The sequence below is a fragment of the Lampris incognitus genome, chromosome 15 (assembly GCF_029633865.1).
Source record: "Lampris incognitus isolate fLamInc1 chromosome 15, fLamInc1.hap2, whole genome shotgun sequence".
NCBI lineage: Eukaryota > Metazoa > Chordata > Actinopteri > Lampriformes > Lampridae > Lampris > Lampris incognitus.
The window spans coordinates 38,669,487-38,730,434 of record NC_079225.1 but is presented as its reverse complement, the minus strand read 5'-3'; the positions used below and the strand labels follow the sequence as shown (position 1 = coordinate 38,730,434).

At 44.2% G+C, this 60,948-nt stretch overlaps 4 protein-coding genes and 1 long non-coding RNA gene across 7 annotated transcripts; 1 reads left to right on the top strand and 4 right to left on the bottom strand.

The window, feature by feature from the left end:
* Positions 1-664: 664 nt before the first annotated feature.
* On the bottom strand, positions 665-10,228 carry LOC130124763 (xaa-Arg dipeptidase-like). Its single transcript, XM_056294107.1, has 7 exons — positions 9,523-10,228; positions 7,348-7,496; positions 5,451-5,593; positions 5,183-5,337; positions 3,697-3,832; positions 2,271-2,378; positions 665-1,841 (listed from the first exon to the last, which is right to left on the bottom strand). The coding sequence occupies exons 1-7, from the start codon at positions 9,928-9,930 to the stop codon at positions 1,660-1,662; spliced, it is 1,281 nt and encodes a 426-aa protein (XP_056150082.1). The 5' UTR covers positions 9,931-10,228; the 3' UTR covers positions 665-1,659.
* Positions 10,229-11,229: 1,001 nt separating this feature from the next.
* LOC130125089 (xaa-Arg dipeptidase-like) lies at positions 11,230-19,398 on the bottom strand. Its single transcript, XM_056294540.1, has 7 exons — positions 18,816-19,398; positions 17,635-17,783; positions 16,972-17,114; positions 15,480-15,634; positions 15,199-15,334; positions 13,445-13,552; positions 11,230-12,432 (listed from the first exon to the last, which is right to left on the bottom strand). The coding sequence occupies exons 1-7, from the start codon at positions 19,221-19,223 to the stop codon at positions 12,218-12,220; spliced, it is 1,314 nt and encodes a 437-aa protein (XP_056150515.1). The 5' UTR covers positions 19,224-19,398; the 3' UTR covers positions 11,230-12,217.
* Positions 19,399-27,343: 7,945 nt separating this feature from the next.
* LOC130125090 (xaa-Arg dipeptidase-like) lies at positions 27,344-41,929 on the bottom strand. The gene is made up of 7 exons (XM_056294541.1): positions 41,470-41,929; positions 37,328-37,476; positions 36,762-36,904; positions 36,513-36,667; positions 32,734-32,866; positions 32,049-32,156; positions 27,344-28,654 (listed from the first exon to the last, which is right to left on the bottom strand). Exons 1-7 carry the CDS (start codon positions 41,875-41,877, stop codon positions 28,461-28,463), a joined length of 1,290 nt encoding a protein of 429 aa, XP_056150516.1. The 5' UTR covers positions 41,878-41,929; the 3' UTR covers positions 27,344-28,460.
* Positions 41,171-51,689, top strand: LOC130125092 (uncharacterized). Of its 2 annotated transcripts, XR_008811417.1 has the most exons (4): positions 41,223-41,283; positions 46,587-46,664; positions 47,310-47,449; positions 51,188-51,689. It is a non-coding gene; the product is annotated as an uncharacterized LOC130125092 (long non-coding RNA). The 2 variants fall into 2 exon arrangements; XR_008811416.1 differs by lacking the exons at positions 46,587-46,664; positions 51,188-51,689 and adding an exon at positions 47,847-47,893 and having other exon boundaries at positions 41,171-41,283; positions 47,310-47,431.
* cfap206 (cilia and flagella associated protein 206) lies at positions 46,524-56,227 on the bottom strand. 2 transcript variants are annotated; one of them, XM_056294539.1, is made up of 13 exons: positions 56,120-56,227; positions 55,588-55,671; positions 54,772-54,862; positions 53,931-54,119; positions 53,168-53,326; positions 52,192-52,406; positions 51,734-51,853; positions 51,136-51,334; positions 50,713-50,718; positions 49,900-50,040; positions 47,673-47,866; positions 47,239-47,382; positions 46,524-46,745 (listed from the first exon to the last, which is right to left on the bottom strand). In XM_056294539.1, exons 1-13 carry the CDS (start codon positions 56,225-56,227, stop codon positions 46,524-46,526), a joined length of 1,872 nt encoding a protein of 623 aa, XP_056150514.1. The 2 variants fall into 2 exon arrangements, with proteins under 2 accessions (XP_056150514.1, XP_056150513.1); XM_056294538.1 differs by lacking the exon at positions 50,713-50,718.
* Between the last annotated feature and the right edge of the window lie 4,721 nt (positions 56,228-60,948).

Here is a 60,948-nt window from a genome sequence, read left to right as displayed (position 1 = left end):
ATACGCAGTTTGAAATCATGCTGTGGTAACTAGATCAACGGGACTGCACACAGAACCCACAGAGAGAAATTCTCCTGTTAACTTGCAGGCGAGGAATGAACTCCGAGACTGCATTTCATGTGTTGTTGGGTCAAAGTTTTTGAGTCAACAAGATGTTTTCTTTTTTTACATCACCATTTGGTCATGTGACCCTCTTCTGGATATGCTTGAACGTAGGTAATCGGCTCTGTGCATAACTGTAGTCCACTGACTTCTATATCAAGTTATGTCCACAACTATGAGGATGAGTGGACAGATGGTCTAACTTGATATGTACAACTTGAAACGTTTCACCCGTTTGCTGGTAGGTGCAGGTGAAAGTTTGTCGACAATTCTGTGCATGTCGTCGACATTTATCCGTGGTAAATCTTGCAGGCATCGTGAAAAATATGCCACTGTCAATAGCACACGCCAACAAACAGGAAGCTGGTATGACCACTGCAGCAGAAACCGGAAGTCAGTGGACTACAGTTACGCACAGAGCCGATTGTCCGGAAACAGTAGCATGGCGTGAATCACAAATGATACTGCTCCATTTTCTTTTTTACATTCATATCCCCCCTGCCTCTGTTGTCCTCATCGATCCATACTTTGCAGAAATAACATTCTTAACCAGGGGTTTCTTCATGAAAACATTTTTATTTGGCTGTTTTCCATCTCTTCAAGCACAAAAAACCCCAACTCAAGTGTCTTTGGGAATGTGCAAGTGATCAAAGTTAGCAAAATATTTTAACTGGTCAAGCAATTTACAAAAACAACAGAACAAAATCAAAACCAGATGTGAAATCTGTTGTATCGACACATGCAGACCCTCTAATGATTTAAGACAGTGATTTTACCCAAGTGAAGCTTTGAAACCTGTCTTTCTGGTGCTTTTATGCTTACACAACAAACAGGACATCTGTTGTGGTTAAGCAAAAGTTCTGCTAAAGTAGTGGACAGCTACACAACTGAAAGCTTTGCAGTATTTGTTCAGGTTGTCCCCTTTGACATAATTGTAATCAAAGACAAATGAAGTTATTTCCACCTAAGAAATTTTTTAAAATATGACAAAAATAAACAAAAAAAGAAGAAGAAGCAGTCGTACAGGAAGAGAAAGAACTATCATAGTTGTGGTGTGCAAATTATTCAGCGTGAACTAACTCATTCTAACAGCTGCAAAAGTAATCTGTCTCTCGCATATAGTATATATGTTAAATCTGCATATTCAATCTACACATAGTACCAATCTTTGTTTTCTCGGAGGGCAACATTTGGAAAATTACATCTTAAAATGGTCCTTTGGTTGTTAGTGATTTCATATGAGTGGGGAAGACTAGAGGATGTGTTAAATGACATGTGTGTTTGATCTGTTAAGAAAGACATGATGTGTATGTTTGTTATTTGCATAGTCTTTTGGCTGGGTCCTCTACCAAAAACTTATCCAGATGTGGCCAGAATTAAACATTTACACAACGGAGGTGGTTTTTAATTTTTTTGTAAGTCCAGCCGTCCCCATGCTTGTCATGGATTACTTGTAAGACTCCAGTATGTACTTGTAAGATTTCAGTATGTTAGCGGCTAGCTAGCGGACTGTATGTGCAGAGAGCTCAGATCTTGGCAGTAGCTCCTCAGGCAACCTTACTTGAATTTTGAGGTGTCCTCTGCTTGTCTGCCCTTCAGGAGCCTCTCCTCCTTTAGCTTGGCCTCAGCGAACTCCTCCTTCAACCTGTGGAGCAGCTCCGGATACAACAGCAGGTCCAGGGCCGTCATGGCCAAAGCCTTCGCTGTCCGCAGGGTGTAGAACTGAGCTTTTTCATCACCTACAAAGACACCCCCCCCCCCCGAATATTTAATGTCAACTTCTGTAGTGTTCCAATTTCTTCGGAGTAAATGGAGAGAGAGAGAGAGAGGATTTTAAACATCCTGCAAATCTTAACACATGTATGTTGCTACCTGTCTGATATAAGGAGGATGTAACGGATGCAAAGGATAAGTAAGACTATGATTAGTTTTGGGACAAACAACATTAAGTGGAAAGAGACAGAGGAAATGGAAAAGGAGAGAATGGGACATGAAACTAACTGACCAAGATCTGAAGTGACAACATTAAAACTGCATGGTATGAATCTGTGAATCACTTCAAAAACACCCCTAAATACTTGAAAATCAGTGGCGATGGCTAAAAGAGCTATTTAACAAGAAGGTTGCATCTGACAGTGAGTAAAATCAGTGTTGACTTGAGAACATACCAGCAGCTACAGTGTATTCCTCGGTGTGGTTTAGAGCTTTAGAGCCAATGTAGAAGTAGGGTTGGATTCCAGGAACCACAAAAGACACATTGCCAAAGTCTGAGGAGCCTGGGAAGATCAGACAAAATGTCAAACGTTTGGAGTTACTTTACATGATGGGAGAGTGGCCAGTTTGTTATTTGGCCAGAGTAAACAAGTAAGACCGCTGAAGAAGCAAACTGCCGTTCACTCATATTTAAAATACAACTCATTAACTGCGCATTCACAGCAAACTCGCAGCCAAACGGGGCATCAGTCTATTTACAGTGAAAATAGCATAAATAGCACAAAGATAATGAGAATGTTACCATGGCAACATACAAGCAGTTTGCCAGCGCACAAGCATCTTTCCCTGTAAATATGCTGCAGTGCAACGTTATGCACTAGCATATTTACATAACATTATATAATGATCTGTTCTGATGGCTGACACGTATTCCAGAAAGCGGGTTATGTGAAAACTCAAGAGTATGTACACAGCCTAGAGCATGTACATAAACTCAAGAGTATGTACACAGCCTAGAGCATGTACATAAACTAAGAGTATGTACATAACCTAGAGCATGTACATAAACTCAGAGTATGTACACAGCCTAGAGCATGTACATAAACTCAGTATGTACATAACACCCCCGGGTATTCCAGCTTGCATGTGTGTTTGTTGACAGAAAGTGGGGTAACATGCCCTGCTCGCTCATCCTAATTTAATTTGTCTCCTTACCATTCCACATCTAAGCGGAAACAAAAGTAAACACTGCCGGTAAAGGCCACTAGAGCAGTGGTTCTCAACGTTTTTGGGGTCCTGGACCCCCTGCGTATTTTTGATCTACCCTGAGGACCCATCCACCTGATCTTGGGGGAGGGGGTTGCAATTTGATAGAAACAGTAGAAACTGCATTTTAAATTGCATTATAGCATTTATTCACTCTTTGGGGCAAAAATAAGAGCTTTCAGTTGTAACTTAAGATATAGTTAACGAAACAGAATTCTTATGCAGTAACTTTCAGATATATGTAACAAAACAGAATATGTATTCAGTAACTTTCAGATATATGTAACAACATAATTTTTATGCAGTAACTTTCAACAATGCAAACGGGAGAGAGATCTCTTATTAAAATACAATAAATTACACTTGTGAAACAGATGTAATTAGAGAAAAAGGTCCTGTTACCGTTTATAGTTTAGGTAGATAAAGGTCTCAGTCACATTTGAGTAAAATAAGCCTATTTCTATAAATGTCATAGGATCTCTTTTTTAAAGATATTTTATTTTCACGGACCCCTTGCAATTACACCACGGACCACTAGGGGTCCGCGGACCCCCGGTTGAGAAACACTGCGCTAGGGGGCTTTTCTTTCGCTTAGTAAGCCGGACCTACTCTTACCGGTCGCATTAGTGAGCACTTCCTCATCCGTGGTGAACTCCATCCCCAAGGCTTTGCCGTTCCTCTCGTACGCCTCCTCTAGTGTGGCATTTCGCAAGATGTTGTCAAACGAGTTCCTCTCAAACTCGATTTCAACCTGAGGACATCAGACGTCGTAAATTAAACTCCTGATCAACGACAAACATTCAATCAACAAGCCGGAGGCTCGTACCGATACTGACATGTATGTTTACCGGTAACTGCGTTGGTGTTTGACCTCTTAAGTCCCGCCGTTGTACAAAAAGAAACAACATGGTGGAACCTGAGCGCCCACCGGTACTTTTCCTGTTGTTAATCGACGGAAGGAGTGTGGATGTGATCGATGAGACAAATGGTAGCCCTAAAGTCACATCTATGGCCCAAGACAGATATCGGCGGGTCGAAATCATATTTCCGGTTGGCGAAAACGCGGTAACTTTCCGCGTCACTAATGCTCATTAGCATAGAGGGCGTGTCCGTAGCGCGACGCTATAAAGCGGAGACGCCCCCTTTAGGCTCGAAGGAATACGGCTGTATTGGCTGAGCAACGCAGTCGTGAGGCGGGCAGTCAACTTCCACCGAGAAAGAGGACTCGTCGTCTTCCACTTCCACATCCTCAAAGCTGCTGTCGGCGGTCGCCATTTTTATTTTGTGTAAAGCGACGGCAGAGCAGGAAGGGGGCTTTTTCTACGGCGAGCGGCTCAGCCCACCTGGCCACACCCACACGACCGCCCCGAATTTCAGTAGCTAATAGCTATGAAATCATAAAACCACGCCCACCTTTCGGTTGCAATTCAAACGCGCTAAAAATGTGCCCAGAAACAGCATGAAGGCGTCTCTTTGAAGTAATCTGTTGGTAAAGGTCTTCTACGTACATTTTCTGTGATTATAAATTATGCCTTGTAGTCAAAATGTAAAACGCTATTGTATAGTTTTTTTCTGGAAAGTTCTATCTGACTGTAAACACTTAAACGAGCAAGTACAGCAGGGGTCCCCAATTACTTTTCATAGCGGGCCACTTTTAAAACCACGGGCCACTCAACCTCCAGCAGCATGTTGTTCGTTAGTTTGTTTTGGTGTCGATACGTTGCAGGTATTATAATTTAAAGAGATTTTTCATCTATTTTTCGATATATTACTAGTCCTACTTTTACTAAGAAATTTTTTTTTTGGGGTAGGGAAATAAAAAAAAATCTGGCATTTCTCCAAAAATTCTCGCGGACCATAAATCAACCCGTCACGGGCCGGACGTGGCCCGCGGGCCGCCTATTGGGGACCCCTGAAGTACAGCATCCCTAATGAGTTGAATGTTTGCGCATTAAACTTTTGTACTAAAAATACCCGCGATAGAAAGTATAAAAACCAAACATTTTTTTGCAAGGACATCTTCAGGATCGTGGCTTTAAACGTTCAGAAATCCCACTGTCCCCACTGTCCTCCTCAACAGGTTTGGTGTGAACTGACTTACTTCACAGCCGGTTGCCAAAGCTGCTGATCGAAAACAGTTCTCAGCTTTTGCCTTGATGATGGGAAGCTCACTGCGTGAAGGGGTGCGCAGATGATACTCACACTCAGTGTAGGCAGGAATGATATTGGGTTTCACACCGCCATGTTTTATGACGCCTGTAAAAAAAAAAAGAAAAAAAAGAAGAAATCACATGCAGGAACAACGTGACATTTAATTGCCCGATGATAAAACGACAAAGTGATAAAGAGGTACCTAATTTGTCCCTCACCATGAACTCTCCAATTTGGCTTGAGCTGCTGTCTGAGCACAGACAGGTTGTTGTAGCACAGCACCGCTGCATCCAAAGCGTTGACCCCCTCCCAGGGGTACGCGGAAGCATGAGAGGCCTTGCCGCGGTATCTTATAGTAACGCTGGAAATGAGATGTGAAAAAGGCCTCAGAGTTACATTTCGATCTGGCATAATCCAGAAATAATGAAGGGACAAGAAACAGCACACTCTAAATATGAAACCATCATCACATGCAGCAATGAACTGAAAAACCCAAGACAATACCAAGCACAATGCTCGACATAGGCCCTGCTGCCGGATTAACCATATGGGCAATCTGGGCATTTGCCCAGGAGCCCCTGAATGCAACAGGGCCCTCCGCGATGGGAGAAAAAAAAATTATGTTTTTTTTTTTTTATGTCGGGCTCCACTGAAACATGAGACAAAGCTTGACTCATTCCCTTGGTCTTGATAATTATCCAATCAGAATGAAATAAAAGTTGTTAACATGAAAATGAAGTCTCATGATTGACTATTATTTTGGTGAGATGGCTGGGCAAGTGGTGACTGGTGAGCAAGCAGAATGCACTGTATAGATTGGCTAACGACCAAGCTGGGTGGGCATAGAGAGCAGGTGGCCTACACTGCACAGATTCAAGATAATTTTTTTAAGCCAAGTCAAGGTTAGAAACAGTGGAATTATTTTTTATCTGACCCCCTATCAGTTAGGTTGTATCAGTGAGAAGTGTGCAGGAAAAATTGCCAAGCAGCAGAAAATGGATGGTGTTAACCGAAAGCCCAGTGGGCTGCAGAAAGGAAAAGGAAGTTAAAGAAGCAGCCACAAAAAAAAAAGTCTAATAAGAAGCTTTTTCAAAAAATCTAAACAAAGTGAAGAGGGCATTCCAACAGAGGATGTGTAAGGATAGCCTGGAAGTGTCTACCGTGGGTTGCAGCAATGCACAGCTGGATTCTGAGGACATGATCACAGAGTTTGCAGAAAACAAGTCAAGAAAGAAGAACTTCTAAACAGAAGAAAATTTGAGGATGTTGTCTGTGCATTCAGCAGTATTATCTGTTGTGATTGTGTGTTGCTGTATATTTCATGGATGATTTATTTGATATGCCATTTGCATAACATGTATTGCATCACTGTGGTGCGATGCTGCTATATTGTATGGGAGTCAGTTTGTCAAGTTCATTATATGTTGGCTTTTGCAGCTCTGTGTGAAGTTGTTGAGCTCACTTAGTGAGCCTTATTTTGAAACCTGCATTCAGCTGTGCTGTGTGATTACCTTGGGATGGCATTGTTGTAAGCCTATTCCTAGTCAGTCACATTATTATGTATCAGTAATAACTGGTGTGCCGTCTACTTGGGTGGTTTTCAGTGTACACAAATATTGCCATTGTCCCCTTGTCTTGTGATTTGTGAGTGAAATGTCAGTACTTGGTCTACTGAACTGTATAGGCATAGCTGCTCAGCTGGACTTGTTATTCAGCCTTTGACTAATAAGTGTATGATTATGGTCTGGTGGATTTCACATGGCAGCTTGACTGGAAGCTCAAAATAATTAAGGTATGGTTTAATGGCTGCAGTGGGTGTTGTGGGGTGTGCGTGAATGTGTGAGACAGAGGTGGGGGGCTATGAGCTTCAGTGCCCAGGGGCCCCTGGGGGTACTAATCTAGCCTTGATAGGCCCAATGTGCCACAGAGTGCCAAGAGTATGCAGGTTTTCCTTCTAGCCAGTTATTTCATTGACTAGCACATCAACCAAAGACATCAGAATAATCAGAGGAACCATCTGCTTGGTGAAGAGCAAATCTGAACACTCTTGGCTCTCCAATGGCACACAGTTGCCTGTGTCTGGTACATATTGTGTAAGCCAAAATTACTACTTACTCGTGTTCGGCCACATCTGGCAGGTATGGAGCATCATCCTGAGCCGGGTGTGCCATGAATACCACATCCAGGCCTTCAAAGGCACCCTCCCTTATCATGTCAACCTTACCTCCACTACCCTCCTCAGCTGGAGTCCCCAATACAGTCACCTGTCGAGACAATTTAATTATCCTTCAAGTCAACACTATATTGCGAAAGATAGTATGGCGATACTCAGATGTATTGATATTTTATAACACCCTTTAGTGACCTTTGAACAACACCACATACCATGAGATGTGGCAGTGGCATTGCTTCATTGTGTTATTTACATCACTAAACAGTAAGTACCAGGTGCAGTGTAGTAACGGGCTTCCTCAGTGGTACACAGATAACAAAGAAGATGCGTCTTTTTCTCTCTGCGTCTCGCCCACTGAGAACAGGTGCTTTTCGAAAAACACTCTCCAAAGTGATATGGCTGATATGACTGAAGTACTGCTAACCTATTTTCAAACCTGAATACACATTTACAGTTCTCAGTATAGGTGTGTAGATCTCAGCAAAGTTTTGCCAATCTGGGCACGCGTTTACAAATCTCAGTACACATTTGCAAATTTGGGTACACATTTACCAACATTTGCAAATGTCAGGGTACACATTTTCAATAATTAAGTCTTGACATTTTTTTCCACAATAAACAGTGCTGTGAATAGCCCCTGTGCGACCTCATCTTTTTTTAACCTATTACTCTGTGATGGGGGGGGGGGGTCACATAAACTTTCAATAGACAGACACGAGGAATAAAAGGTCATTGTTTTACCCGTTTTCAATCAGGTATTGGCTCTTTGAGAGTATGCTCATGTTCCCAAAGGTCTTTACAGTCCTGCCAGTGGGGTAAAATGTTTAGCTGGGGGCGAAGCAAATGTTTAAATCACATATTTCGACGGCCTGTGCTGTTGAATTGGAGTTCGAAGGGGGCTCGGTCTGCTGCACTTCTTCACGGTACGTTACGGTAATGCAGAGTTCGGAAAAACGCCGTTTTCAGCGTCCCAGCTGCACGCGAGTATCCGACCGTAGCGGTGCATCGGACGCTCTCCGTCGGTTCAAACTGGACGCGTCGTGTAACCAAGCCAACGTCCCAGCGGTGCGCACGAGATCAGACCGTACACGTCCCTCGTCCGTGACGCTGCGCTTTTCAACACGAGCGACAGGAAGTAAACAGAAACAGCGCCGACGAACGTGGAGCTCAGAACGGCGCCGCTGCCGCGTCGCTGCCGCGTCGCGTTCAGTTAGGACACCGTTATTTAGCGGTGTTCAACATTATTTAAAAAGAAATTGGCGGTGGCTGCTGCGCTTTAAAAAAAAAAAACCGTAACATAAAACAACTAAGTGCAGCAGACCGAGGCATCGTCCATGTGATTTAAAGGTGGAACAGCCCAGTTTGGACAGACCACGGCCCCATCGGAGATTTGACGAAGTGCCAGATCTGGGGTGTGATATTTGCTAGTAATCAGATCGTTACATGGGGAAGATGTTGGGATGGGCTGCAGGTATCAACCCACACCCCTCAGGTTTGTTTCACCGTTGGGAAAAGCTCGAGTCTACTCTGGAGTCTACAGCAAGCATGGGGGGGGGGGGCGATATAAACTAGCTATATATAAAACTATAAAAATAATCAAACAAAAACTATGTTAAAAAACGGCTATAATATTACAGCCACTGAACAGTACAAAATGTTAACTTAAAAAAACAGAACGTGGAAGCGCACAGTCGCATCACATAGCCAACCCATAGTCGTAATAACGCAGTTATAACCGCAGCTGAACTTCACCGGTTTGCGTATCGCTCTATAGATTGCGCTAAAATGTCAAGATAAGCACCGGGGTCGATGTCTCGGACTTGGCTGTGTTTAAGTACAGCAGAATTCAGCGGTAATACGTTTTTGTGTTGACTTTCAAACATTTTACCTCACCAACGGGACTTCACAGACCTTTGGGGACATTTACTCAAAAATGCAACGTCTGATTGAAAACAGGTAAAACTGATTTATTTAATCTTCACGTCTATGCCAAATGTATGTCACCCCCCCCATTTCAGAGTAACAGATGGTTACCAAGGGATAGGGGGGGGTCACGAAAGGGGCCACGTTACAAAGCGATCTCAAACCACTGCAAAAGTGGTACAAATGAAAGATACCTGAACCCGTGCAGGGAAGTTGGGGCTGTTCTCCAGCAGGGTTTTCAACCCGAGCCCGGCAGCGGCTCCGACCTCGGCTATCAGGTTGTGTCCGCAGGCGTGTCCGATGCCGGGCAGCGCGTCGTACTCGCACAGGAAACCGACGTGCACCACTCGGCCCTCGTTGGCGCCCCCGGGTCCCCATGTGGCACGGAACGCCGTCTCCAGCTTGAAGTGACGGTCGACCGTCCAGCCTCCATCCTGGGAGAAAAACGCCACCAGGCTGTCGTGGGCCTTCCTTTCCTCGTACGCGAGTTCGGGACAAGTCCAGATCTCCCGGCTGAGGCTGTGGAGCCGCTCCTTGGCTTCGTCGATGTGACGGGAGATGTTCTGTTTGAACTCGGCGGCTGGATCCGTTTGCTGCGCCATCGTCTCCCGTTGTTTTTGTTTTTGAAGTTTCTGCAGAGCTTTTGAGTTCTGTTCAGATCCACCCGTGTGTTGTTAATGCTGCGAGCACATGTGGGGACACGTTGGGTGTGTATAAACCATCGACTGGATTAAAAAAAAAGAAAAAGAAAGAAGGTGTCAACGTGCACGGAAAATGGGTGGATGAACCATCATGTGACATGCATGTCGCTGCATTGTTGTCTGGATTACCAGCGGTGGCGCAACCTCTTCTGGTGTCGTAACGCGTCTTATGCCGGGATCAGAGTACACGATATTTTTGTCTTTCACGATGGTCAGCACGTCAGATTAGGCAACCACGCCGCCATAAATTCTTGCCCTGTCTTGGCTGGGGGACCGGCAACACTTTAATGTATGAGCCCGACCAATCATCCCATGTTGCCTTTCGTGATCTTGCGGGAGTTCATAGGTCATCGGAGAGGGGGGGGTCAAGAAAGTGTCAATCACGTCTACAAAAGCGGTATACGCGATACTGGCGGTGTTGTGTTCCGAAAAGAAAGAAAGAAAGAAACCCAACACGACTGCGGACGCTGTCGCGGATAGTGCAACTGGGTTACTGAGGAGCCTCCGCTATCACTCGCCAACATGTAAGCCCACCTTCTTTCGCTTTTTGGCTAAGATCAAGTGTGGTGCTCTGTCATGGTACCCGCCCGAGGAAACGTCGGAAAGGCAGGGGTATTGTCACCGCTCAACGACCCTTTCCTCGGGTTCGTCATCCCACCTGACGGCAGCGAAAGCAGCATCGCTTCCGCCTTGCCGTGTTTACATGTGCGCGCCGGGGAGCGCGCTGTCATCCTATTGGTCAACATCAAAGTGTGTGCGCCGGGGAGCGCGCTGTCATCCTATTGGTCAACATCAAGGTGTGCGCGCCGTGGAGCGCGCTGTCCTCCTATTGGTCAACATCAAGGTGTGCGCGCCGTGGAGCGCGCTGTCCTCCTATTGGTCAACATCACGTCGGGGCACGTCGCAGATGGCAGACTAGTTGGGGGACAGCTCCACAGATCCTGTCTGAGGCGTTGGAAGTTTGGAGGCTCTTTGGCTTCGTCAATGAAACGGCAGATGTTGTGTTTGAACTCTGCGACTGCATCTGTTCGTTGTGCCATCGTCTGCAGATGTTTTGTTTGTTTATTTTTGTAGCGCTCAGTTCTGTTCACATCGATCCGTACGTTGTTAATGCCGCGAGCCCTTTATGAGGACACTTTGGTGCGTACACCATTGACTGTATGACAACAGAGGCGTCAGTGTTCACGGAAACTGGGTGGGTAAGCCATCGTATGATGTGGGTGTCGCTGCGTTGCTGTTTGGATTATTCATAATGACCAGCGGTGGTGTGTTTATTCTCTTCCTTCCTTTATTTTTTTGACGAACGTCATCATCCAACGCTGCTACATTACTGCCACCTAGCGGTGACATGGATACATACCACAGAGCGAGCAAGACTTACGAACATGCCAACTTTCCAGGCCTCAATCACCCACCTCACAAACGCCTCGATTAACGCGATTACCTCAATTCTTCAGGCAATAAACGAACAGGAGAGAGCACTCTGGTGTTCAGGATCTGATGAGACTTTACAAAGTCACTGCACTTCCTCTCATTTATTCTCCTTCCCAACTTCAGCACTTTTAAAGGAACAAACATTGCATCCGAAACACCATACAGTTTTTATGATCCATCCAAATGGGGATCAAAACGCCGACCCTGGCAATGTGAGGGCCTGGCTTTCCCAAGTGACCTTGACAAGACAACGTCACTTCTCAAGAAAGAATGAACAAGTCATTTACCCATCATTGTGACCAGTGATTAAGCAATATGAGGACATTCAGAATTGCTGCAAAGGTTTCATCAGTTAAGTAATTTTCAATTTGCAGTAGGCCTGTGGGAGTCATTTTATCGCCTAAATTTGTAGGCAAAAAAATGAACTTTGACAATGACAATAAAAAACCCAGTTTTGTTATAGTAAACATTTTCTCCCATGTCTGTGATGACATATGGTCAATATTATCTGCCTCTACAATATTCAAGATTAAAACGTGCCGCATAGTGACGAACAACATCATCCGCAACTATATTAACGAGCATATAATACATCTGGTGAACATTTCAGTGCTTTTGATAAAGCTTCAAGTGAAATTAAATTAAAAAAAAGTTCTAATACAGGAAAGGTATACTTTACAATGGGCAGTTGCATTTTATCAAATACATTTGACCTTTATGAAGCTAACACGCTGTCTGTCTCTCTGAAGGGAGTTTAATTCTGGTCAGCGGCCCCCTGTAAGTTGTCATACTTGAGTTTTGAGGTGTCCTCTGCATGTTCGCCATTCAGGAGTCTCTCCTCCTTTAGCCTGGCCGCAGCGAACTCCTCCTTCACCCTGTGGAGCAGCTCCGGATACAACAGCACATCCAGAGCTGTCATGGCCAAAGCCTTCGCTGCCCGCAGGGTGTAGAACTGAGCTTTTTCATCACCTACAAAGACACACACACACACACACACACACACACACACACGATACTTGCAATAAATCTACATGAGATCCTTCAGGCATGCTTAGATATTGTGCTTAGAGAGAGTGACACACGAAAAATAAAAGGTTCAAAATAGATCCAAAATCACATCACAAAAGTGTCATGTCAGTATTAAAACAAATCATCCACAAGGACCCACTAATTAAGAAATTATATACAAACACACATGCATACATTTGTTCTAGAAATCTACAGCTAGAAATCTATAGGTCAGGTGAATCGGCTGTACTAAATTGTCACTAGGTGTGAATGTGTGTGTGTGGGGGGGGCCCTATGATGGCCTGGTGGCCTATCCAGGGTGTCTCCCCGCCTGCCGCCCATTGACTGCTGGGATAGGCTCTAGCATCCCCGCAACCCTGAGAGCAGGATAAGCGGTTTGGATAAGGTTGATGCTAGATCCAACGGGGTGTAGGCACGGAAGTAGCCGTGATTGGCTGTTGTGTCAGCCAATAGACAGCGCAGAACCTCGAAGCGCACTGATTTGAAACAAACGATGTGCACTGAAACATTTAGCTAGCTAGCTTACAACTGACCTTAACATTGCCAGATCATACTGTAACCCTAACACTAACCCTACCGCTATCGCTAGCTAACGAACGTTAACTTAATTCACCCCAACTATTGCTCTGTCTGTCGGTCTGGCAGTCAGTGCGCTTCGAGGTTCCGCGCTGTCTATTGGCCAACGCAACAGCCAATCATGGCTACTTCCGTGCCTACACCCCGTTGGATCTAGCATCAACCCTTGGATAATAGATGGATGGATGGAAATGTACAGCAATAGATACTAGCTATAAAACAGATTTACTGTACTTTTAGGATGTATTAAATCTCATGTGGTTTAACGTGAGCAACCCATAAATTCAGATCCTTGTGTGTAAACTACATGGCAAACCAGATTCTTACAGTGATATCGTAATAGAAGTAAACAGTGCAGCTTTGCTTGGGTCCTTACCGGCAGCTGCAGTGTATTCCTCAGTGTGGTTAAGAGCATCGGAGCCAATGTAGAAATACGGGTGTATTCCAGGAACTATAAATGACACATTGCCAAAGTCCGTGGAGCCTGTGGAGATCAGACATCATCGAGAATGTTACAGCTGAAGACTCACAGGGTTAGATTACAAAGCTGTGGAGATGTCGGTGTGTAAAGAAGAGACCACTCTCATCAGGATAGAAATGTCTCATCATAGGATAAAGGTGATCACTCAGAATAACTTTGTATTGATTTGCAGTGACCCTTCTCTCTACGGGGACAAGTGGACTCAAACCATGCCAGGAAAATGCCCCCCACAGCATAACAGAGACCCCGGACCCCTTACTGTAGGGGTCGAGCATTCAGTTTTTTCCTTTAATTTGTCACCCATCTGTATATATGTACAGGCTACTTTTTGTCTTTTTTGAGATAATAGGAAGTCTACTCAACCTTTATTCATCCATCCATCCATCCTTCCATCCATTATCCAAACCGCTTATCCTGCTCTCAGGAATGCTGGAGCCTATCCCAGCAGTCATTGGGCAGCAGACAGGGTGACACCCTGGACAGGCTGCCAGTCCATCACAGGGCCAACACACACACACACACACCTAGGGACAGTTTAGTACGGCCGATTCACCTGACCTACATGTCTTTGGACTGTGGGAGGAAACCGGAGCACCCGGAGGAAACCCACGCAGACACAAGGAGAACATGCAAACTCCACACAAAGGACGACCCGAGACGACCCCCAAGGTTGGACTACCCCGGGGCTCAAACCCAGGACCTTCTTTCTGTGAGGCGACCGTGCTAACCACTGTGCCGCCAACCTTTATTCAGTGTTGGAAAAAGTTATCTTAGTTAACTCAAAGGTGAAATCCTAGATGTTTAGGTACTGTATACTAGAGCCATACGATAAACAGATGTTCTAGCATGCAGACGTTCTAAAAACTATCTTGCACTCTTTCAATAACTTCTTTTAATCCCTTACCTACTTGATATTCCTCGATACACAGACACTCTGACTCTTTTCTAGATGTTCTTATGAACTGGTAAAATCTTGTGTTATGTTTTTGTATGTTTTGTATGAGCGATGTATCAAATCAAATTCCTTGCATGAACGAACATACCCCCCCCCCCCCAATTATACCTGGTCATTTACCCCACTCTTCCGAGCCGTCCCGGTCGCTGCTCCACCCCCTCTGCCGATCCAGGGAGGGCTGCAGACTACCACATGCCTCCTCTGATACACGTGGAGTTGCCAGCCGCTTCTTTTCACCTGACAGTGAGGAGTTTCACCAGGGGGACGTAGCGCGTGGGAGGATCACACTACCCCCCAGTCCCCCCCCCCCGAACAGGCGCCCCTGACCGACCAGAGGAGTGCAGCGATTGCAACACACACATATCCGGCTTCCCACCCGCAGACACGGCCAACTGTGTCTGTACAGACAACTGACCAACCTGGAGGTAACACAGGGATTCGAACCGGCGATCCCCATGCCTACCAATGGACGCCCTTGCTTTCGAAGATCAACAACAGCTTGAACCTAAATGGTAAACCACACAGGCATTTTTTGGTTTAGCATGAAATGGCTGCTGGGCTGCCACCAGCCCTTCTCCATCTGTGGCCTGCCTGTTGCCCTGGCAAACAGAGGTACGAGTCTACATGTCTGTCTCTTGGGCTCAGTAAAGGGTCCATGTTGTGCAAAGTCAATACAGAGAGGCTGCATTCCCACCCGAGGCGTTCGTAAGAACTTCCGTGTCTGTGGTGAACTCCATTCCTAAAGCTCTGCCGTTTCTCTTGTACAACTCTTCCAGCGTAGCGTTCTGCAACATGTTGTCAAACACATTTCTCGCAAACTGGACTTCCACCTGAGGACGAGAGTCAGAAGCCGCTCTTTTGAATAAAACTCGACTCAAAAATAACATTTTACACAGTCAGTAAATCAAACCGTCGCAACAAATGTCCAACATCTCCTCTATACGTTTGTTATATTTTGTGTGTGAACTGAATTACTTCACAGCCGGTTGCCATGGCCGCTGCTCTCAAACACCTCTCCACTTTTGACTTGATGAGGGGAAGCTCGCCGCGTGAGGGGGTGCGCAGAAAATACTCCAACTCAGTGTAGGCAGGAATGATGTTGGGTTTCACCCCGCCGTGTTTTATGACACCTGCACAAAAACCACATGCAGGAACACCATGGCAGTGAATTCTTTTTTTTGGGGGGGGGGGTTCCCCCTTTTTTCTCCCTAATTGTATCTGGTCAATTACCCCACTCTTCCGAGCCACCCCGGTCGCTGCTCCACCCCCTCTGCCGATCCAGGGAGGGCTGCAGACTACCACGTCTCATCCGATACACATTGAGTCTCCAGCCGCTTCTTTTCACCTGACAGTGAGGAGTTTCTCCAGGGGGACATAGCACGTGGGAGGATCACTCTATTCCCCCCAGTTTCCCCTCCCCCCCGAACAGGCGCCCCAACCGACCAGAGGAGGCACTAGTGCAGCAACCAGGACACATACCCACATCCGGCTTCCCTCCTGCAGACATGGCCAATTGTGTATGTAGGGACGCCCAACCAAGCCGGTGGTAACACGGGGATTCGAACCGTCGTCCCAGTGTTGGTAGACAATGGAATAGACCGCCAAGCCACCCAGATGCCTTTTTTTGTGTGATTTTGATAACATGATTTTGATGGTGATTTTGATACCATATAGCTGAGTCCTTACCACAGTGGCCTGGGTTCAAATCCAGCTCGGGCCTTTTAGGGGCGGCACAGTGGAGCAGTGGTTAGCGCGGTCGCCTCACAGCAAGAAGGTCCTGGGCTCGAACCTCAGGGTTGTCCAACCTTGGGGGTCGTCCCGGGTCGTCCTCTGTGTGGAGTTTGCATGTTCTCCCCGTGTCTGCGTGGGTTTCCTCCGGGTGCTCCAGTTTCCTCCCACAGTCCAAAAGACAAGTAGGTCAGCTGAATCGGCCGTACTAAATTGTCCCTAGGTGTGAATGTGTCGGGCTTGTGATGGTCTGGTGGCCTGTCCCGGATGTCCCTTTGCCTGCCGGCTAATGACTGCTGGGCTAGGCTCCAGCATTCCATGACCCCGAATGGAGGGGGTAAGTGGTTTGGATAATGGATGGATGGATTGTGATATACTTTATTAATCCCCATGGGGAAATTATGCTCTGCATTTAACCCATCCTAGCATGTAGCTAGGAAGCTAGGAGCAGGTGGCAGCTGCCGTGCAGCAGCCGGGGACCAACTCTAGTTCGTCTTCTCATGCCTCGGTCAGGGGCACAGACAGGAGTATAAACATGCATGTCTTTTTGATGGTGGGGGAAACCGGAGCACCCTGAGAAAACCCACCACAGCCACAGGGAGAAAACGCAAACCCCACACAGAGGACAACCTGGGACGACCCCCAAGGTTGGACAGCGCTAACCACTGGGCCACCGTGCCGCCATTCGCCTGCTTACTACGGCTTTAAAGCGACAGAAAGTGGTAAACGGGTGCCTCACCATGAATCCTCCAGTTGGGCTTGATCTGCTGTCTGAGCACCGACAGGCTGTTGTAGCACAGCACCGCTGCGTCCAGAGCGTTGACCCCCTCCCACGGGTACGCCGACGCATGGGAGGCCTTGCCGTGGTATTTTACAATAACGCTGGAAATGAGACGAAAAATAAAAACAGGAAATCTTATGTGGCTACTCTGCTCTGGGGAAATCTGTCCTATAAGGAGAGGAGAAACCTTCTTACTACAAATCTACATGTTTGGTTGCCTACCAAATTTGGATTTTATTTAAGTAGCCCAAACATTTATTCTTGACACACCGTGTAAACAATGAGCTCCTTTCTCCCCCTGTCTATTCTTGGCGTGGGGTCACCAAACATGTCACATGAGACCACGTCTCTGACAGGCTGCCTGAAATAACTGTCTCAGTGCTGCTGTATCACGTTGCTTGGCCTCTCGTAATGGACAGCTTTCCACACACACACACAGAATAAATAACATGGGGGGGAAAATTGGACAATATACTACTAATAATCTACAATTGGTTTAATATCATTAGTTTATTACTTATAAACAAGTAGTAAACTACAATTAAAACAGGGATTGATAGACTGAACCAATCCTGAGGATAAAGTTTATGCTTGTGAGAGTCAAAAAAAACAAATGTTTACTCAAGTTCAGCAACACATGGCAGGTACGGCGCGTCTTCTTGGGAGGGGTGGGCCATAAATACCACGTCTAGTCCGTCAAAGGCTCCCTCCCTTATCAGATCTATTTTACCGCCACCATCCTCCTCAGCAGGTGTCCCCAACACAGTCACCTGTGGAGAGGGGACGGCGAGGGGCTCAGAGGACCACACCTCATGCTTTTGCATACGTTAGATCTTCTACCTACCGCATTACCCCATTTTCCAAGGCATTTTTAATGTTATTTGAAATATCATGTGATTTAAAAAAAAAAGATCTACTAAAACCCACCCTCAAAGTCTCACGGATTCATAGAGAAGCCGCGGACGTTTGAATCTTCAGGGACTACTTTCTCAAATCACTCCGCACGTTCACTGTGTCGCAACTCTAACGCCACTTCGACAAACAGATGAGGCGGACCGAATGTTGCTCGCTGTGATGGATTACCGACATCAAGACAGCGTCAAGTCCCCGCAAAACGATCCCCACACCACGACGACATGAAGGGAAATCAACAGCTGCTCGGAGAGTTGGGGGAAACGCAGGCCGACATTGTAAAACACCGACGTATGCTTTGGAAAACGGTCGGTGGTAATGTAAAGCCTTGGCTCATCACGCGGTGTTACGCCAAACTCTGCGGCCATTGAAATGTGTGACTACGGTTAAACTGTGCTGTAGGGAGGGAAACCGGTACAGTCGCCCCCTGGCGGTAGCGGTACCACTTCAGGGTAAAATGGCTTGAATTATCCATAAAGGAGTTGTTTTTTTGTTTTTTTTTAATCTTCGGCTACGTTGCAATATTAAGGAAACTGTTGCCACTGATTTGAGTGGTCATTATTTCTGAGCAGACGCATGCAAAATTAAACTTTTAAAACTTTTTATTTCGTGGCTCACTGCTCGTATTTCAAAAAGTCCGCAATTCCAATGATCCCGCTAGCATGGATTTGTAATTGTTTATCCAAAAAAAAGTCAGCGGACGCGGATGAACGAAGAGTCTCCTCCGTCACAAGGCGCCGGTTTTCATTTACCCTCTACTATACGGTCCGGCGCGTTATGTGCGCGTTCAAGACAGCCGCGGTCGCAATTTCAGAGGGTCGCAGATTTTGGCGCAACCTCGGTCAGAGCACCCAGGGGCATTCGGGTGGGAAGTGTCCCGGTGGTTTTACCTGAACCCGTGCAGGGAAGTTGGGGCTGTTCTCCAGCAGAGTTTTCAAGCCGAGCCCGGCAGCGGCTCCGACCTCGGCTATCAGGTTGTGTCCGCAGGCGTGTCCGATGCCGGGCAGCGCGTCGTACTCGCACACGAAACCGACGTGCACCACTCGGCCCTCGTCGGCGCCCCCGGGTCCCCATGTGGCACGGAACGCCGTCTCCAGCTTGAAATGACGGTCGACCGTCCAGCCTCCATCCTGGGAGAAAAACGCCACCAGGCTGTCGTGGGCCTTCCTTTCCTCGTACGCGAGTTCGGGACAAGTCCAGATCTCCCGGCTGAGGCTGTGGAGCCGCTCCTTGGCTTCGTCGATGTGACGGACGATCTCGTGTTTGGGCTCCGACAGAACGTGCGTTTGCGGCGCCATCGGACAACTAATCGCGCGTGCACGAAGTTTGCGTCTAATTTCGCGTGTGCGGCAGAAGTCGTGTCGCGCGTTTCCACCGCGGTGCAGCCGGATCCTCGCCGGACCTTTAGTGTGGACGTCTGGTCAACGCGTCCGCGGTAAATAGCGCCTCCGGAGAGGAGGTGAGACACGTGGTGGTGGGAGGGGGTTAGAGACGGACAACAGGTGGAGCATTGGCAATATTGTACGCAGATAAGGAGGGACAACACACGACAGTCCAGTCAGCACAGCAACGATAAAAACACCACTATCCAGTCCTAAAGTCTGGCCGTCTGACACACGCACACGCGCGCGCACACACACGCAACTTATAAATAGGTGTTTGTTTTTCTAAACTGAGACAGAAAATTACACAAATTAGAACAAATATTTTGATAACCATCGCTATATTATTATATCGTGTTATTAAATATATGATTTGGCGATATTTACAAAACGCATTTCAGGATATAAAGCAACTTCTATCTATCTATCTATCTATCTATCTATCTATCTATCTATCTATCTATCTATCTATCTATCGTATTATGTCTCTCTTTCTCTCTTGCTCGCTCCATCTCTATCTCTATTCTTGTCTCTCTCTCTCCCAATTCAGTTCAATTCAACTCAATTCAATTTAATTAAATTCAATATTTGCTTTATTGGCATGACATACGTTTTGTATGTACTCTCCCTGTCTCTGTCTCTCTCTCTGTCTCTCTCTCTCACACACACACACACACACACACACACACACACACACACACACACACACACACATATATATATATATATATATAAATCCAATGAGTAAAGTACATTCTTTATGAGACAGCACAAGCCTGTTTCATGCCATAAGGAATCACCAGCATGAAACAGGCTTGTGCTGTCTTATAGAGAATGTACTTGACTCACTGGATTATTTGGCTCCTTATTTGTTGAGCACTTTCCCTCCCGTTGAGTGTTTCTTTGAACAAAGTGGCTCCCTCGGTGTACTGAACATAGAATAACAACACGACAACACAGCAATCTTCAGATATGTACACAAGGAGGGACTATAGACAGGCGAAATGAGAGGCGACATGGTGCACTGGTGCAGAGGATATATCAGAGATGCTGAAATAGATGCTATCAGGTTACTGACAGACATGCCTGGGTAGACGGACATGACAGCGTTCATTTGCATGACAGCCCGCGGAAAGAAACCGTTTTTATATCTGGTTGTTTTGGGCTACGGTGCTCTGTAGCGCCCACCAGAGGGGGGGAGCTGGAACAGGTTGTGACCGGGGTGTGATGGGTCTGCAGTGATGTTGCTTAACCAAGTCACAGCCATCCCTCCGGCACTTCACAGCGCAGTACACTGGTATCGCTCTTGTTTGTGCCGTGGAACCCGATCCTTGGGGTGGACCATCTCACCAACGAACATCCCTGAACCGGGGGGGGGGGGGGGGGCTAAGAGTACACCTGTGTGATGTCCTCTTGAGTTGATGCAGTTGAAGGACAGTAGGGGGAGCTACAGGACAAGCTAGGATGTAAGTGACTGGAAGAGGGGAGAAGGAGTGTGACGTGGGTGGCATGTCTGTGAATGTTCTCGTTCATCCAGGTCATGGTTACCCAAAGTCACTGAATCGAGTGCAACTATATACCAGGGTTAGCTACAAACTAATAACTGCACCAGGGTTAGCTACAAACTAATAACTGCCCCAGGGTTAGCTACAAACTAATAACTGCACCAGGGTTAGCTGCAAACTAATAACTGCACCAGGGTTAGCTACAAACTAATAACTGCACCAGGGTTAGCTGTAAACTAATAACTGCACCAGGGTTAGCTACAAACTAATAACTGCACCAGGGTTAGCTACAAACTAATAACTGCACCAGGGTTAGCTACAAACTAATAACTGCACCAGGGTTAGCTACAAACTAATAACTGCACCAGGGTTAGCTACAAACTAATAACTGCACCAGGGTTAGCTACAAACTAATAACTGCACCAGGGTTAGCTGCAAACTATTTAGCATCTACAGGCCTTGGGCACAGTTGCACAAACCACAACACAAAACAACAGAACAATACTCTGTATAGGTTGTTTTTGTGTATTGCTTGATGTATATTTCTTTTTTTTTTGTTATTATTTAAAACATTACTACCTATCCTCTATGGATGCCTTGTTTTCCTTTGTTCTTTTACCTTCTTAACACAACAGCTCGCCTGTCCTGACTGTTACTTGGTGACTGGTGATAACACGCTCTTCCTGGCAGGGTGAACTAGTTAGTTGATTGACTGATACACCTAAAGGCTGTTTTTTTTTACCACAAGAGCTCCCAGTGATATTCGAGCTAATATAACAGACAGCAGTTTCACCCGACCAGACGGGGCGCTAGTGCAGCGACCAGGACACCTACCCACATCTGGCTTCTCACCCGCAGACACGGCCTTTCTGTAGGGACGCCTGACCAAGCCGGAGGAGGTACCACGGGGATTCGAACCGGCGGGTTAGCTATAGGTTGTTTTCCTGACTGCAAATGCACAGTCATGTCCAGTCTCTTCTGAGTTTGGGGGGCAAGTACACACTGTTTTAGAGATGGTGTTGTGAGATCATGAATGATTTTATGATTAAATATACTTGAGCAATAATCCTACCATTTTAATAAGATACTAACGTCTCATAATACATTCTGTATATTCTGGGCAGATATCTGTACATTATAAAAACATCAGAACCATTAAACCAATACTTTATCCTGAATGCACAGATCCGTCTCTGATAGTCTATACGGCGATGCCAAGTTGCACATTTTAATTTTGTGGCTGTGTCTACACAGCCAGTTACAATCTTTTTGAAATGTTTTATATTTTCCGAAATGAACATATAAATGAGCCCAAAGAAAATTCACTCAGGTATGACTGTGTGTGTGTGTGGATGTGAGAGCCAAAATCTACTGTCCAGAGGAGGGGCGCGAATGGCTGCATGTACACAACCCCTCCCCTGAGATGCTGTAAAGGGGCACATCGATAAATGAGGAGCGACACACTTCTGCTAAGGTATGCCAACCCACCGTTGTTTTTATTTACACAAGACGTTATTAAACTGCAGACATTTATTTGATTAAAACAAATATTGCCCAGGTATCATACATATGGAATGCTTGCGTGTGACCTTTCAAGCATTGGATTCCCCATCTAGTCTATCAATGTAAAAAGGTTGTGTTTGTGATGTCTGTGAGCTCTGCAATAAACCTACTTCATTATTCTGGGCATAAGAAAATCTCTTACTTATTTTCTATCCACAAGTCCAACTCCACAATATCACATGAAAACAAGAGTGCTGCTTTGGATTCAGGGCCCCTAAAAACATGACGCAGGATCCCCCCGCTGTGATGCATCTGATCTGATTAAATACACTACCATGGTGCCTATCTAAAGGGCTCCTTGTTGCCCCATTAAAATACACCCCCTGGGTGACACCCGTGCGTGATGATACCCAATACTTAGATGCTGAAAATAGATCCTGTTTGGATGCTCAAGTGCCACGGGAGCCTTGTGGGTTGCAGAAAAATGTAGCAGCGGCAAAATGTTGTGTACTGTGCATTAAATGAGCCTTTGGCCAAAGCTCTGCAACGAGACGTGACATGGGGTTTCATGAAAGAGCATCCTATACCAGTGTAACGCTGTGCCCCCTGGAGTGCCCGTTGCTTTCATGGAGAGGAGTTGAGGGTCTGGTTGGTGCTGCTGGAGGCATCGCATCCTTGAGATTTTTTCCTCTTTTAGTAAGGCTGTGCTTCCCCAAGTTCTCTCTAAACGACTAATGAGATTCTCTGTTGTACGCAGCGCTGTCGATCTCAATACCTGATTCATCTGTAAGATGAAAACGTAGGGCGACAGAGCCAAGAGACATGCTGCCCATTTGCACGATGTAAATTTAATCACAGTCAGCTGGTAACTGCAAGCTGTGACGCAAAGGCGAGTTCAGCAAGGGCTGGACCAGTCGCTGTTTTAAAGTCCCATTGTGTTCAATTATTCAGGAGCGACATCATGACCAGCCAATGTGGGGTTAACATGAACCCAGTAGTAAATATGACTGCACCGTAAATCTAATCTTGCCCATGACAAGGGTAGAAATAGGCATACAAGTTTACTATCAGGCAGGGTTGACATGCAGCATCGTATAACGAGCCTTGCAGAACTTCCATCCTAGCGTCATCCAGCCCCGTTTGACAAACACATGAAGTTCCCATCTGTTTTTATGGCCCCTGGATGACAACAGGGAGTTTTACAAATCCCCATCTGTTTTTCCGGCTGTTGTACATCCTGTGGAACAGCAGAGCTACAATATGGTAAAGGAGATTTATTTGTTTGAGGAGTAGGGTAGCTTCACAAGGACTAAAATGTGACGGGTGGGTTTGCCAGGCATCCAAAACATGAAAAAGAGAGGTTTAATCACACCGGCTCCTGTACCAACAGGCCGTAATGAGAAAACTTGACCCGGGAAATAAATAGGGTGGATTTACAGATGGCACAGCATCATAAAAACTGAATATCTATCAAAAATGTTGTGATTTGGTATTGCTGTTGATGGGTAAAAACCAAGTGCCCACACTACAGTTGTTACTGCTTCTCTTAACCCACTAAAAATGAAAAGTTGATTTCTGATTTACAGTATGACCATGTAACCCCTTGTGACCTGTCTAAGTGTGACTATATGATTTAAAACTGATATGTTGGCTTCTCTTACAAAGGTAGGGAATCTTTCTTTCACATTGGGGACAAAATAAAAAATCTGTGTTTTTACCCAGTGGAAATCCTTTGCTCTAACTCTTGCCAATATCGTATGTCAAATGCTGTCAACAAGAGTCCCAGTAGAGTTGTTGTGTAAGGGAAGTCAATATATCCGTCTAGAAAAAAAGGATTTCTTTATTTTTTTGGGGGTAAATAAGGGAGGGGAAAGAACGTCATCCGAATATATCAGCTGAACTGCTGTGCTCCAGTTTCTCTGATCTCTTCAGTCCTATGCATCTGATCTTTTTCAATACCAATTTGCTCATCCAAGTTTGACACCTTGATAAAACTACTATTGTCTACAGGCTTCCTGCTGTGACAGTAGAAAACTATGGTACAGTAGGCTGACCTCAATGAACTGCTGGCTGGCTTGTTACTGTAATGAGCAGGGATTCGGTTTTGTTGATAACTGGCCTTCTTTCTGGAGCCGCCCTTATCTGCTGAAAGCAGACGGCATTCACCCTACTGGGGACAGCGCTGCACTTTTATCAAGCAATAAAGATAGCTGTCTATGTTTAGTTTAACACTAGGGACGATCATTCAGCAGGTCACAGGTGATAAGAGAACCTGCTTGGCTTAAACCTAGTGTGGATGTGGAGTCAACTAGTTTAGTTAATATGTTTATTCAGGGAACTTCTCATAGTATAGATCAGACTGACTGCTTGGTCTATAACATTGAGACCATCTCCCTCCCCTGCTATATTGCTCCCAAGCTCTCCTCTCCTAAATCTGTGAATCAAAAATAATCTAATAATCATTCCTACCAATGGTGGTGGTGAAATGTGCAATGAAGCACCTAATAATCTACAGAACCGAACAATATGACCACATATCATCCAAAGTGTGGGTCTTCAAAATTGTCAACTAATAATACGAGGCATCTAATTCCAATTAATATTTCATCTAGTGGCAGCTCTACAATTCTGCCTACCTCGATCCAGGATCTCTTAAATAATGACCAGTCTCTAATCTTCTATTCTTTTCTAAAGTACTAGAGAGAGTTGTGTATCAACAACTTTTGACCCATATAGAAGAAAACCATCTATATGAACCTTTCAGGGTCTGTCACTCCACTGAAACTGCTTTAACCAGAATCTTAAATGATCTTCTACTTGCTATGGACTCTGATTCCACTTATGTGTTTCTATTACTGGACCTTAAGGTAGCCTTTGACACCACTGATCACTGTATACTATTAGACAGAATAAATTGTAATTTTGGTGTCTCTGGCCTAGCTCTCTCTTGTCATAAATCCTACTTATCTGGAAGAACACATTGTGTCTGCTACAATAATATTAAATTGAAATTCTCTGATATTAAATATGGGGTACCTCAGGGATCGGTTCTTGGCCCTCTACTTTTCTCTTTATATTTCACCTCTTGGCCAAATTATACACAGTCATAGAATAAATTTCCATTGCTATGTAGATGATTCTCAGCTGTATGTGCCTATAAGGGCTGATGACCGTACTCAAATTATTAATTGAGAGGCCTGTTTGGCTGCTCTGAAAAACTGGACATCACTAAACTTCCTGCTTTTAAATTTGGATAAGACGGAGATGCTGGTTATTGGCCCTACTAGACACAGACACAAATTTCATCAAGTAACAGTAATGCTTGATAACTCTGTGATTTCACAAAGTGTGGCAGCCAAAAATCTTGGTATTACGTTTGAGCCCAAACTTTCCTTTGATAAGCACATTAAAGAAAACACCAGGACTGCATTTTTTTCACTCATGTAACATAGCTAAACTTCTGTCTTTCCTATCCATGGCTGATGCAGAGACTCTAATACATGCATTTGTTTCATCCAGACTTGATTACTGTAATGTTCTGTTTTCAAGTCTGCCATGTGCAAGTACTAAAACTTCAGATGGTTCAAAATGCTGCAGCTAGAATCTTACCTAAAACTAGAAAATTTGACCATATTACACCAATTCTTGCTTCCCTTCATTGACTTCCTATAGACGTTGGATCAGACTTCAAGGTGCTTCTGCTGACTTATAAAATCCTAAATGGGCTTGCCCCATCATACCTGTCTGATCTCCTTAAATCGTACATTCCATCTCGAGCTCTTTGCTCTCAAAATACAGGGCTCCTGTGTGTGCCCAAAGTTAAAAAGAAGTCAGCAGGTGGCAGGGCTTTTTTTTCCATTGGGCCCCGTTCTTATGGAATAACCTCCCTGTTGCCATCAGACAATCAGTCTTTTGAGTCCTTTATATCCAAACTTAAAAGTCATCTTTTTGTCGTCACCTACAATTAGTTGCCTTTAAATTGAATACTTCACAACCTGTACTGCATGATGGGTAAGTTTGTCTCAATGAATTTACCAAGCACTGTTCTGCTGACGAGATTATAGAGTATATTGATTATTGCAGCTGTTCTCTTTCACATCTTTTCTTTCTCTGGATAATGTCTTCTCCTGTCTCTTCTACTGTGTATGTGAATGGTGTGATTTGTCCCCCCTGTTTGCACCTGTAGTCTGTCCTCCTGCCAGGTTTCCATGGTGATGTGGTCGCCACATAGATGCTTGCTTGGCATCTTCCTCATCACATTGTGTGTATACGTATCTTATAAATCAATATAATTTTATTATCCTGTTTCAATGTTGTTGGCACAGTGGTGCAGTGGGTAGCGCAGTCGCCTCACAGCAAGAAGGTCCTGGGTTCAAGCCCAGGGGTAGTCCAACCTTGGTGGGCTATCCCGGGTCAACTTCTGTGTGGAGTTTGCATGTTGTCTGCGTGGGTTTCCGCCGGGGGCTCCAGTTTCCTTCTAAAGACATGTAAGTTAGGTCAATCAGCTGTACTAATTGTATCATTTGCCCTCTCAAATGTGTGACTGATGTCTTTTCTTGTCTCTTCCCCTGTGTATGTGAATGATGTGATGAGAGTCTCCCCTGTGTGTATGTGGTCTGTCTTCCTGCCAGGTCTACATGGTGATGGTGCTTGAGTGACTTAGGTCCTAGGCTGTTCTGGTGGCATCTGGACACTGCTTGGCATCCTCGTCATATTCTTCATATATCTTATGATTGCATTATGATTTGTTTATCCTCTTTCAGTGTTGTATTCTGTAAATTGTGTTTTATTCTGTAAACACAACATCCATTGCATGTCTGTCCATCTTGGGAGAGGGATCCTTCCTCTGTTGCTCTCCCTGAGGTTTCTTATTTCTTATTTTTTTCTCCCTGTTGAAGTTTTTTTTTTTTAGGTAGTTGTTCCTTATCCAATGCGAGGGTCTAAGGACAGGCTGTACTTTTGCTGTAAAGCCCCCTGAGGCAAAATTTTTTATTTGTGATATTAGGCTACACAAATAAAATGGCCTTGACTTGAATGAACTCCAAGAGTGTATTTCATGTGTTGTTGGGTCAAAGTTTTATTCAGTCAACAAGATGTTTTTTATATTACCATTTGATCATGTGACCCTCCTCTGGATACGCTTGAATTTGACTGTTCTCCAACTCTTTGAGCACAAAAAACAACTCAGATTTCTTTGGGAATGTGCAAGTGATCAAAGTTAGCAAGTTATTTTAACTGTTCAAGCAATTTACAAAAAAAACAAACAAACAAACAACAAAAGTACAAAATCAGATGCAAAATCTGCTGTTTCAATAAATGCAGACCCTCTAAGGATTAGTACCAATAGATTTAAGGTAATGGTTTTGCCTCTGAGTGAATCTTTGAAACCTGGTTTTCTGGCGCTTTTATGCTTAGGCAACAAATGCAACATCTGTTGTGGATTAAGCAGCTGTTCTGCCAAAGTAGTAGACATCCACAAGAATTGAAAGCTTTGCAAAATTTGCTCAGGTTTTCCTTGTGTGAAATAATTCTGATGAAAGACAAACGCAAGGAATTACAAATGAAACTATTTCCAACTAAGAAAAATCTTTTCATGATATGACAAAAAAGGGTGTAGATGTTGAAAAAGTAGTTGTACAACAGGAAGAGAAAAAAACTATCACAGTTGAAAGTGAGCAAATGATTCAGCGTGCATTAATAATAGTTGCAAAAGTAATTTGTCTCTCACATATGCTAGATCTGCACATTCAATCTACAGATAGCATCCATCTTTGCTTTCTCGGAGGGCAACATTTTGGAAACTTACTTTAAATCTAAAAATGGTCCTTTTGTTGTTACAGTTTTTTCATTTAAGCATAGAAGACTAGAGGATGTGTTAAAAAAGAAGCAACATGTATGTTTGTTATTTGCATAGACCTCTGGCTGGGTCCTCTGCCAAAAACGTATCCTGATGCAGTCAGAAATAAAAGTTTACATAACAGAGGTCAAGGTCATGGTTTTTAAAAAATTTCAAGTCCATGTTATGGATTAGTGTAAGACTCGGGAATCCAGTTTGCCAGTGGCTGGCTAGTGTACTGTCTCTGTGCAGAGAGCTCAGATCTTGGCAGTAGCTCCTCAGGCAACCTTACTTGAGTTTTGAGGTGTCCTATGCTTGTCCGCCCTTCAGGAGCCTCTCCTCCTTTAGCTTGGCCTCAGCGAACTCCTTCTCGTCCTTTAGCTTGGCCTCAGCAAACTCCTTCTTCACCATGTGGAGCAGCTCTGGATACAACAGCAGGTCTAGGGCTGTCATGGCCAAAGCCTTCCCTGTCCGCAGGGTGTAGAACTGAGCTTTTTCATCACCTTCAAGGAGAGACACACACACATCTGAATATTTAATTTGATCTTCTGTGGTGTTCCAATATTTTGGTGTACATTGAGATGAGAGAGAGAGAGAGAGAGAGAGAGAGAGAGAGAGAGAGAGAGAGAGAGAGAGAGAGAAAGAGAGGAATTTAAATATCCTGTAAATCTTGAACAATGCATGTATGCTGCTACCTATCTGTTATAATAATAACAATAATAATAATTAATAATATAATAGTAATAATAATAATAAATACTTTTCAAAAACAAGTTACAAAGTGCTTTACAAAGCCATAAAAACGATAAATTACCAGCTAGATAATAAATAAAAGTAGATTTGATACAGTAATAGTGACAAGGAAAAGGGTATGGTTTACTAAAACACAGTAAAAACAAGTAAATATAGCCACAGGCAACAATTGGAGGGTTCAAGCCAACACAGACCATTAGAAGCTGAAAGCCTTAACAGCTTAATTAAAAATATCCACCAATTTTGGCGACGCTTGGACAAGCGATCCTCATTTATGGGCAAATTTTCGCCAGGGCCCTGCACATGTTTGGAGCTGGTGGCGCCCCCTATTGAGCAATTTCAAAACGGTTTTACACACGTGGTTCAACATTGTTATTAAAGATATCCTGCGAGTCTTGCAATGACTGGACAAACAATTTCTGATTTATACGCTAATTTTTTTTGTTACACCACGCCCATTTTTGCATCTGTACCACCCCCTAGTGGTAGATTTGAATCAAACTTTCAGGGTATGTTTTAGGGTGAACATAGCCTACAAATTTTGTGATGATTGGCCAAAAGGTTGTTGACTTGGGTCTATTTATGTGCTGAGGAGCACCCTTTTGAAGTTCCTTAGTCACTATCTTAAAAACTTAATAAGATGCTAACAAGCTTTATACAACTTTTGATTAGTTTGGTCCAATAATGATACAAAAAAAAATGGTAGCAATCAGGAGAGGTAAAAAATATGCTTTTCAAAAAATTTAAAAAAGGTGGGAAATCTAGCCAGGCAGACTGAAGTGGTTCTTGGGGCAAATTTGTAGAGCAAAGATAGAAGGATGTTTGTACCAAGTTTCGTGTAAACAGAACTTATGGCGTCGGAGTTATGACTCTTCAAAATTCAACAGTTTGGCCTTTAATTATAGCGCCCCTATCAGGCCGATTGGGGTCATATTTCTTTGGCAGCACTTGCACACAACTTCCAATCAACGAGGATAATCTCATGTTTCTACCATTTACCATCTCACAGGAATTTGCAAAAACAATTTGAATAAGAAAAACACCACCACTACCACCATCACCACCACCACCACCACCACCAACAACAACAACAACAGAACCAACAACAACAACAACAACACAAACCAGCACAAAAACAATAGGGTTTAAGCTCTTCGGGCTTGAACCCTAAAAACAGAGGAATTCAAGAGAAAGCAATTCTGAAAAAGTGTGTTTTGAATAGAGATTTAAAAGAAGAATATATAAGGAGGATCTAATGGATTCAAAGGATAAGTAAGACTATAATTACAAACCCCAATTCCAATGAAGTTGGGACGTTGTGTAAAACGTGAATAAAAACCGAATACAATAATTTGCAAATCCTTTTCGACCTATATTCAATTGAATACACTACAAAGACAAGATATTTAATGTTCAAACTGATAAGCTTTATTGTTTTTTTTGTTGCAAATATTCACTCATTTTGAGTTTGATGCCTGCAACGCGTTCCAAAGAAGCTGGGACAGGGGCAACAAAAGACTGGGAAAGTTGAGGAATGCTCAAAAAACACCTGTTTGGAACATTCCACAGGTGAACAGGTTAATTGGAAACAGGTGAGTGTCATGATTGGGTATTAAAGGAGCATCCCCGAAAGGCTCAGTCGTTCACAAGCAAGAATGGGGCGAGGTTTACCACTTTGTGAACAACTGCGTGAGCAAATAGTCCAACAGTTTAAGAACAACGTTTCTCAACGTACAATTGCAAGGAATTTAGAGATTTCATCATCTACAGTCCATAATATCATCAAAAGATTCAGAGAATCCGGAGAACTCTCTGCACGTAAGCGACAAGGCCGAAAACCAACATTGAATGGCCGTGACCTTTGATCCCTCAGGCGGCACCGCATTAAAAACCGACATCATTCTGTAAAGGATATTACCACGTGGGCTCAGGAACACTGGAAAACCATCGTCAGTTAACACAGTTCGTCGCTACATCTACAAGTGAAAGTTAAAACTCTACCATGCAAAGCGAAAGCCATATATCAACAACACCCAGAAACACCGCCGGCTTCTCTGGGCCCGAGCTCATCTGAGATGGACTGACGCAAAGTGGAAAAGTGTGCTGTGGTCTGACGAGTCCACATTTCAGATTGTTTTAGGAAATCATGGACGTCATGTCCTCTGGGCTAAAGAGGAAAAGGACCATCCAGATTGTTATCAGCGCAAAGTTCAAAAGCCAGCATCTGTGATGATATGGGGGTGTGTTAGTGCCCATGGCATCATGGGTAACTTGCACATCTGTGAAGGCTCCATTAATGCTGAAAGGTACATACAGGTTTTGGAGCAACATATGCTGCCATCCAAGCGAAGTCTTTTTCAGGGACGACCCTGCTTATTTCAGCAAGACAATGCCAAGCCACATTCTGCACGTGTTACAACAGCGGGGCTTCGTAGTAAAAGAGTGCGGGTACTAGACTGGCCTGCCTGCAGTCCAGACCTGTCCCCCATTGAAAATGTGTGGCGCGTTATGAAGCGCAAAATATGACAACGGAGACCCCGGAGTGCTGAGCAACTGAAGTCGTACATCAAGCAAGAATGGGAAAGAATTCCACCTACAAAGCTTCAACAATTAGTGTCCTCAGTTCCCAAACGCTTATTGAGTGTTGTTAAAAGGAAAGGTGATGTAACACAGTGGTAAACATGCCCCTGTCCCAGCTTTTTTGGAACGTGTTGCAGGCATCAAATTCAAAATGAGTGAATATTTGCAAAAAAACAATAAAGTTCATCAGTTTGAACATTAAGTATCTTGTCTTTGTAGTGTATTCAATTGAATATAGGTCGAAAAGGATTTGCAAATCATTGTATTCTGTTTTTATTTACATTTTACACAACGTCCCAACTTCATTGGAATTGGGGTTTGTAGTTTGGCGACAAACAACATTAAGTGGAAAGATACAGGAGAAATGGAAAAGGAGAGAATGGGACATGAAATTAACTGACCACGATCTGAAGTGACAACATTAAAACTGCATGGTATGAATCTCTGAATCTCTTCGAAAACGACCCTGAATACTTGAAAATCAGTGGCGATGGCTAAAAGAGCTATTTAACAAGAAGGTTGCATCTGAGAGTGAGTAAAATCAGTGTTGACTTGAGAACATACCAGCAGCTACAGTGTATTCCTCAGTGTGGTTTAGAGCTTTAGAGCCAATGTAGAAGTAGGGTTGGATTCCAGGAACCACAAAAGTCACATTGCCAAAGTCTGAGGAGCCTGGGAAGATCAGACAACATGGAGGATTGTTAAATCTGTCAAACGTTTGGAGTTACTTTACATGGTGGGAGAGTAGCCAGTTTGTTATTTGGCCAGAGTAAACAAGTAAAACGCTGGAGAAGCAAACCACCGTTCACTCATATTTAAACTACAAGCCATTAACTGTGCATTCACAGCAAACTCAAAGCCAACTGTGGCATCAGTCTAGTCACATGAACAAAGTGAAAATAGCACAAATAGCACCAAGATAATGGGAATGTTACCATGGCAAAATACAAGTACAAATACGAGTTTCCAGCACACAAGCGTCTTTCCCTGTAAATATCCTGCAGTGCAATGTTATGCTCTAGCATATTTACATAACATTATATGATGATTATTTCTGGTAGCTTACACACAAACCAAACAGCTTGCATATGTGTGTTGACAGAAAGTGGGGGAACATCCCCTGCTCATTCATCCTAATTTGTCTCCTTACCATTTAACTTCTAAGCAGAAAAAAAGTAAATACTGTTCATTAAGGCCACTAAGGGGTTTTTCTTTTACTAAGTGAGCTACACACTGGACCTACTCTTACCTGTTGCATTAGTGAGAACTTCCTCATCCGTGGTGAACTCCATCCCCAACGCTTTGCCATTTCTTTCATACACCTGCTCTAGTGTGGCATTTCGCAAGATGTTGTCAGAGTTTCTCCCAAACTTGATTTCAACCTGAGGACATCAGACGTTGTACATCAAACTCCTGATCAACAATAAACAAGCATTTACAATTTACAATTTCATTTAGCAGACGCTTTTATCCAAAGCAACGTACATCTGAGAGTTAATACAACACAAGCAGGGATCTAGTCAGGAGGCAACAACGCAAGTAAGTGCCAAAAAATTAGGTTCAAGTCCAATAGACATAGGTGTCAACAGGCAGTGCACAAAAGCAATGCATAGGGCACATAGAAGCAATTCTTTTAAAATACTAATACCATTAGGTGTGGAGGTATTTGAGAAAGAGCTGGATCTTTAGCTTCTTCTTAAAGATGGAGAGGGACTCAGCGGATAGAATTGAGTTTGGTAACTCGTTCCACCATCAGGGAACTACAGAAGAGAAGTGTCTACCTAGTGACATAGGGCCCCATTGTGGTGGAAGTGCCAGGCGCCTTTCAGTGGTAGAGCGTAGTGAGCAGGACTGAGTGTAGATAGACCTGAATGAGGGCGTTTGGGTAGGCGGGAGCTGTTTTATTTGCTGTTTTGTGAGAGAGCATTAAGGTTTTGAATTTGATGTGGGCAGAAAATGGGAGCCATTGGAGGGATATGAACAGCGGGGTGACATGTGCAGTTTTTTGTTGGTTGGTTGAAGACCAGACATGCCACCATGTTCTGGATCATTTGCAGAGTTTTTAAAGTGCATGCAGGGAGACTTGCCAGTAAGGAATTGCAGTAGTCAATGCGTGATATAACAAGAGCCTGTATGCTGCAAGCTCAGACCAGTAGGGTCTAATTTTCCTGATGATGTACAGGGTAAATCGGCATGACCAAGCAACTGAGGCCACATGAACCTTAAAGGTTAGTTGGTCATCAGTTATGACACCCAGGTTTCGGGCAGACTTGAACCAAGCTGGATCTGTTGTAAGGATGGGCTGGCTGGGATGACAAGGAGCTCAGTCTTAGATAGGTTAAACTGAAGGTGGTCTTCTTTCACCCATGCAGAGATATCAGCAAGGCACGACGATATCCATGCCAAGACTGTGAGGAGGTCATCTGGCAGAAATAATAGGAAGAGCTGGGTATCATCAGCATAGGAATGGTATGAGAAACCATAGGAGTGGATGATTGCATGAAGGGAGGTGTTGTATATTGAGAAGAGAAGCGGACCGAGCACTGACCCTTGAGGTAGCCCTGTGGATAAGCCATGCGGGTTGGACACTTCTCCCCTCCAAGATACTCTAAAAGATCTCCCCGAGAGGTAGGACATGAACCACCAGAGGGCAGATCCTGAGATACCAAACTCAGTGAGTGTGGAGAGGAGGATTTGGTGGTTAACTGTGTCAAAGGCAACTGACAGATCTAGCAGCAATAAAGCTGAGGACTGACCAGCAGCTCTAGCCAAACACAGTGATTCTATTACCGACAGGAGTGCAGTCTCGGTAGAGTGACCCAGCTTAAAGCCAGACTGATTGGATCATACAGATTGTTTTCAGAAAGGAATTTAGAGACTTGGTTAAAGATTGTGCGCTCAAGTATTTTTGAAAGAAAGGGTTGGAGTGAAACCAGTCTGTAGTTTTCAATCTGGGCTGGGTTGAGTGTAGGTTTTTTTGAGTAGCGGGGTGACCCGAGCTTGCTTAAATGCGGTGGGGAACACACCCATTGTAAGCGAGGAGTTGATGATGTGTGTGACTGCGGGGTTAAGTGCAGGGGAAATGGTCTGTAGGAGGTTGGAGGACAGGTGGTGGGATGAGAGTCCAGCAGAAGCTTGGAGACTTCCTCCCCGGTCAGGGGGGAGAATGAGGTGAGTGGGGCACTGTTAGCTGGCAGCAGCAGACAGAATTAGTCAGGCTCAGAGAACTGGTTACTGATGGCAGAAACCTTATCACTAAAGTACCAGGTGAACATGTCAAGAGTGAGCAGAGTGGAGGTTGGAGGAGGAGGAGGCGGATTGAGGAGTGAGTTGAAAGCAAAAAACATTTTTTGAGCATCAGTGGCACCACAGATCTTGTTCTGATGCTAGAAGGGAATGATGCTAGGAGACGCTGATAATCACTGAGGTCAGTGGATTCTCTGGTTTTACGCCATTTTCCCTCTGTTGCTCTGAGCCCCGACCTTTGCTCTCTGATGACCTCACTGAGCCATGGACCGGGGTGGGGGGGCATTACAAGAGGGTTTGGATGCTAGAGGGCAGAGATTGTTAAGAGAGGAGGCTAGTAAGGAACAGAGTGTGTCTGTAGCCTCGTTGACAGGGATTGAAGAAAATTCATTATGAGGAGTCATGGAAGCCAAGACCTCATTGGAGAGCTGGTTTGGTGTAAGGGACTGGAAGTTTCAGAGGAAGGAGACCCTTTGTGGAGGAATGTGAGGGTGTTCCTGTAAGGAGGCTGTAAATTGAATAAAGAAGTGGTCTGACAGATGTAGGGGGGTGACAGTCAGATTTGTTGTGGAGCAGTTCCGACTCAAAATCAGGTCAAGAGTATTTCACGCTTTGTGTGGGAGTGGTTGGGACCTGTCATTTGGGTTTTTTCAGTACGGATATTCATGTCTCCCATGACAATCAGTGGTATGTCATCGTCATGAATGATTGAGAGTAACATGTCTAGTTTGACTACGAAGTTCCCCAGTTGACACCCTGGCGGGCAGTATATCTTCTTCTTCTTCTTCTTTCGGCTTGTTCCCTCTTTCCCAGGGGTCGCCACAGCAGATTTGATAGTTACCATCGGTATATGACAACCACAAATAGGTTAATGGGAGCAGTAACCATGATTGCATGGGATTCAAAGGAGGTGTTGTTGCTTAGCGGAGAAGGCTTAGCGAATTTCCAGTCTTTGGAAATGAGGACACCCATACCACCTCCACGCCCAACAAAATAGGGTGTGTGAGAAAGCAGAGTCAACAGAGAGTGCGGCCGGTGAGACAGTGTTTTCTGGACATATCCAGGTTCTGATCAGGGCTAGTACCTGAATGTCTGACAGATTAGCAAGTGCTTGGATAAATTCTGTTTTATTTACAGCTGATTGGCAAAACACATAAGCCAAAAGTAAAGTATGTAGAGGAGGCTTTCCTGAGTGAATAGAGGTCCTCAGGGTTGCATTGTCTGCGATAACGGTGAATGACAGGGATGTCTTTGTGGCACATGGTGGGTGAGGCAGGCAATGAGAGAAAATAGCAGAAAAGGGAATTAAAATTTTAAAAGGGAAGAAACAATCCCGAAGATACTAAAAATGCTGACATCTGTGTTTATTGGTAACTGCTGTTTGACCACTAAATCCCACTGTTGTACAAAAAGAAAAAACATGGTTGAACCTGAGTGTTAACCATTGATGTTATAGTAATCTGTTGGTGAAGGTCTTCTACGTACATTTTCTGTGATTATTAACATGCCTTATACCTGCCTTATAGTCAAAATGTAAAACACTATTGTATAGTTTTTCCTGGAAAGTCCTAACTGTAAAAATTTAGATGAGCAAATAACCATCCCTAATGATTTGAATATTTGTGCATTAGCTTTTGAGCTAAAAACACCTGCAATAGACAGTGTAAAAAAAACAAACAAACATTTGTTTGCAAGGAAATCTTCAGGATCGTGGCTTTAAACGTTCAGAAATCCAACTGCCCCCATTGTCCTCCTCAACAGGTTTGGTGTGAGCTGACTTACTTCACAGCCAGTTGCCAGAGCTGCTGATCGAAAACACTTCTCAGCTTTTGCCTTGATGATGGGAAGCTCGCTGCGTGAAGGGGTGCGCAGATTATACTCACACTCAGTGTAGGCAGGAATTATATTGGGTTTCACACCGCCATGTTTTATGATACCTGTAAAAGAAATCACATGCAGGCACAACGTGACATTTAATTGCCCGATGATAAAACGACAAAGTGATAAAGAGGTACCTAATTTGCCCCTCACCATGAACTCTCCAATTTGGCTTGAGCTGCTGTCTGAGCACAGACAGGTTGTTGTAGCACAGCACCGCTGCATCCAAAGCGTTGACCCCCTCCCAGGGGTACGCGGAAGCATGAGAGGCCTTCCCGTGGTATCTTATAGTAACGCTGGACATGAGATGTGAAACAAGGCTTCAGAGTTACATTTCAATCTGGCATAATCCAGAAATAATGAAAGGACAAGAAACAGGACACTCAAAATATGAAACAGTATCACCCCATCAGGAAGTGGTGCATGCAGCCTTGAACTGAAAAACCCAAGATGATGCCAAGCACAATGTTCACACTATAAAAACACCATTTATGATCAACAGGCCCCCATGTGCCATGGAGTGCCAAGAGTATGCAGGTTTTCCTTCCAGCCAGTTACCACACCAGTTTATTTCATTGACTAGCACGTCGACCAAAGACGTCAGAATAATCAGAGGGATCATCTGCTTGGTGAAGAGGAAATCTGAACAGTCTTGGTTCTCCATGGCACATGGTTGCCTATGTCTGGTACATATTGTGTAAGCCAAAATGACTCCTTACTCGCGTTCGGCCACATCTGGCAGGTATGGGGCATCATCCTGAGCCGGGTGTGCCATGAGTACTACATCCAGGCCTTCAAATGCACCCATATTTATCATGTCAACCTTACCGCCACCATCCTCCTCAGCTGGTGTCCCAAATACAGTCACCTGTGGAGACAATTAAATTATCCTACAAGTCAACACTATATTGTGAACGATAGTATGGCGATACTCAAGTGTATCGATATTTTCTAACACCCTTTAGTGACCTTTCAACAACACCACATACAATGAGATGTGGCAGTGGCATTGCTTCATTGTGTTATTTACATCACTAAACAGTAAGTACCAGGTGCAGTGTAGTAACGGGCTTCCTCAGTGGTACACAGATAACAAAGAAAATGCATCTTTTTCTCTCTCTGCATCAACGTGTTCGACCACTGAGAACAGGTGCTTTTCGAAAACACTCTCCAAAGTGATATGGCTGATATGACTGAAGTACTGCTAACCTATTTTCAAACCTGGATACACATTTACAGTTCTCAGTATAGGTGTGCAGATCTCAGCAAAGATTTGCCAATCTGGGCATGCGTTTACAAACCTCAGTACACATTTGCAAATGTCAGGTTACAAATTTTAAGTAAGTAACTCATGAAATTATTAAACTTTTAATTAAATTTCCCCCTCCTTTTTCTCCCCAATTGTATCTGGCCAATCACCCCACTCTTCCGAGCGATCCCGGTCGCTGCTCCACCCCCTCTGCCGATCCAGGGAGAGCTGCAGACTACCACATGCCTCCTCTGGTACATGAGGACTTGCCAGCTGCCTTTTTTCACTTGATAGTGAGGAGTTTCGAAAGGGGGACGTAGCTCATGGGAGGATCTCCCTATTCCCCCAGAACAGGTGCCTCGACCGGCCAGAGGAGGAGCTAGTGCAGCAACCAGGACACATACCCACATCCGGCTTCTCACCAGCAGACACGGCCAATTGTGTCATTAGGGACGCCCGATCAAGCTGGCGGTAACACGAGGATTCGAACCAGCGATCTCCGTGTTGGTAGGCAACAGAATAAGTTACCATAATAAACTTCTCTGCGAATAGTCTCATGTGCGACCCCATCTTTTCATAACCTATTACTCTGAGATGGGGGTCACATAAACTTGGCAGATAGACATGATGAAAAGAAGGAGACACTTCACCATTGTACATACATACAACAAAATTTGTTTTCTGCATTTAATCCATCCTATGCTAATAGCAGCGGGCAGCCACATGCAGTGAAGTGCCTGGGGAATTATTTTTCCCCCATTGCCTTGGTCAGGGGCACAGGCAGGTATTGCACCTAACATACATGTCTTTGTTTATGAATAAATTAAAGGTCACTTTTTTTACCTGTTTTCAATCAGGTATTGGATCTTTGAGTGTATACTCATTTTTCCAAAGGGCTCTACAGTCATACCGGTGGGGTAAAATGTTTAGCCGGAGTGAAACAAATGTTTAAATCACATCTTTAGTATATTGAAGCGCAGAACAGATGTGAAGAAGAGAGTGCAGGCAGGGTGGAGTGGGTGGAGAAGAGTGTCAGGAGTGATTTGTGACAGAAGGGTACCAGCAAGAGTTAAAGGGAAGGTTTACAAGATGGTTGTGAGACCAGCTATGTTGTATGGTTTGGAGACAGTGGCACTGACGAAAAGACAGGAGGCGGTGCTGGAGGTGGCAGAGTTGAAGATGATAAGAGTTTCATTGGGAGTGACGAAGAAGGACAGGATTAGGAATGATTGTATTAGACGGTTTGGAGACAAAGCAAGAGACGCAAGCTTGAGATGGCTTGGACATGTGTGGAGGAGAGATGCTGGGTATATTGGGAGAAGGACGCTGAATATGGAGCTGCCAGAGAAGAGGAAATGAGGAAGGCCAAAGAGGAGGTTTATGGATGTAGTGAGGGAGGACATGCAGGTGGCCGGTGTGACAGAGGAAGATGCAGAGGACAGGAATAAATGGAAACGGATGACCTACTGTGGCGTCCCCTAACGGGAGCAGCTGAAAGTATTATTATTATTAGTAGTAGTGGTAGTAGTAGTAGAATTAGATTCTGAGATGGCTTGTTCTGCTGCACTTCTTCACTATACGTTACGGTAACGCACAGCGAAGTTCGGAGAAGCGCCGTTTAGCGGTGTCTACTGCACTTTCTTAACCATAACGTACAGTGAAGAAGTGCAATAGACCAAGGCATCGTCCGTGTCACTGGCGTAAATATAGGTGGTGCAGCCGGTGCAGTGGCACCAGGGCCCGTCGCTAGGGGGGGCCCGTCAATATTTCTGCATGCATTGTCCTAGTCCAACGTTACGTGTCTGTTTTGAGCATGTGACGATAGCTTGTTTAGCGCGTGCAATATCCTTTACCTATCTAGCCTACCTAAGTAACGCTAGAAAAATAAAATCAAGCAAGCAAGCATGAGTTTCACACATAAAAGTGGATATAAAAAGAGGAAGGAGAGCAAGGAAAGAAAGGAAAGCTGCAACGTATGCTGCGTGCATGCCAAACCATGCAATCTACCAGGTTTTGAGTGTGATGTGTGCTCCCCTGTTGCTGTCGAATGACAAGGCTATTAGCTAGATTACAGCCTAGTTGCTTTGTTGACTTGTTTCATCGCCTTGTCGACTGATTGGATTTAGAGACCGTCTGTTTAGGTTTCCCAACTCTGTCCGTGGTGCGTCCGCTCTCCGTGGTTCTGAAGGGTAGCCAACCTTTGACGTACTGACCTTTACAATAACTCATCTGTGTAAACTTTGTCTTGTTACTTTGATATTTCTATTTTATTTTTTATATTGTATGCTGTGAAGCACTTTGTGATTGTATATCTGTGAAAGGTGCTATATAAATAAATTACTAAAATTACTCACTACACCCACCTATGGTGGTGGTGGTGTGTGTGTGTGTGTGGGCGAGTGAGAGAGAGACGGGGGGGGGGGTCTACGAGGGTTGCTTGCACCAGGGCCCATACTAAATATGTTACGCCAGTGGTCCATGTGATTTAAAGGTCAACAAAACAGCCTAGTTTGGATAGACCACAGCCCCGTCTGCGGTTCCAGAATCTGGGAAAGACGTCGGGATGAGCTTGTAACAGTCAGAGTCCGGTAAATATAAATATAGTGGTACTAGAAGAACCCCGCTACAATGTAGCGGTTTGGTTATCCACCCGTCTAAATCTCCCTCCTCTTCATCCTGCCAGCTAACCGCCTTCCCCCTGCCCCTAACCCCCCCACTCCAACTCCCTCCCCCCAAATGCTCAGAATCGTCTGAAATGCTGAGAAAAGTGGTTTTTAGCCATTTTTAGAATTGCATATTTTGCATAATTATGCATAATTATTATAATTATATTTTGATGTTCTGCTATTTTTCTGGTCCTCTCTGGAACAATACCTACAACCTCCAAAAAAAAGTAGGATCATAAGTGCATTTTTGCAAAAATGCATATATTTTGCATAATGCCAAAACATTTCTAAGTCCCAGAATTTTTTTTTTATATAGGTGAAAAAATCAAAGATGCTCAGAATCATCTGAAATGCCGAGAAAAGTGGTCAGTTTTAGAAAATGCATATTTTGCATATTTATGCATAATTTTAATTTTCTGGGATTTTCCCCTTACTCTCCGCGACAATACCTACCACCTCCAAAAAGAATTAGGATCATAAGTGCTTTAGTTTTCGGTCCCGCTATCTACACTAACACACACACACACACACACACACACACACACACACACCACACACACACACACACACACACACTAACACCGCACACACACATTACGAAAATATATGAGTAGATTGCAATAGCAAATAGCGCCACAGGGTGGCTCCTCCTCTCGTATTGCTGTGACGCGCTATAGCAGAGCCGTCCCTCATGTGCGTCTATGCCAGATGAATGTGACCCCCGGGTGACAGGTGGTTACCAAGGGATGCTTGAAAACAGGTAAAGCAGTGATTTATTTAATCCTCATGTCTGTCTATGCTAAATGTGTGTGACCCCCATCTCGGAGTAACCCATGGTTACCAAGGGATGGGGTCACGAAAGGGGGCCACGTTGCAAAGTGATCTCTAAAAAAAAAAAAACCCAAAAAAACTGCAACACTACAAAAGTGGTACAAATGAAAGATACCTGAACCCGTGCAGGGAAGTTGGGGCTGTTCTCCAGCAGAGTTTTCAACCCGAGCCCGGCAGCGGCTCCGACCTCGGCTATCAGGTTGTGTCCGCAGGCGTGTCCGATGCCGGGCAGCGCGTCGTACTCGCACAGGAAACCGACGTGCACCACTCGGCCCTCGTCGGCGCCCCCGGGTCCCCATGTGGCACGGAACGCCGTCTCCAGCTTGAAGTGACGGTCGACCGTCCAGCCTCCATCCTGGGAGAAAAACGCCACCAGGCTGTCGTGGGCCTTCCTTTCCTCGTACGCGAGTTCGGGACAAGTCCAGATCTCCCGGCTGAGGCTGTGGAGCCGCTCCTTGGCTTCGTCGATGTGACGGGAGATGTTCTGTTTGAACTCGGCGGCTGCGTCCGTTTGCCGCGCCATCGTCTCCCGTTGTCTTTACTTTTGCAGGGGCTTTGAGTTCTGTTCAGATCGATCCGTGCGTTGATGCTGTGAGCATAAGCCCCCTTTATATGAGGCCACGTTGGTCTGTAAACCATTGACTGGATGGGGAAAAAAAAGAAAGAGGCGTCAATGTACACGGGAAATGGGTGGATAACCCGTCATGTGATGTGCATCCACGTCGTTGCATTGCTGTTTTGGTCATCAGTGGTTCAGTGTGTTTTGGTGCCGTAATGCTTGTAGAGGATACTTTTATTAACTTCACCTCGGACCTAAACTGGAAGAAACTCTGGTGCTTGCCTCCTAAATGTCTGATTATAAATAAGGTTACAGAAGTGACGTTTTTTTTTTTTTTTTTAAATCATCGTTTTTATCCTTCCACAAACACACAAAAGGTACATTGGTATGGACTGCTCATTTTGTCAACTGGTTCCAGAGGATGTATGTCGTTTATTTCGTTCTTGTCCCCCACTCGTGTAGTTTCTGGCACGATGACTACATTTCTCACTATAAAACGGGTAATCAAATCAAGCAATCTGATTGGTTCTTAGCCGTTGCGTAATAACAGCTTACACAAATCAGTATCACTCCGCTAGTAGGACGCATAGCAACCGCCCGGCACTATTTCCAGGGAGGCGGGAGGGCGAATTTATTTATGAACGCGTTAATAAAAACGGTCTTTCAAATTGCCGTAGTTGGTAACCGTGTTATAAAAGTAATAGGGGCGTGTTATATGTTCGGTTAAGCTCAAAGCATAAAGTCACAAGTTTGTCTCGCCCGAGGATGGAGCGCTTTAGTTTTTGCCCGCGGTTGGCAGCGCGACTCATATGAAGCAGGACTTGCCGGATCTTGTTTCTTATACTTTCACCTGCCCCCATAAAGCGCCTCGACAGCCGCGCAGCGCCTCCTTCCTTAATTGATAACTGAGGAGACGTTCGCACGCGCGCACGCTCGGGACAGCGCCACAGAACCCGGCCAAGGCTGTGACGCTCCCTTCGGCTCCATCGATGTGAAGATGGCAGGTGCTCTGTTTGAACTCCGCGACTGCATGTTTGTTGTGCCATTGTTTTACGGTGCTCTGATAGCTGTCACACATGCACAGCTTAGCGTTTGATTTCACGCGTGTACCAAAAGTCGTGTGTGTGGGTTTAAACAGCCGCGTCACAACTCCCCGCAGGACCTTCAATGTGTCCGCTTGCGGGTCAACACATTTGCGGTAAATAGCGCCTCTAGCGGGGAGAGACGGAGACACGTAGAGCAGTGGTTCTCAACCTTTTTGGGGTCCTGGACCCCCTGCGTATTTTTGATCTACCCTGAGGACCCCTCCACCTGATCTTGGGGGAGGGGGGTTGCAATTTGATAGAAACAGTAGAAACTGCATTTTAAATTGCATTATAGCGTTTATTCACTCTTTGGGGCAAAAATAAGAGCTTTCAGTTGTAACTTAGATATAGTTAACAAAACAGAGTTCTTATGCAGTAACTTTCAGATATATGTAACAAAACAGAATATGTATTCAGTAACTTTCAGATATATGTAACAAAACAGAATATGTATTCAGTAACTTTCAGATATATGTAACAAAACAGAATATGTATTCAGTAACTTTCAGATATATGTAACAACAGAATTTTTATGCAGTAACTTTTAACAATGCAAACGGGAGAGAGATCTCTTATTAAAATACAATAAATTACACTTGTGAAACAGATGTAATTAGAGAAAAAAGTCCTGTTACCCTTTATAGCTTAGGTAGATAAAGGTCTCGGTCACATTTGAGTAAAATAATCCTATTTCTATAAATGTCATAGGATCTTTTTTTTAAAGATATTTTATTTTCACGGACCCCTTGCAATTACACCACGGACCACTAGGGGTCCGCAGACCCCCGGTTGAGAAACACTGACGTAGAGGATAGAGACTGAAAACAGCTGGAGGGAGTATTTGCAATACTTTGGATACGCAGAGAATGAGGGAAAACATAAGGACAGGCCAATCAGCACAGAGATAATAAAAAAAAAACAAACAACACTACTACACCCCGGCTCCTATCAGTTCCTGCAGTGGAAGGAAAAACTGCACTCACAGTGACATGTTGCGTAATCCATACATAGTTCATGAACATTGCAAGTATATAGTTGTGTAATACATATGTAGTCATTTAATCATAAACATAAAGTCATTTAGATTAAGTAAGTAATCAGTTATTTTTATTTTAGATGTATGGCAGCTGTAAAAATAATGGTGTCAGTAGAGGGTAATTAAGCTGTACTTTAGAAGTAGGACACCGTTCAAGTTTCAGGAAACCAACACGAGACCTAACCCACTATGGGCACTAGATGGCAGTATGTGAAACAATGTCCTAATAGGTGCGAAGCGAAGGAGTGGCCGGAGTTTAAGCTCCACATAGTGAGTTTGATAATTTGTGTGTGTGTGTGTGTGTGTGTGTGTGTGTGTGTGTGTGTGTGTGTGTGTGTGTTTTTCCGGAAACCGTCAATGGTGTTGATAAAAGTGCTCAATATATATTGAACACTTTTATCAACACCATTGACGTAAAGCAGCTGGAACATGGGTGTTTGTGGGGTGCATTGTTGTCGAGTGCTGTGCTGAACTGTGTCTCCGTCTTTTGCTTTATCTGGAATTATTGATAGATACATACAAATTGTGCATACCCCACTGCTGTGATTGTTCCCTGTAGTATGCTGCCTGGAGAATGCCACTTTTTAAGCCCCTTGAGGGATTTTAGGCAATTCTCCTTCACATTCTGTTGCCAATAATATGTATAGGGAGGAGTTAGAGGTACAAAGAAGTGTGCTTTCAGAAGGTGCTTCAGTTGCTCCCGGGACCAGCTTGGTTTGTTGAACTTGATTTGTACTGAACCTATTCACATCAGACTTGAAGGTGCTGGACATTGAGTGATGGAAACTGATTAGTGTGTAGGGAAGAAATTCTCCCACACTACATTATCTGTCACTTGTCTGTAGTCAGATTTCTCTGCATGACTGTCTCTCACACACACAAACCTTACAAATAGGTTTACTTACCTATATTTACAAAATGCATTTCATGCCAATAAACTCAGAACTCTCTCTCTCTCTCTCTCTGATTGTAAAATTGTCCTGATTAGCAAGCTTTCTATTGCTCACCACTCATGCTGTTGAAATTATTCCTTTTATCAGTCATAAACACAATGTTCAATGGCTCTACAAGGCTGTAGGCAACAAATATAATCGGGTTATGTTCCTGCAGAATTTATTTATCGGCCTGATCTTAACAATATCATATTACAGAAGATCTATTGCAGAGATTTATAATAATAAACATTTAAAGGCGCCTTTCATTTCACTCAAGGTCACCTTACATCAAATACAATAAAACAAAGCAGTAAAAACAGTGCAATCAATTATAAATCACACAATAAGCAATAGAGTTAAAACAACGAATTTGAAGTTAAAACAACAAATGTGAAGCTGTTAAAAGTGAGTAAGCTAGTTTAAAAACAAGGGTTTTAAGAGCAGTTTTAAATTCTGTAATGGAGTCTAGTAAGGGGATGTGATGGGGAATGGAGTTGCAGAGTTTGGGTGCAGCGTAGGAGAAAGCCCTGGCACCCATTGTGCTGAGGTTGATGGCTGGTAGTGCCAATAGACCTGCTGGTGAAGACTGCAGGGAGCGAGATGGAGTGTAAGTCTGAAGGAGGTCTGTGAGATAAGCAGGGGCTAGATTATTAAGACCTTTGAATGTTAATAATAAAGTTTTAAAATTAATCCACTGTGACACAGGAAGCCAGTGTAATATCAGCAGGGGAGAGACATGGTCAGTGGACTTTGAACGTGTCATAACATGTGCTGCAGAATTCTGGATGAGTTGAAGTTGGTGAATAAGTTTGTTGGGGATGCCTACCAGGATCGCATTACAGTAGTCAGTGCGTGATGTGACCAAAGCATTGACTAAGACTTCTGTGGAGTGTTGTGTTAAAGCAGGGCGTAGTCTGGGGATGCTTCACAGATGGAAAAGGGCAATCCGGAAGACATTGTTCATTTGACTGGAAAAGGAAAGGGTACTATCTAGGATAACAACAAGGCTCTTAGCCTGAGCGGAGAAGGGTATGGTGTCCCCAGCAATGGGGAGTAAGCAAATATTAGTTTTTGAGAGTGTAGCTACACTAGTACTATTATATACTACTACACACAAGCACATATCTATTAAAGAGATACCCTTGCCAATATCCACAAACTCCACACAGAGGACGACCCGGGATGACCCCCAAGGTTGGATTATCCCAGGGCTCGAACCCAGGACCTTCTTGCTGTGAGGCGACCACGCTAACCACTGCGCCACCATGCTGCCCAATTTTGTTTATATAGATATTAACTGGCTTGATTGTAATGTAAGCCTCGTGTAGTCTTGCATTTCATCATTCACTTTGACAGTGCTAGAATCACCACAATTGGCGTTAGATTTTATACCTAACAAATATATATATATTGCGTGTTGAAATTAATCAAAAACATTTTCTCCTAACTTTCAAACAAATAAATAAATGGATTGTTATTGCTTTTATTACGGGGTAAGACAAACTGACACTTCCACACACGCACCTACCCGTGAACAAATTGTTAAAGCAGGGATTATTCATCGATAGGCCTGGTCAGCTCTGTTTTTACCATGTGTGCTGTCTTATCTCCCCGCAGACCTGCCAGGTACACCTGAGGCTTGGGTGTGTTTGTCGGGGTGTCTCTCTTGCTCTGACAGGCGGCGTCTTTAGGGAGGTACGTCTGAGTCGCGTTGTCCCGCCTCAGGTGGCTCAGCTTAGTCTGCATCGAGTGTGTCACTCTCGTTCGAAGATTGGCCTTCAATTGCAAAACATTACATATAAGTTTCTTGGTAGACACGGAAAAGAAGAAGAAAAAACAAGTCTGTGTCAGACCTGTGAACTGTTTTTTTTCCCTCTCGAACATTAGGTTTTGCATTTTGGAATAATTCTTAATATTTATTTTAATATGCAAGGAGTATCAGGTGTGCATCCCCCCCCCCCCAATGAGTGGAAGCCTTAAAGTAGGAAATTTGGAAAGATGTATATATGGAGATTCTGCCCTGAAAGAAACACTTGGTAATGGTCTCATCATCCTACAACATTTAAACAAAAGAGCATATTATTGACTCAGATATTGTTCACTTTTTTTCCCTCTGCTTATTTTTCAGTACATTGTTGGACTGGTTTTCACAACTGAAATCCGTATTTTCATGTGCTTTTGGAGTAACATGTTGCTATTTTGCACAAAAATATTGAATAAAATAAATGACAAAGATGAATAAAAACCAAAAAGGATTCATGTTGCTGACCAGTTTGATCGCCTTGCGTCTGAGCTCCCATTCGTTCCACTCGTAGGACTTGACGATGTTTTTCTCCACAGGATGGGTGTCGGTCTGCGTGCAGCTGTCACACTTGGTAATGGCCTTTACCAGAAACCTCTCCCCCGACTGCATCTGCATGTTCACAACACAGTAACTCACATTAAAGGAGATGACAATAAAGGTATGACTGGTACAACAGGTGAGGAACATAAAAAAATACTGAAGACACCATGCACAACGCTTTGCTGCACTCACACACAAAAAAAAAAACATCTTTAATGTTCTTATTGTATCATCAGCAAAGTGGAAAAGGCATTATCCTAAACACTTGGGCCAGTGTGGTTAAAAAAAAATTTGTCGATAAATTCTGGGCTGCAAGAAAAGCTGAAATATGATAACTTTAGCTGGAACAGGGGTCTGACCTCAGAGTAAGGTGTGATGCAAGCGAACTGCTGGTGAAGTTGCAGAAGCTGAATCAGCTCGGGGGAGCGCCTGGCTGTCTCTGCCACACGCTCGATGAACTCATCGGCACAGGAGGCAAATTTCTGGGCAGCATCTTTGGAATTGAAGGCGTAGAACTTCTCCTTGTGTTTCAGCACTCCTATGCTCGGGTTACCTGTGCAGACAAATACGCAAGAGTATCTGAACAGACGACTGCGGGACGCCACAGACTTAATACACAATGGCCAGTTTGTTTCAACAGCTGTCGTAAAAATCATTAAAAATTCAAAATATTTTGATGATTGCATCTTTGTAAACAACAAATTGACAGCAATAAATGCAAAAAAAAAATCATAATTGGAGGAATTACACACAAAAGCAGCCAGTTTCCACTTTAACACTTTCAGAAGAGGATGTCTGACTGACTGCAGTGGCAGGTTTGAGCAGATGATGTAAACACTGTCTCCTTGCATGTCTATGCCATGCAGACAGCTATTTCAAACAAGCATACATACATTCCAACCAGAGGAGAACGATGTCTCCAGTATGATGTTGATAAATCACCATATCTACAGCAATATTAACATTAAATTCTATTATTCTTTAGAGAAGACTGACTTTCATTTTCAGATCAGAGTGGAAATTTCTCTAAGTTCATATATTGGAATCTAGGTAATGCAGACACGCAGCATGTTTATGTTTACAATTTTATTTCACATACATGTGAAATAAGTGTAGAGATACACCAGTGAGCCAAAACATTATGACAACCTACATGCTGTTGGTTCTCCGTGTGCTGCCAAAACAGTGCCGACCCGTTGAGGCATGGACTCAACAAGACCCTGAAGGTGTCCTGTGGTGTCTGGCACCAAAACATTACTAGCAGATCCTTCAAGTCTTGTAAGTTGCGAGGTGGAACTGCCGTGGATCGGACCTGTCAGTCCAGCGCATCTCACAGATGCTCATTCAGATTGAGATCTGGAGAATTTGGAGGCCTGAACAACACCTTGAACACTTGAATGTTCCTCAAACCATTCCTGAACAATGTGTGCAGCGTGGCAGGGCACATTATCCTGCTGAAAGAGGCCACTGCCATCAGGGAATACCACTGTCATAAAGGCATGTACCTGGTCTGCAACAATGTTTAGGTAGGTGGTACATGTCAAATTGACGTCCACATGAATGGCCGGACCCAGGGTTTCCCAGCAGAACATGGCCCTGAGCATCACACTCCCTCCACCGGCTTGTCCTCTTCCCACAGTGCATTCTGGGGCCATCACTTCCCCAGGTAAACAATGCACAGATACACGGCCATCCACATGCTCTAAAAGAAAACGGGACTCATTGGACCAGGACACCTTCCACTGTTCCAAGGTCCAGTTCTGGCACTCATGTGCCCATTGTAGGCACTTCGATGGTAGACAGAGGTCATTATGGGCACTCTGACTGGTCTGCGGCTACAGCGCCCCATACACAGCAGAGTGCGATGCACTGTGTGTTGTGACACATTCCTCCCGTAACCATCATTACAATTTTCTGTGACTTGTGCCACAGTAGACCTTATGTCGGTTTGGACCAGATGGGATAGCCTTTGCTGCCCTCACGCTTTGATGAGCCTTTGGTACCCAACACCTTGTTGCCGGTTTGTGGTTTGTCCCTCCTTGGACCAGCATCGGTAGGTACTCACCATTGCTGACTGGGAGCACCCCATAAGCCTTGCCATTTCAGAGATGCTCTGACCCAGTCTTCTGGCCATAACAATTTGTCCCTTGTCAAAATCGCTCAGGTCTTTACTCCTGCCCATTCCTCCTGCATCCAACATGTTGACTACAAGAACTGATTGTTCACTTACAATCTAATCTACCCACACCTTGACACGTGCCCTTGTTTGGAAAGGATCAATGTTATTCGGTTCACCTGTGACTGGTCTTAATGTTTTGACTCAGTGTATGGCAAGCATATGGCATATATCAGAAAACTCATTTTATTTAAAAAAAAAAAAAAAAAGGAAAAATGGGAACGCATGGTTCTGGTTAAGTCTGAGGGTGTTTTGTGTGAGGACAGTGTCCAACCAGTGTCAAGATTTTCTGTTGAGAAACAAATTTCCCCATATGGATACACATATGTCAAGAGATGCCTAAATATATATGCCAGTTTTGAGGGGGCTACCTATAAGGAATGATGAAGATGTAACATCTGAAGACATACCTGGAAGCAACAGGCCGTCCTTCTCTACAAGTGTATAACCACAGATTCCCTCATACTGCAGTGGCAGTTTGTCAAAGTTGACTGTTGTTTCAGGCAGGACCCAATCCTGTGTCTTCATCACAAAGGGATCAATGCGATCATCTGAAAGATATCCACTGTCAAATCTAATATTGAATTACAAAATTAAATGGTCAAAAATGTACCCAGAGCTGGGCCATGCTCATTCATTTCAACATGACCTCTTTTAACATCCTGAGATGTGTGACTGACAGCTCGCTTTGGCATAATACTGCACACAAGTACCCCGCCAAAGAATATCAAGTTGTGGCACCAGTTTCATATCTTATGTACTTAATTAAATCAGTTAATTAAGTCAGAATGATTTGAATTGTCCTGAGGGTAGCTCTTTTTTTGAGTTCTTCGAAAAGGTCAAAAATAGAACCCACGACCAGTTTTCTAAGACTTGAGATAAAATTAATAAAATCACTTTTCAGTGAGCACACAGTACAACCAAATTCACTTTAAAACAGTATACAAGCAGTATATAAAATTATAACATTTCATTTGGTGATAATACTTATCTAAAACACCTTGTAGTTGTGTGTGTGTGTGTGTGTGTGTGTGTGTGTGTGTGTGTGTGTGTGTGTGTGTGTGTGTGTGGCCTACATTTTAAACATGGGTGGGCTCAGTGGCAGTTGAAGCTCTAATATGTGAATTGAATTCTTAATCCTCTCAGAATAACCCGCTGTGGGCGTCCGGGTGGAGTGGCATGCCCACCAACACGGAGCTTGCCGGTTTGAATCCCCGTGTTACCTCCAGCTTGGTCAGGCGTCTCTACAGACACAATTGGCCATGTCTGCGGGTGGGAAGCTGGATCTGGGTGTGTGTCTTGGTTGCTGCACTAGCGCCTCCTCTGGTTGGTCGGGGCACCTGTTCAGGGGGGAGGGAGAACTGGAGGGGAATAGCATCATCCTCCCACGTGCTATGTCCCCCTGGTGAAACTCCTCACTGTCAAGTGAAAAGAAGTGGCTGGCGACTCCACATGTATCGGAGGAGGCATGTGGTAGTCTGCAGCCCTCCCCGGATCGGCAGAGGGGGTGGAGCAGTGATCGGGATGGTTCGGAAGAGTGGGGCAATTGGCCGGATACAATTGGGAAGAATAAATAAATAAATAAATAAAAATAACCCGCTGTGCTACACAAGACTACAAACTTATATTTCAGTTAGCAGGCACACCTGAGGACTCGGCCATTCTCTGCTCATCACTCTTGACCTCTGACCCCTCCAGCAGCTTCTCCAGCTGAGCCTCGGGGAAAATCTGTGATTGAGCCGCAAGGAAAGGCCGCAGATTCTCCACTACGTTGGCCAGAATTTTCAGCAGCGCCAGCTCATCCTGGAATCCAGACCATAGCTTTGCCAGTGCTGTGAAGAGTGGCTGAGAGCCAGAACATGGAATGAAAGATCAACAGGCACAATTCTCATGAGAAATACTGCAACCAAGATAACTGCAGTTTTTCAAATGAGAAGAAGCTGCAATTCTTTTTTCTCTTCAGAAGGGGTTACTGATGTTTTGCGTGAAAATAATTACATTATCATTATGATCATATGTCTATATTATCAATAACAATTAAAAGTATTGTTATAATAAATTATTCAATAATGTTTGTGTGCTCGTCTTGAATATCAATTCAAAACATGGTTAAAATTACAATCGAAACACTTCTCACCTTCAGTCCTTCCTGTGAGAGTCTGAACCTTGTCACAGTATGCATGCTGCATCTGTAACAGGACTGTATGTGTTTTAACACACAAAACAAACAAGTGGGATACTTACAAAAACCTGTGCAGTGGGTACGGCCGTCTTACAGTGAACCGTTTCCCTCAGGAGATTCATGTGCGTATTCAGTTCAGACCCCAGGAATTCAGCTTGCGTGGCACATAAACTTACATCGGCCTGAAAACAAACGCAAGAGAAATCTTTCTTTTGCAGACAGTTTCATATGCCATCTACACCTCAGCTCACCTTCTTTTTTATGTGTAAAATGCTTTATCCACCTTTGATATAAACTGAATGCATTCACTGCAATAAAGAGCAACACAATGATGGAAGTTGAAGTACAAATGTGTAATTTCAATAAAGTAAACTAAAAGTAATGCTTCTAAGCTTTTTTGTTCCATTGTGGTTTGCAGTCTAAGGTTACAGATGACGTTTTATTCACCACTACATATGTTGTTGTTTTTGAAGTGTATTGTAATGAAGTGTACAACTGGGGCCGTTTATTTCAAACCCACCATTATGATTTTGAGGAAGGCTTCATGCTGTCTAACATTGTAGAGTGCCTGTTTAAGCATGACTGGAGAAAGGCTGCATTCCCCAGCCTGTTTCTCAGAGTTCACCAGCTTCTCCAGACTCGCTGTGTACTTCCACACCAATCTCTGCATCAGATTCAGTTCCTCCCCCATCGATTTACTCGTGGCCAGAAGAGCGTCATTCAGGATCAGTGGCACTGTATCGATGGAATGGGAACGGTTTTAGTGAGAAGCTTTGCTTCCAAAATGAGATATCGGCCTTCTTGAGAATAAAGCTAAACCTACTCATCCCATCATTGGCTATAACCCGTTTAATCCAATTCAGAGTTGCACAGGATAGGAGTCTATCCCAGCAGGCATTGGGTGGAAGGCTGAGAGACACCCTGGACAGGTCCCAAGTTTATCTCTGTGCATACACACAGAATAACTCACACATCTGTACTTATGGAGGATTTAGAGTGTTCGCTTCATCTAGCAGGCACATCTTTAGATATTGGTAGGACACTGGAGGAACTGAAAACCCACAAACGCAAGGAGAAGATACAAAATCCACACAGAGGGGATAGAATCAGACCTGGGACCCTCTCGCTTTGCAGTAACAGTACTAACCACTAAAGCACATTGCTGCCATAAATCTCCCCTGACATTTTATGAACAGTATGTTCTAAATTTAAGAGCTATCAAATGGTATTTCACAAACAGACACAAACACACCTCTCAGTCTGCTTATCTGTCAAAAACAGCACTTCCTCATTTGGTCCTTACCAGGACTACCAGATATGATAATAATGATAATAACAATAATAATAATAATAATAATGGATTACATTTATATACTGCTTTATCTAGACACCCAACGTGCTTGACATTGAAGTGCTTACAGCTATGTAGTTTTTCCCCTTTAAAGCGTTCAAAGCATAAGCAGGGCTGTTCTATGTAGCCCGGCCAGAGGACTCACGGTCATCAATGCCCTCTCCGCCCTTCTCGCTGTACTTGTTGAAGAGGCGGATGCCTGTGACAATCGTGGTCAGCTCGCTTAGTTGCTGCTCCTTGTCCCGCTTCATAAGTGACATGAAGGCTTGCAGTTTGGGCTGAGGGAAGACGCTTTGTAAAGCAGCTGTGAGAGCCAGGGAGGAAACGAGAGCTTGTGTATTTTAGAGAACTTCAACTATGGAATGAGAGACATATGGCGACACCTATTAATCTGCCCCCCCCCCCAAAAAACACTTCTCCTTTTTAACATAATTAATTTCTAGCCTAGGGCAGAGGTTACCTGGAGGCTAAACCAGAGATTTCGAGGGTTTCATTAAACATGCCAGCATAGACACGTTAGACAACAAAATTTCATTTGATAATGAGATAATGGTTGTGGAACTGAAACCAACAATTAGAGTAGTCACTTTTATGCATTCTCCAATTGGATTTCTGATGACAATAACCTGTTGAAATTAAACCATGTCTCCCAGAAAGTTTAATCAGTTCATCTGGGCACAAAGTTTAGCAGGAGATACGTTTCATGACTCACCTAAGTGACTGTCAGTCTCAGCTGATTGCAGGTATCGCCAACCTTATAACAGTATAGTTGCATAACGACCCCCCCCCCAAAAAATTTGATCTTTAGACCCTTGGTAAATTCTCTGATCACTAGGTCAGTGTCCTGCCCCTCACCCCAGTTCAAGATGAGTATACCAAATATGCTATGGTATGAGCTTGTGTCAGACCTGTGGCCTCTCTCACTGTGTTGGTATCAGTGGGTGAGCCCACCCCCGAGCGCAGTAGAATGTAGCCAACGATCTTGCGGTAAAGGCCCTCCAGCTCCTCCTGTGTTTTCACCCTGCTGTCAGTGATCTCTTGACACACCAGGCTCAGCTTGGAAAGAAGCACCCAGTGGTGCTCCTTGATGAACTCACCTGCATTGAAGAAAAAAAAAACAACAACAAACACAAAGAGCACAGATCTTTGTTTGGTGGCATGGTGCATCTGTAGCGGTAACATGTGGGTCATCCTGGATAGGCTAAAAGGATTGTGGGAGTTGTGTGAAAAATGGTAGTTAAGGTATAAGGATTGTTGTTATTAAAAGGCAAATTCGAATTTCTTTAACTGATTGGATCCTACTTAATGTAAAACAGATGTGATTTGAAAAATATAATCTGAAATGATATTCACTGTTATAAAACATACAGGTGGCGCTATGGGGAGTTAAGACTTTGACCTCTGAATGTCCAGCTGACCTGAATTTGCCTCTTAACCACAGTGGCACTGTAGCAATGCATTCAATGTTTCATTAAATAGTGTTCTTTAAACATATTAAATGAGTGTAGCAGCAGAATTGGCTTAAAGATCCTAGATCCGTGATATCACAAGCAACCAGTAAAGAGGACAGTGGGTCAGACTCACTGCACAACAGGTGTAGTGAAATGCAAATCTAAGAAATGTAGAAATACATTTAAAATAGAAAGTTTAGTTTGGCTACCAGTTCAAAGTAGGGTTAAGCTCTAAATTTCTCATAGGCCTTGTGTGTGTGTGGGGGGGTAGTTTGTCATTTCATACTGCTCCACTTACCCCTAGATGTGTAATTCATATCAAAATAGACTTGCATCTTGATCGTCTCAAGAGCTGGGCTACATTCTTCCATAAGCTTTTCCACACACAGCTGTTAAGAAAAAGATTTATTTCAGGGAAATCCGCCAAGTGATAACCGATATATAGGTTAAGTTTCAAGGACACTATTTACACCTATTTACAGATGCAAATTAAGTGATTAGAAATGTAGGAAAAGCCCAGTTGTTGCTCAACAGATGAGCATTTAAAAAATGAAATATCTTTTTCACTTGGTTACAAAATAACTTTAATTAGGCTACACTGAATGACAGGCACACGCCTACAATAAAAATTTCCATTGTGATCATCCCATAGTTACTATTTTTTAAACTAGCATTTCATAACTTTTAAGTTATTCACTTCATATTAATTCATTTTGCATGAAGGAAAACATATAAAATATACAATAGCTAAATAAAGCATGTGCAGATGAGAAAAAGGACTTAGTACTCTCGAACATCAATGGAAAACAAACGATAATAACTACACAGGAAGGGAAAACAAACAAAAGATCAACACTGTTAAACGACAGTGCCTTCATCAAGCACACACAAAAAGAAAAGGAAGGAATAGAGAAAATTGCAATTAACCTAATGAACATAAACAATCAAACAAGAAAATTGGGTTGAAGTGATAAATATATTGAATTTACTGAGTACGTTGTTTAAAGAGTTCAAACCATAGAATGAGTGAAGTGTGATAGGGATGCTAATAGCACTGGTGTGGGTGGAGGATGGTTATAAACTCCAACTGCGTCCCTGTTACAGAAAAACAAACCTCAACAATTCTTCCGACGTCATGTTTGGTCAGGGTCCGATCGACGTTAAATTCATACTTTGGGTCCAGTACGACGGCTTTTACCTGAGATCAGAACAGAAAACCCGGACAACCATGATTATATAATACAAGTTATAACACGTTATAATATCGTGGTCACAGAGAATACTCGTTTCCGGTTGATTACTGTACTCACGTTCCCACGCGGGCCGCAACGTTGCTGTGTAACCATAGCAACGTGCTGAAACGGCAGCAAGCCCCGTAAGGCAGCCAGACATTTAAAGCTTTACTAGCTCTAACTTTTAGTTTTTGCTCTATCACCTTTTCATTCCGAGTTCAAAACGTTCAAATTAAACTGGAAAACACCAAAAAAAAATAAAATAAGTGAACGACTTTAATCCGGGCAAGAGACCGCGACGAAACGGGCTCGACTCGACTCCCATCTCTCAAAGCCACATTATTCATGATGCCACTGAAAAAACCAGCCGTCGAGAAAGAGGACTCTGCCTCCTTTGCTTATTTGTTTACCCACCATGAACGCCGCCAGCGTCTCCGATACGGCATGCCCCCTCATTGCACATTCCTGGGCGATCTCACGAACGATGCTCTTAATAACGCCCCCCGCTTGAGTCCGCGACATTTTCACATTTCGTTGAACTGCTGCGCGGACCGGCGTCGCGTCAATCAAGCGCCAAGGCCACGCCCCCTTTTGGAGGGGAAGAACCAGGCAAATGCCGAAAAAGCTGTTGTCTGGCAGCGTCAGAATGTCCTCTCCAACTATATCTCAGCCTAGCTTAGATCAAACAGTTGGCTATTAACAGGTTGCTTATTTACAGACAACACTTAGCATCATGCTACCTGGTAACTCGATCAAATATATGTGTAGATGTCCGGATGTCCATGGCATGACGGCTGACCGATCAACCTTAATTTATTAGAGTATCGCGAACGCTCAGGCTCAGGCAAGGTAGCAACATAATTACTAGACATGCCTATCATGAGCGCATGTAAACTTGTCAAAACGATCAGCTGAACACGTCAAATTGCATTAACATCTTTAGGATCGGAGGTTTTTTTTATCCCCCAAAAAGGGGCGCGGCCATGACGTTTTGCGAAGTACCCACTCGTGCCAGTCTGATCTACAACTACAACAACAACTACTACTACTGCTCCCGTTAGGGGTCCCCACAGTGGATCATCCGTTTCCATCTCTTCCGGTCCTCTGCATCTTCCTCTGTCACACCAGCCACCTACCTGCATGTCCTCCCTCACCACATCCATTGACCTCCTCTTTGGAGGAGGTTTCTGCTTTTCCTCTTCCCTGGCAGCTCCATCTTCAGCATCCTTCCCCCAATATGCCCAGCATCTCTCCTCTGCACATGTCCAAGCCATCTCACACTTGCCTCGCTTGCTTTGTCTCCAAACCGCCCAACCTGAGCTGTCCCTCTTAATATACTCGTTCCGAATCCTGTCCTTCTTCATCACTCCCAATGAAAACCTTAGCATCTTCAACTCTGCCACCTCCAGCTCCGCCTCCTGTGCCTCTGTCTCCAAACCATATAACATAGCCGGTCTCACAACCATCCTGTAAACCTTCCCTTTAACTCTTGCTGGTACCCTTCTGTCGCAAATCACTCCTGACACTCTTCTCCACCCACTCCACCCTGGCTGCACGCTCTTCTTTACCTCTCTTCCACACTCCCTGTTACTTTGAACAGTTGACCCCAGTATTTAAACTCATCCACCTTCATCATCCTTACTCCTTGCATCCTCACCATTCCGCTGTCTTCCCTCTCATTAATGCATTTGTGCTGGTTTGGTCTTTTATATATTATGTTAATGTGATTTGGTAATTTAATCCCAAAAGACACTGACATGGTGGTGGTGGGAGGCCACCACCATATACCATGTACATGTACCAGCCAGTGTAGTCAGGTCTGTGCCTTCTTTTGCTTGCAGACAACCAGCGCTTCACACTGGGCTCTGGCTCAAACTGCTGAAGTGAGGGGCCCTCAGTAGTGATCCTCACCAAGTCTTCCAGTGTTGTAACACTTAGGGAACTGCATACTTTTGACTTGATTCTTTCCGTGCTGAGAATACTCTTTCACACTGAGTTGCAGATATGGGAAGCGCCAGTATAATTTCAACTAAATGAAGAATATTCTTAAAATATGCGCAGAATGGTTCCTTCCTTGGCATCACTTCCCCACTTTTACCTTTCACTTATACTTTTTTGTGTAATGTGTCGGCCCAGTGATGGCCTGGCAGCCTGTCCAGGGTGTCTCCCCGCCTGCCGCCCAAAGACTGCTGGGATAGGCTCCAGCATCCCGTGACCCCAACTGGGATAAGTGGCTTGGATAATGGATGGATGGAATCCCGATAGACCTTTTTCACAGCAGCCATTTTGACATGAAATAGTATGTACAAAGGCCATTGATGAAGGTTATGTTCTATTTAGGCATACAGCCTTAATTAATGTGATTAGAAACACATGTGTTTACCTACTATTTAATGTCAGAATGGTTGCTGTGGAAAAGGCCCACCATGCTGTTGATAACTGGTTGTGATAGCTACAGGTCAGCCGTAGTCCACTTGGGAGCGCTGATGAGCCACAGACAGACGATGGATTTGCATCACACAGCAGCAGGTCCACCATACAGCGTTCACATATTTGATACTGAGCCAGTAGAAATGATCAAATTTGCACAGAAATGCTGAGATTTCATCTGGGGCTGATACCTTTCATTGAAACTAGGCAATGTATTTTAGTTTTCCCACTCAAAGCAAATATTTAAGTGTGCAGTTATCCTTGAATATCCGAATCACGAAATGGCATGTTTTAATGGGTACTGTCAGGTGGGGCTTTACTGGGTAAAATGATATGGCTCATAAGGTTTTAAAAATTGTAACCATAGCAGCCAAACATGGAAGAATAAAGCAGGTAGAAGTGAGTTTGCAAATTTGTTGGGACTAATAGGTAGATATGTCTAACAAGGTCTTCACCTTCACCAAACTCTAGTTCGACCAGGGCCGGCTCTAGCCATTTTGGTGCCCTAGGCAAGATTAGGACTCCCCCCCCCCCCCGTACACACAACCACCACCATATTACCCCACCAGCACTGCCAGTATTTTTACTAAGGTAAAAATATGGACACAACAAATACCAGACACCACAACGGCTTCAAGACAATTTTTTTTTCATTTTTATAAATGATGGATGGATGGATGGATGGATGGATGGATGGATGGATGGATGGATGGATGGATGGATGGATGGGGCGCCCGGGTAGTGTAGCGATCTATTCCGTTGCCTACCAACACGGGGATCCTGGGGAAGCCGCAGACATGTGGGTATGTGTCCTGGTCGCTGCACTAGCGCCTCCTCTGGTCGGTCAGGGTGCCTCTTTGGGGGGGAGGGGGAACTGGGGGGAATAGCGTGAGCCTCCCACGCGCTATGTCCCCCTGGCAAAACTCCTCACTGTCAGGTGAAAAGAAGTGGCTGGAGACTCCATATGTATCAGAGGAGGCGCGTGGTAGTCTGTAGCCCTCCCCGGATTGGTAGAGGGGGTGGAGCAGCGACCGGGACGGCTCGGAAGAGTGGGGTAATTGGCCAAGTGCAATTGGGGAGAAAAAAAAGGAGGGGGGGTGGATAGATAGATAGATAGATAGATAGATAGATAGATAGATAGATAGATAGATAGATAGATAGATAGATAGATAGATAGATAGATAGATAGATAGATAGACATATATTTACAGTATTTTCATCAAATGCAGAACCCTTATTGATTAAAAAGCACGGTGGCAGACGAGCAGAGCCTGTAAAAACCTCCATTAAAATAAATCCTGCTAAAGTTCCCTAAAACAGCTGTTAGACAGAGATAGCATTGGAGAGAGAGAGACACACAGACAGGTAGGGAGACAGGCAGACAGGTCTGTGACTCATATTTGAACTCCGCAAACAAGTCGGGGGAATTCTGACATTTCGGCACATGTGCCCCGAGTCCTCTGACCAGGCTGACTTTATGATTTAATATGAAGTTTCTATTAAATCAGCGTTTCTATTAGAAACAGCAGATCAATCTGGATAAACAGACCTCGGCCCATTAACAACGCATGGGAGGCAGGACAGTTTCTCTCTCGGGTAAACGTGAGCTCACATCTCTTCAAGCAGGTTGAGTTGGAATAAGTTTCACTTCTTAAAATATACTGAGATTAATCACCGTTCACTTCGTCAAACACTTAAACCCGTCCGAGGTTTCGAAGTGAAACTCGCCGCAGATTCGAGCGCAAAGCCACGCGTTGAACGTCACGTTACTTGGTGTAAATAAAGCGTGACGGATCGGAGACATTACAGATAAACGGACAAGTTTGTACGATTACGTAACGCCAGGGTCGCGTCACGTGCCTTCTTACGTGTAAGTCGCTACAATGTTATCGCTGGAACGAAGAATCATTCGCTCTGTTTTAAGAAAGATGTGCTGTATTTCTTTCCTTCTTTACGTATGTGCTCATTTGTTACACCAAGGCATAAAACGAAGAAGGGTGCCCACCGGAGAATTTATATATATATATTTGTTTGTTTGTTTATTTATTTTTTCCCCCGAGGGTGACCACCGCCCACCAGAAGGTGGCACTCTAGGTGACCGCCTACATGGCCTATGCCTTAAACCAGCATTCTGACGATTTATGCTACTGTAAACTAGTAATATGACACGTTAGCTAACGGGTCTGACCCTTTAGCCGAGCGGTTAGTGATGTCGCCTTGTGGTGCAGTACACCCCGTATCGAATCCCGCACCGGGCAAGAAAATAACCGGTTACATTGGTGGCGGCGGTGGGATCCGGAAGTGTGCAGATCCTCAGAAGTCTCTTCGGAGCGCGGGAATAACAAAGCGCGAGGGCGCGCTTCCGGGAGAGGGTGACGACTGTAAACTAATAATAAGACACATTAGCCCATAGCTAACGGGTCTGACCCTTTAGCCGAGCGGTTAGTGATGTCGCCTTGTGGTGCAGTACACTCAGTATCGAATCCCGCACCGGGCAAGAAAATAACCGGTTACACAACCATGTAGGAAAAATGCTACTATAGCGCGAATCGACAGCAGTCTATCCCCTAAACTCGTCTATACATACGCGACAGAACCGCTAAGTTGCACATCTCCATAGGTAGCGCATATCGACAGAACACCGAATAAAGTTGCCTTGCCCTGTTTCAACTGTGTTTCTTTGTTGTTTGTTGTTGTTTTGTGGTGGGGAAGTCTGCTGACACAACAGCATAGCAGTGGTGACCTTGTTTGATTTCAAATGGACATCTGGGATTTTAACTGGCCAAACACAAACACAGTTACCAGTATCACCA

Excerpts from the sequence above, each read along its gene's own strand:
- LOC130124763 (XM_056294107.1), bottom strand. The coding sequence starts at position 9,930 with ATGGCGCAGCAAACGGATCCAGCCGCCGAGTTCAAACAGAACATCTCC. Across the intron at positions 5,594-7,347 it reads CCAGATGTGGCCGAACACGA|CGTTACTATAAGATACCGCG; the intron begins GTAAGTAGTAAT and ends TCTCATTTCCAG. Across the intron at positions 2,379-3,696 it reads AGTGCTCACTAATGCGACCG|GCTCCTCAGACTTTGGCAAT; the intron begins GTAAGAGTAGGT and ends TGATCTTCCCAG.
- LOC130125089 (XM_056294540.1), bottom strand. The coding sequence starts at position 19,223 with ATGGCGCCGCAAACGCACGTTCTGTCGGAGCCCAAACACGAGATCGTC. Across the intron at positions 13,553-15,198 it reads AGTTCTTACGAACGCCTCGG|GCTCCACGGACTTTGGCAAT; the intron begins GTGGGAATGCAG and ends TGATCTCCACAG. Across the intron at positions 12,433-13,444 it reads GGAATACACTGCAGCTGCCG|GTGATGAAAAAGCTCAGTTC; the intron begins GTAAGGACCCAA and ends GTGTCTTTGTAG.
- LOC130125090 (XM_056294541.1), bottom strand. The coding sequence starts at position 41,877 with ATGGCGCGGCAAACGGACGCAGCCGCCGAGTTCAAACAGAACATCTCC. Across the intron at positions 37,477-41,469 it reads ACTTCCCTGCACGGGTTCAG|GTGACTGTATTTGGGACACC; the intron begins GTATCTTTCATT and ends TTGTCTCCACAG. Across the intron at positions 32,867-36,512 it reads CTCTGGCAACTGGCTGTGAA|GTTGAAATCAAGTTTGGGAG; the intron begins GTAAGTCAGCTC and ends TGATGTCCTCAG.
- cfap206 (XM_056294539.1), bottom strand. The coding sequence starts at position 56,227 with ATGTCGCGGACTCAAGCGGGGGGCGTTATTAAGAGCATCGTTCGTGAG. Across the intron at positions 51,854-52,191 it reads CCTTCCTCAAAATCATAATG|GCCGATGTAAGTTTATGTGC; the intron begins GTGGGTTTGAAA and ends GTTTGTTTTCAG. Across the intron at positions 47,867-49,899 it reads GGACGGCCTGTTGCTTCCAG|GTAACCCGAGCATAGGAGTG; the intron begins GTATGTCTTCAG and ends TTGTCTGCACAG.